This window comes from Rhinolophus sinicus, chromosome 17 (assembly GCF_057876585.1).
Source record: "Rhinolophus sinicus isolate RSI-liver-muscle chromosome 17, RSI-T2T, whole genome shotgun sequence".
Classification (NCBI taxonomy): domain Eukaryota; kingdom Metazoa; phylum Chordata; class Mammalia; order Chiroptera; family Rhinolophidae; genus Rhinolophus; species Rhinolophus sinicus.
The window spans coordinates 97,930,296-98,002,384 of NC_142517.1; the positions used below are offsets into that span (position 1 = coordinate 97,930,296).

The following is a 72,089-nucleotide window of genomic DNA, read 5'->3' on the forward strand; positions in this document are numbered from 1 at the left end:
AACCTTTATTGTACAAGTAGTTGTTTTTGAAACCATGACAAAACTACTATAATTTGCTGATTCTGTTATGCTGAATCTTGTCTACCATAACCTTGAATATGATTTTGGCTATGAATGTCCCAAATACTTGGCAACAAGAATAAGGAATAAAAAACTTTTCCTATGTGATGTGTTAAATTCTATTTCTACTGCAAATACCTAGGTACAATTTAACTCTTCTCAAGCTCATAGAATCATTTGGTACTGAAATGAATGATTTATTTTTAAATCTGCTGCCACACCACTTGCCTATATCACTGCTTAGCATATCACATTTCATAGGGATTTATTTATTTGCACATTTGCCAAAGGAGCACATGAACTCTTGACACTTTGATAACAGGTGCTGTTGCCATTCATCTTGATATTCCTAGAGCTTAGTAGAGTTTCCAGGCACCTAGAACATGTTCAATAAATATGTGATGAAAGAATGAAGAAATAAACAAGTCATAATAAAAACACCATTTTTTTTTTCATTAAGCAGAATATCTATTTCCAAGTCTTAAAGGAAACTATTGCTCTTAATAAAGCCAAAGTCAGGATTGCTTTTTTGTTTTGCAAGAACATTTTAAATTTGCATTATGCTCCTTAGCTTATAATAGCTATGTTCCAGGTAGGAATTAAAGAAAGCATACTCTTATTAAGTGAAATTTTTAAAACATCTCACAGATAAAAATAGTGTGTACCTGTCATATTCAGAAAGTGATTATTTTATTGAAAAAGTTTTTGTCCATTTTTTTAAAAAAATGAGTTGCTTAAATACTATCATGTAACACATAAACTAGTAAAAAAGAACAATGTATACAGGTTTCAAATGGTAGTTATGTTGATATACTTTTGTATTAAACTTGCTGCTAGTAATATAATTTTTTTCTATAGTGTACTACTAATGGCATGAACAGAGGCCACTGTCCCTTTGTTTAATGCTGAAAATGGTTTATTTATTAGTTTCTTCTGGCTGTTATATCAAATTATCACAAACTTGGTGGCTTAAAACAACAGAAATTTATTCTTTCTCAGTTCTAGAGGTCAGGAATCCAGAACAAGCATCTCTGGGTCAAAATCCAAAGCATTTCTGCGAGACCACACTTCTCCTAGTGGCTCTAGAGGAGAATTCATGTCTTTCCTTCTCCAGCTTCCAGTTGCTGCCAGCTTTCCTGTGCTAATGGACACATCACCCCATCATCAGAGACAGCCAGCATCTTCAATCTCTCTCCTCTCTCTGCTCGTTGCCTCCTCTTCGCTGTGTACCAAATCTCTCTACCTCTCTTTTATAAGGATACTCACAATGACATTTGAGGCCCACCCAGAAAATCCAGGATAACCTCCCTATCTCGAGATCCTTAATTTATTCACATTTGCAAAGACCCTTTTCCCAAACAAGGTAACATTTATGAGGTGCCACAGATTAGGATCTTCTGTCTTTGAGGGCAATGATTCAGCCTGCTACGTTTGCCTTGCCGTCTTTTGCTTTCAGGATTAAGTAGTGGGATTCTAATACACTCTTCTTAATGCTCACTGACACAGGAATAAGGGTGCTGTATAAGTGAGTTAGAAAACAATACACTAAATAACACTCTCAAGGAAATCCTGCCTAAAGGAGCAAGCTTTGGCAAGTAGGGCTCAGAGAGGGAGCTCATAACTTCACGATAATACCTAACATAAATTAAAGTAATGTTAATTGTCTCCCCCAAAGCACGGCCATTAAGCAGCTTATTGCTCCTACCTTAAGAATTTATTTTGGCATTTCTTGTGGTTCTCCTTTTTCAATGGTATTTTACTTTTCACCCAGTGGGGATATAAACACCTCCCTGACACTCCTTTCTGGTATATTTCATCTCTAAGTATAACAACAAGAGGAAATAAATGACCAAATAGGTCCTGATAAGCTCCCCAGCAATCAAAGACAAAAAACTCTATAAAGATGTCAGTAGGAGGAGCTCCATTTTAAAACACAGATCCTAAAAATGGAAAGGATACGTGTGTCTATATTCCCTAGTTATGAACAGATAAACTGTCAGTGACCTTGTCATTGACTAGGGAGGAATTTTCTATTTTATTTTTACCACCGTGCTAAGGTAAGACCATCTGAACCATGCAAGAATAGGTTTCATTCCTTCAACATGTTTTTATTCATTTATTCATCTCCTACTATGTGCCGGTTATTGTGTAAAAAGCCTTGGCTAATACAGTTGCTTTCTTCCTCCCCGTCAGTAGATTTCCATGTAATTTTCAAGTTCTGCAAAACTTTGCCAAGTTCTGTCTATGTTGGTCATTTACAACTGAACCAAGGTCACAAAAGGACAGACTACTTGGAGGGGGAAAAAATAGGAAATAAAAAACAAGAACGCTAAGAAGTTACATAAATGTCCTCTAGCACATTCCCTGTTCCGAGGGCTAATGTACTGTAGCAATTCATCAGTCATTCTAATAGTCTTTTAACTTCTGTCAGAAAGCCTACTAAATGCTAACATCTTAAATGTTTAATATTCTAAAACATATTTTCATTAATCATGGAAATTATCTGGGCATCCATATTTTACAATAACCTCTTATGAGATTAAGAGGCCTAAGGCTTGGTGTTTAAGAAACCCATATTCGAGGTGATATTGCTGATGAAATATAACTTAGAATTAAAGAATTTTGGAAATTAAAATGTTGCTAGTAAAATCTCAGTATCTACGTAGGTACTATCACGTTTATAAAAAAAATACCAAAATGCTATTAATGTCAGACACTCTGATTAGGTAGCAAGCAGCTTACGTATGTACTTGCTTCGTTCTATTTTCTTACATAGTTGGCGAATGGATAGGAATGGTGGTAGATGGTGTATTGTTTCAATAGGAATGACCCTATGTTTCACAGCAAAGTGGACTGTGAGCTTGGTTGTCAGCAGAGGATAGAAGATGTGTTTCTTGCAATTAGGTTGGCTTGAACTGCACCATGAAAACATCCATTTATATACTTCCAGCCACCGCAGTTCCAGGAAATCTTACCTGCTTGGAAAAATGAGAAATATGCGGGTGGGCCCATGGAACAGATGGATAAAGAATTGAAAGGGATGAAAAGCATGAGTTTGGGTAGTGTTAGTGGGAATGCTTTACCCTGAAGCTATTTGATAGCCAGCAGGGATGGAGGCTGGCAGTGAAATAGAAAGGACCTGAGACCACGTACTGGAGTCACAGAACAGTGCTCATCAGACTAAAGAACATGACCCCAGTAACCGGAAGTCATGAGTGATGGTGGATCAGTCTAGCTCCCAACAGGAAACAGATGGCACAATGAAATTAGGATAATCCAAGGAAGGCTTATTTATAAAGGGGTCAGTTACAAATGTGTGGGCCGGGTGGAGGATAGGGGAACCATTAAGGGCTGTGCAGGTAGTGAGCGCTAACAGCCACTGAGCTGTTATTAAATCTAGGCCTGAAGAGACGAGAGAACAGAGCGATTATCAGCATCTATAGAAAAGAGAATTATGTACCAAAAGTCACCTTTAGTAGTGACCTTTGATTACGGGAGACAGCCAGTACAAAGTGATCTCATGGGAAGAACAAAGAAGCGGACTTAACTTCTGTCTTTCCCTTCAGTCTCCTGACGGGGCTTCCCATTCGCTGAGTCCAATAGGAACCCAAGAGCGCAGATCAAGGATGTAGTATAACAGTGTGCTTTTAAATGTCTGTAGTCTGTATTGCTAAAAGAACACTGAAGTCTTCACTTTTTTTATATGGTTTGCCTTCTAATTATATTTCTCTAGTAAAATATTTAACCAATACTTCCTGGATCACGGATTCTAAAGTGCAATAAAAATCCCAAGGGAAATATATTTGTTGTTATATAGAGAGACAGATTTTTTTTTTCCCCAGAGCATTTTTAATGATCGCTGCAGGAATGACTGACTAAAGGTTTCAAGAATGAGTAGTTGCAGAAAACCAACTTATTGTTGTACATAAGTTCATGCAGCCCCTGGGCCCAAGTACTTATGTATCTTTTTTGTTGAGTTCTCTATTTTTTTATGAATATGCATATTGAGGAAAAAACTTCCATCTGCTCTCTTTTAGCTGATTCCATCACATTTTGGAGCTGTGCATCATTATGGCGCTTCAGAGAAAGATGATCACTTACATTACATACGGGTATAAAGGAGAGAGGAGTTGATGAATTGCAAACAAGTATAATTTATGTGGACAACGTGTGCCAGAAGTGCTTTTCACCCCGTTTTACTCTGCAAATGGAACGATTCGTGCCCACTCACTTGGCCTAGTGCCCAAGAACTCAGAGAGGGAAACTATCCCGTTCGTCACAGGCATCGGGATTCTACTCCTTCCCTAGGAAGAAAAGTGCTCTGTGCTCAGGCCCAGCAGGGACCCCAGAGACCTCATAAGCTCAAAAGAGACCTTTGAACTTCCTAATGTCATTTTTTAGATGCTTTCATCATGGCTCCTTAATTTATGCTATACATCATGCAGACGCACTGATACTCTGTTGTAATTCAGATGTGAAGATTTGCATGATGAAGAAGGAAAGGGAGAGTAATGAAAAGCTCCTATTTTCCTGGTGGCCTCTTTCTGCACTTTGATTTCCCAAGGCAGATTATTTGCCTAAATGTCTGTAAGCTTCATGAATATGTAAATATCTACATTTAGGGTGTCTTCCTAAGGGTTTCTCTGTTGACAATAGTACAATCAGCCCTGACTCTGTATTGTACAGACCAGGGCCCAAGGTGTAGTAATAAAAATAATAACCCCAAATCTTTATTTATTCATTCATTAATGTAGGCATTTGTTTATTTATTATTCAATCATTCAGTCTTCAAAAATGGTTATTCCTATTATGTGCCAAGGGTGAAGAATCAAAGCTAAATACAGCATAGTCTCTTCTTATACTGTCAGGACGGAATGGTCATTTATCTGACAAGTTCTGTTAAATCAGCCAATTCTCTTTCATTGCTGCTGGACATTACAGTTGTCTAACCCCTCAGACAATCTGTCTGGAGAATTTAAAATTAGTACAAATCCATGCCTGTGTTATGGGAGCATGTGCACTGCTTCCATTTGATATTCAGGTATCAGTTTTTATGCACAGACTGCATGCCCAGAGCCGAGTGCTTTGTACACATTATCTCATTTAATCAACACAGCAATATGAAATATTAGTACTCTTTGCATACATTTTGTACAGGGAAAAGCCTAAGCTCAGAGCATAAGTGACCTGCCCAAAGTCACACAGTCCTCAAACCAGGACTTCTAGTCTATGTGTGTCAGTCAACACTGGGTATGATCAGATGAACTCGGAGGCTAAGACAGGAGGAAGTGTAAAGTGTAAAGTGACCGTTACTTCTGTCTTATTTCCATAGTCAAAAAACCTGGTCACATTGACAAGCTGTTGTTCTTTTGCCAGTATTTAAGTTCTATTTGTTTTGCTCTCAATGTTTATACAATTTTAGCAAGACTTCCCCCTTCACGAAGGAGGACTTGAAGTCTGCATGTTGATTAGTTATACAGTTGTCTTTGTCCGTGGTGGGGGGATGGAAGTGCGTGTCTGTGTGGTATGATGGAGTATCTAAATTTTCTTCATACTATTTTTCTCAGAAGTTACGCTTGTAACGGAAGTTTCTCAACATGAAATGTCATCAATTTGGCCCCACTCAGGAAGTTGCAAGGCGCTCGACTGAAACCTCAGTGAATTGGATGTTCTCTAAAACCTGATAAACTTTAGCTTCCTGTCATTTTAGAAGTTTTAAAAGTTGTTTTATGCCTTAACTAATTATCTTGGCAATTAAATGATAAATAGAAACTGAAAAAAATACTTTAGGGTGAAGATGTACTTGTGTTTATATCAGCAATAGAATTGGAGGAGGGGCAGAATTTGAATGATATGATTGTTGCTCTAATTAAAAAAACTATTATGAGGATTTTTTCCATTTACCTGGAATAAAATGTCACTAACCATGCATACCATCACAACATACTTGAATTTGTATATAGGGATATCCTTGGGATCAGAATAATCATTGCATCGCAGAATGGTTTTACAACCTTTCTATACTGAAAGACTCAGCTGGTTCCAGTGAAGAGGCTATGGGGAGATTCTAATACAGATTATCTGATCCAAAAGACTTTTGTTGCCATAGTCTTGGGCAGCATACATGTTCCCTATCAAAATATAGTTAAGTGAATAAATAAATGAATGAGACTATTACTCTCATCAGGTTTCAACCTAGAAACACAAAGCCAGTGTGATTAACTGTAAACATTAAAAAGTCAACCCTCTCACCAACTCCACATCCATTCTTAAAAGGCTCAGACTCATGTCTCTTTCCCAGTCAAAACCAGCAAAAGGCCTAAGTAACCTCACCTACTTCACAACCTTGGATGAACTAAGTTCTACTTTTCCACTCTTTATCCAGCTTGCCATGGTCAAGAGAAAAACCTGAGAAAGGTGAGGCTAGGGCTGCAGGGACCCAGGAGGTACGGGCAGCAGCCCTCCCTCATGGTGGTATATACTTCTGCCACAAAGGTGTCCCTTGCAGTATTGTGCTCTAGGATGGGGCCACCCTTCCAGCACCTTGAACGTCGTGGTATCTCCACTCTCCTCCCTGCTTCCCTCTTTGGCAGGAATCTCTTCCTCTGCTTCAATCTCCTCAAGGCCTCTGCAGCACTTCTGCTCAAAAACATTTCCCTGAATCCTTGATAGAGTACCCGATCTTCATTTTGAAGAGACTGGAGTTGTGGCTGAGTATGCTTCACAGGCGATTTTGCCCACTTTACAATCAACTAATTTTTTAGATGCTTCCTAACCTACAATTTCCTGGTATCTTCATAAAAAAATCTATACTCTCTTGACCTCCCTGTGGCAGCAGGTTGATTACAGTTTAAAAATTATGGTCAGTGGCTGTGCTATGTCCAACAAGTCCCTGGAAGAATCTGTTTGGGTTGGTAGCCATAGCAGGAGTGGGGCCACGACCATGAGGGGCACAGCACGTTAAAGCCTGAAACTGAAACAGCACTCTCTGCTGTGGAGGGGGAAGGACAGAAGTAAGCATGTGCTCTACTCCTGACCGGGGCTCTGCATGTGGGACTAAATCTCATGGATCTGGACAAACACATTAAAGATTAACTATGCAGTATTGTTTCACAGCATCTAAAGTGACACTTTGTGTTTCCTAATTTTTCCTAAGGTATTATATTTTATTTATTAAAAATAAAAATTTCGATCACTATAAGTTGAGTACATTGATTTCAACATATAGTATGTGTTATGTGGGAATCATCATTATATTCAATGCAGTCCAGCAAACATTCCTAAATGCCCCCTCTGTATCCAGAGTAATATTTGTCATCAGAGGTTAAGGATGCGAAACAAAATAATCTCTGCCACAAGGAGGTCACAATCTTGTGGAAGGGCAAGTGTCATACAAAAGGTAAAGTACAATATGATAAGTGCTATAATCAACAGAGGTACAAATTGCTATGGAAACCCAAAGAGCACACCAGAGGATCGCTTCTCGGCCTTTTGGCTAAGATCAAGTGTAGCACACCAGAGGAAATCATGGAAGGGCTTCACAGAGTGAGTGACTTTTGTGAGCCTTAAAATGGAAAACAGGGAGGCTTCCAGATGTAGAAAATAGCAGGAAAAATTCCAGGAAAATGAATAGCATAAGAAAAGTCACAAAGGGAATAGTGAATTCATGAAATTGCAAGTAGATTGTTATGGCTAGAGAGTGCAAAGTGAGAGGTGTGAGAAGAAATACGTGACTCCTAAGGTATGTTAAGGAAAAAAAAGGTTGGGAAGGAACACATGTATCCTGGAAGAAGGATCAAATAGTATACTAAAGACAATGAAGAGCCATCAACAAATTTCAAGCTGGGAAGCACATGGTTTGATTTGTGTGTTGGAAAGATTTTTCTGGAGGCTGTGTGGAGAATGGATTATGAGGGAGGACACCAGCAGAACAGAAGTCAGTTGGAAAGCTATTGCACTATTTCACATGTGAAGTCATGAGGTTACAAATTGAGACAGCAACCAGGGGAATGGCTAGAAAGCCATAAATATGAAAACATTTCTAGAGGCAGGATCAATAGGGCTTGATTACTCATTGAATCTGTATGAAGAGGATACGTGTGAGATGAAGTGAGATGATTTTCTGCTTTGGGTAACTGGCTGGGTGTTGGTACTATTAAAGAGAGGCAGATTAGGAACAAAAAGAAGAGGCAAATTTGTAGAGAAAATCAAGGATTTGTATATGTTGAGGTGAAGCTTCTTGGAGTGCTATGGACTGAACTGTGCCCTGATCCCCAATTTATATGTTGAAGCGCTAACCCCCAATGTATGGTATTTAGAGATAGGTCCTTTGAGAAATAATTGGGTTTAGATGAGGTCATGAGGGTGGGGCCCTCATGGTGTTATTATTGCCCTTATAAGAAGAAACACCAGAAAGCTTCTATCTCTCTGTGCCATGTGAGGACACAGTAACATGGCTACCTGCAAACCAGGAAATGAGCTCTCACCAGAACCTAACCATACTGGCACCCTGATCTTGGAATCCTAGCGTCTAGAACTGTAAGAAAATAAATTTCTGTTGTTTAAGCCGCCAAGCTGTGGTATTTTGTTATGGCAGGTTGAGCTAATACATAGAAGTATTGAGGAAGTTGGATAACACACATCTGGGGTTCAGAAGACAGACTGAGGTGAGGTAATTGATATATATATATATATATATATATATATATATATATATATATATATATATATGTACATGTAAACGTGTACACGGAGTTGATGTCATGATGGAGGATGATTTACGGCACACTTTAAAATACACCTTCTCTCAACCGTAGCTGACACCCGACTGACTGCACCGAATAAGTTGAAACTTGTCACACATTATTACTAAGGTTCGATGTGATGCTTCCTGTTTTGAAGATCCCTGCCTTTCCGTTGGATGTCACTCGGCAGCAGCATTCACTGTATTATGTGATCACAATGGAAAGGCTCTGTGTCACACACTGTTTCTGGTATGGCAATTTCTGTCAAATAAAAACATTATAGTGTGTCCTCATCCACCTTATTCACCGGATCTGGCACCGTGTAACTTCTGGCTCTTTCCCAAAGTCAAAATGATTTAGGACATCGAGGCAGTCACAACAGCGCAACTAGACACTCACAAAAGAGGACTTCCAGAACTGCTTCAGAAAGTGGCAAGAACGATGGGATAAGTGTGTTTGAAGTGAGGGGGAGTATTTTGAGGGGGATTAATGGCAATATGTCTTTACTGTAATAATTTCTTTAAAGAAATTAAACATTAACCATATTTATTGATCACACTTGTACACATACACACACATATATACATATATATAAATCTAAATATAAGTATACATGGTCAGACAATTAAGTTCATGAGATTTCCACCGTGCGCTTACACAGTATATAAGGACTTGTCTGGTAGGAGAAATTTTGTTTAAAGGTCTAATATGAAAACACCTTAAGTAACATTGGTCTGGAAAATACCAAATGCACATAGTTCTTCTTATTATTAAAATTAGAGCATTTCAAAATTAAAAATATTTTCACTTAAACATGAAACATCTGTGCATTATTAAAATTAGTTTTACTAAATCAGAATTGGCAATATATTATCTATATGTTTATACCAGATAACACTGAAGAAATCAACAGCAAAATATTACTAAAACTCCACTGTAGATCTGGATAAAATGTCTCCAGTGTTAACTTGCACTTTCCCAGTAAGTATAAAAATGAGTGTAAATGCTTCTTGGACAGTTGGTTAAACAGACACTTGCTTCACGACTATTTATTCAACAACATACACAAATTCAAACCTGGCAGGTATGAAAATAAAACAGGAGTTTTTTTTTTGTTTGTTTCTTTGATTTTTGTAGAATTTACCATTTTGCACTTATAAAATAAAGCCAAATAAAATTATGTCGCACATACAGATTTATACGATAGCTTTTCTAACACAGGCAGATGAAATATTAACATGTAAGATTTAAAATAATAAATATACAAATTATTTACAATACTTGGGAACGTTAACGATAAGAACTTTAATGTACAGTCCTTCAGATTCAAACATTTTAACTTTAAGTTGCATCTGAGAATAGTTTTCTTCCTCTCCTATTTGATCTTTAAGCTCAAGAAGAGTTAAAATGAAATGCATCTGTAGATACAGAGATGTGAGAGTGTGTTCAGTCACTTGTTTCTGTGATAGTAATCTTCTGTACCATGTCAGGAAGATTTTCAGGCTCCAGGTCTTCTTTGCCGTTATCGGAATTTCCTGATGAGATGTAACAACCAGAGTCCCTCGGGCAGTCATCTAGCTGTGACTTATTTGAGGAGATGTCTGGGCTTAAGGATGGAGGCTCAGTTTCGTTTTCTTGCTCTTGGATAGCTGCAAATGGAAAAGGGGCAGCAGTTAGGCAAAGCCGAGGAGAGTTTTATTCATATACTTATTCATCTTCGAGCTATTTTAACTCTTCCAACCTCGATGTCATTACAATAGAAACTTCTGTAAGTAAATGATACAGTTGTTTACTATAAAAGAGATATTCACACGGAAACATTCAAGCCACTGTTTTCTCAGAAGTCAAAGTCTGCTCTTTGTTATTCACTGGCAGTTTCATGGAAGCCATGTGAACTGCTTGCACAAGCAAAGATCAATATGGACTCTCATTTTACATTAATGATAAGTTGCCAAAGAAAGCAGATTGTATCCACAGTGTGACTGATGCCTTGTCCAAATACTCCTTGGTAATATGAGAAAGTAATATGAGGAAAAGTAATTTGTAGTTTAAATGTACAATCCACATCAACAGTTATCTTTGTGATCAATTCTAGAATCATGACAATGTGGATTAACAAATAAAAGATCACTATGGGCAACAACGTATAGCAGGACTTCAATTACTTGGAATTTAATAAAACGTAAAAGTATTTAGGATTTTCCTAGGTTTGCATTCATCAGAAAAGTAGACATAGAAACCAGGTGGCTTTTAGGTAGTAAAACACCACTATTTTCATCAAATCTGCCTTGTTTAGTTTGTTTTCTATATCTTTGTTTGCAGTTCTGAATAACAATCATTTATGTTCAGTTTGGTTATTATATCATCACAGCAGTATTCTAGATTCAACTGGCATTTTCTTAGAAAAAAATTAATATTAGTGATGTAACCAAAGGTACTTCCACAGAACCTAAGTAGCCCGATAAAGTTTTACTCTTCTCAAGAATTCTTTAGCATCAACATTCTTTTCGTGAGTGTGAACTTTCTTTCTTTGCCTTCCCTGACTCCAGTATATGGGAGTTTCTCTGCATTATGAGACGGGTTCCTCAGAGAGCAGATGGATCTTGGAGCCCAAACCCCTCAACTGCTTCAGCATGTTTTGTTCTTTTCCCTTCGAACTTCGGAGCTTACCCCACTTTGGACATTTGAATAGCCCACTTTGGAAGAACCAAATACAGACATTTCAGGGTGGCACAAGACCTCTGCCTTCAGAGGCTGTGTATGTCATCCCATTCCAGTCAGGAGAAAGTGAGCCCCAACTTCAAAATCCTTGGGAGAAGGAAACGGTATGATTTTCCTCAATAGACTCTTATAATGCTAAATAACTTATCTTTAGGAAATCTGCCCTTTATCCTATCTACACATCTTAAATGCATTTTCTAAGCTCCAGATTTCTTGCCAATATTAGTTTATGGTTCATTGTGTATCCAATTGTTACCACCCTCTCCACTCCCCCACCCCTCACCCCAGCTAACCCCCCTTCCTGCCCCCATTACAAGAGAGAATTGAGCCCTGTCGCCCTAAGGCATCCTTGTATTTAATGAATTAACTTCTCTTCCATGTTTCTAGAATGGTACTAGTAATACAACATCCGTGGAGGAATTGAAAAAAGATAAATTATTTTCCATATTCTGTGGTTTAGATGAGGAATACAGGTTGAGAAAGGCTGGATAAAAATGATAGAAATCATTTCTTAGTCTACTCATCCTCGAAATGAATCATAACAATCTGTTTAACCTTTCCCTCGAAGCTTTTATTTGCAATAATGAAACCACACTGATGCCATTTTCTGAATCTTCTCCATGTTTGCCACGACTTTAACTATGGATTCAATTATCAGGTGTTTAAATCTAGTGATATTACAACTAGTTCTAGATATCAGGAGCTTTAATTTTAATATGTACCTACTGTGATTGCTTTTTAAAATTTTAGCTACTATGAAGCATTTTCTCTGTATTAATCATAGTCACCTTTATGTTTGGGGAAATACTTAATATTCACTAGTCTTTATGAATATCCAGCAATCACTTTTGTTTCCAAGCCCTCTTTTATGTGTGTGTAAAAAGGCAGCTCTAAAATGGGACCTTATTCTCTGAGGCAAAAGCTTTCTGTCCTGCCTCTGCTTGTCTGTCTTATTGCCACTGAAATGAAATGAGCCATCTCCATTTTCCACCTGTTTCTGGAAAAGGCCAGAGGAATTAGTCCTTCTGTATGCTTCCTGCCACATCAGCAGTGACCACCATACTGGGAGTGTGATCCTCTCAGAATGGTTGTGGGGATAAGGCCATATTTCTCCAGATTGTATTTGAGCCTATCACCTCAACACAAAATTAAAATTGCTGAGCTAATTCCCTTCAGGCTGACATCTAAACAGGACTTGGCATAATAAAATTGCTCCCAATATCATGTTCTGTTTAAGTTGATTACTGATTGTGGGGCTGTCTTCAAGATACAAAACGTAGGCTGAAAGAACTCTGATTTCCAAAATTAGCTCTTTTCCTTTCAAAAAATAAGTACTTAGCCTGTTATTTTATCCTCAGCAGCCACTATACATTCATCTGAAAATCTGACTTTAACAGGGAATGTCATTTTTTAATATTAGTAATAAAAATGTATTTGTTTTTATTCCCATCTAAGAAACATTATATCGCATTCTCTAAATTCTAGGAATTGGTTTGTTTTAAATACAGGTTATTTATTGCATAAACCTTTCATCTGCAATTTTGACGGAAAAAGGAAATAGTTTCTCAGTAGGAAAGTTATGTAGCACAGTAATTCACAGAACAGCAGTACTTTGCTAAATGATTTCCTAGTGTAACGGAAACATGACTATGCCTCTTCAAGTGCTTCCCACCAACCTTTCGATAATTTCAGGCAGGTGATCAGCTGGAGACCCTGAACAGTAACTATAAAAAGAAAAGGCAGGCCATCATGTTATATTATGGAAATGAAAGCTGTATAGTATTCTGTTTCTGTATTTTGAGGGTCAAGACTTTCCTTTTTTTGATTTTTTGTTTTTTTTTCATCCTGACACTGATGAATTAGGGATCGGCACAAACCTAATACTTGTGCTGTGGGTGGTTTGTCCAGCAAAGGGGATGAAAGCACAGTAATGCATCCATACTTTCTTTTTCAGTCATTTAGGCCCTTCACATGACCATAAGTAAAGCTAACTGACCTACCTAGAAATCGAAACTATAACCTTCATCCCATGGTCCAATCTTCTGACCTAACCAGGCATGTAACATTGGAATAAGAAAGAGTTTGCCTCCAAAATTAGACTTGTCATAGAATAGCTGAGTGTGTCTTTTTTTATACCAAAATATTTCTGATAATACGTTAAGTTAAAAAAAACTCAGTATATACAATTTATATAGTCTATTATAATATTAACTAAAAACATATACATATAATATGCAAATGAAGGTATTAAAATTTTAGATAGATTTCCTCTGTATTTCTCAGAGCATCTATGTTTTATATTTTATTTTAATAAAAATAAAAAAAATTAAAATGGTACAAATTTTCAAGCAAGCCCTGAATGGTTTGCAAATATCTGAAAGGCTGTACGTTTTCAAATCTGAGTATATTGGAAGATTATTAAATAATTTGAATAGGGATGTCTTTTTTGCTGCCAGCTAACAAGAAGCAGAATAGGAAGCCGAGAAAGCAGCCCCAAACCATTCTGTATTCTCCGTAATGAAACTAGAACAATTGTGATAAGAAAAAATGTTATTTAGGAAATATTTGTCATCAAGAGCTAATCTGAATATTAAAATATTTTATTCTTATCCATTTTTTTATGGACTTGTATAAAGCTCATGGTTCCACATTTCAAGGTAGTCATCGATGGAGATAAAAAGTGGCATGGTGATTAAAACAAAAGATAGCTAATATAATTATTCATAAAATAATTATATTGAGTTATGACATTTAATTAATTAGGTATAGGCAATCTCAATTACACTAAAAGTGAAGGAAGCTTTAAGGAAATCAAATTAGATCCTAATTCTGGGGAAAAGTTTTCATGCCCTAAGGAGAGAAATATGTCCTATAGTCACATGTTAGAAAGTTAAGGATTCAATAAAAATGTAAACTACTAGTTTTTGCTTGACTTTCCCAGGTTTCTGTATCCATATTCTAGATTTTGACTTTACTCTCGTATTTGCCTTATGTACGAAGCGTCTATTTTTTTTTTCTTGGACGTAGTACTATAAAATAATGCATCCTGGAAGGCATAGGAAAATGTCTGGCCAATGAAAGTGCCCAGTGAACAATTTTTATTTTATAAAAAGAATGTGATGTTTAGATTAACTAAAGGAAATATGAACTAAAGAAGATCAAATAAGGAATTTTGTTGGAATTCAAATGAAATCTCTCAGCTCTTTGAGTTATTCTGAACAGGTTTACTCTAGCCTATTGCCATCTCCAACGAGGAAAACCCAGGGATCTTCATTGTGAGGCAAGACCTCAGCCTCACATTGTAGCTCCCTTTGAGTCACTCAGACCAAAACTCAGGCCTTCTCCAGGTAACTATGGCTGTATTTATTTTTGTCCAGAGGCAGAATTGTCCATGGAGATAACATGGCAGAACTCTTAGGTACTTCCGATTTCATTTCAAGCACATCCTTAAATCACCCGAACCCTTTAATTTTCTACTTATAGTGACTCTTTGGTGTTAATTTCATTTGAATACTAACCTACCCTTTGGAAAAACAACAACAACAAAAGAAAAACAAAAATCCCTTCATCAAAAACCAACCAGTTGCCTTTGTTTTGCTTAGGCCGTGAGAGAATATGGAGTTGAAATGACTCTCCCTCTTTTTGTTCATTACTCTTGGTATCTCGGCATTATATAGTCTACCCTCTAATGAGAAGTGTGCTGGGGAGTAAATCTTCTTACTCACACAGACAGCACCCTCTGCTTGTACCATGCTGGGTGTTTCAGTCAGGGCCAGGGCAGTCGTTCAAGATCACAGTCACTCAGCACCACCACCAACAGCACCACTACGCCGCCACACTGTCTGACCAGGCCTCCCATGGAAGCCTTTCGTCCCAGGAAATACTTACTAGTTGAGATGTTGTCTTCTTGGATTGACTACTTTGGTAATGACCAAATAAGATGAAAAACTATCAGTTTATATTGCTTAATTAAGGACCTTGGGAAACCAATTTCGTATTTCTTATAGGTTAAATTCATGCTATTTACTTGATATGGTAAAAAATTACCCTAATTTCATTATTTTAAAAATTATTATATGACAAAAATAGGATCTCCCTGCATATTACTGATCGACAATTTACTTTTACCATTTAGTACGTTTTGGACATCTTCTCATGTCAGTATGCATTTCATTCTCTTCACATCTTCATACTATTTTATTGTTTTCATGTATTTTAATTTATTTAACAAATTAATTAATGATGGAAGTCCACGTTAGTTTTAGTTTTTAAAACGATTAGTAATTAATTTAGCTATTTTTTTTTTATGGATTGGTATGTTGAAGTTAAATTCGTAGAAAGTGGAATATCTGGATATAAAAGTAAGTACATTTCAAACTTTTGATAGTTTATACATTATTGCCCTCTAGAAATGTACTCATTTACATTCTAGCACATATATATGTGTGGGTGGTTAACACAGGCATCAAAGATATCTTCACATCACACACAAAGACCCACCTGCCTGTTAATAAAACTTTTATGCCTGAGGTGGGATAGCAGGGAACTTTCAAGTGTTATAACCAGAAAAAAGTCTTGCTTCCTCTTTGGAAATCCCTTCACTCCCTCACTCTACATTTATTCATTCCACAAGCATTTGTTAACAATCCCCTTAAGGCAAAGCACAGAACTAGGGGCTTTGGAAAGGTGCATGGAGGATTCAGTCTTGTTTGGCCAGGGTAATTATTACAAAGGCCGTGCCCAATCCACAATCACAATGCAATATAAAAACAAGTGCAGGAGTGCCCTCCACATGTGAGCAGTGCACGAATGTGGAAGTGACAGAGAACTGAGGTGAAAATTCTGTAAACTCCTTCTCGGAATAATTCTGTGGTAGAAGAGTAAAAACGTTTATATTGCATTTTATTGTTTCCTTGTATTACATAAAATATGGCATCTATCATACATTAAAACTTAGGGGTAAAACCAGAAAGAAATCTGAAGAAATTTAATTGCATACGACCAAATATCTATGACTAGAAACAGCAATTAAATCCATATTTATAAATACAGAAACGTAAAATACTTATATGTCTTCTCTACTCTGTGTATGTGGATGGGTAGCATATCATTTCTCAAAAGATGCATGAACGTTTCTGGAATCTAGATTCAAATCATATGGCAAGGGGGTTGGAAACACCAGGTATGCATGTCAGGGGCTAGGGCACCAGGCTACCCTGGCACGTTATCAGCCAACTGCTGGACTGCTGCTTGGCATGACTATAAATCTCCCTGCTGGCAGCTCGTGTTCCAGGCTCCTGGCTGGGTCTTGCCATTTGCCCTGCCTCGGTTTGGGCAGGTAGGCAGGCAGGAAGGCACAACTGGGGATAGTTTGAGCAATAAGGGGCTGCTGTGACCACAGTTAGTGCCAACGGCCTGGCACACGGCCGACCCTTCCCCCTTCCTCCCCCCTGAGCACTGCAAACGTTGCAGGTACCTAAAATACGTACAGATACTAGTACAGTTTGTTTGTTCAGTTACTGAGCTGCTGGTTGCTTTTTTTTTTTTTTTCCCCCAGTTTAAAATTTAATTATTCCTGTGCTAAAGGGAAAACAAGATATTTCCATCACCCATTTTCCCCAAGGACAATAGTACACATTCTTATAGACACACTTTTAAGACACATCAAAGTGTTTCTAAATGTGGGAAAAGAGGAACAAGTTCAGAATAAAGAGAAAATGTTTACTATTAACAGCAGTTTACTTATTCTAAAGAGACATTTCTCCGCAAGGCAAAAGGGTCTGGAAGGTTGTGTTTACGGAACAACACACACACACACACACACACACACACACACACACGCACAAATGTATACTCTCCTTTTTACTTGCTGGGAATCTTTATTCTAAGTAAATAGACCATTTTAAAATTCTTATGATAAATACAGAAATCCTAATATGCACAAAATAAACAGATTCTGCTCTTTTGCTCCTTCAAGAACCGAGTCTCCCCCCAATTTTTCTTCTTCTAATCTTATCTAGATTCCTAGCTGAGGGAGCCAGTGACCTAATTCTGCTCAGTTCTAAAGCCACACAGGAGCACATTCAGAGCATCTCTGTACTGGTCTTGCTGGGATGGCAGAACCCCAAAGTCGTTCTCTTCCTCTAGAGGCAATCCTGTGATCAGCTCTAACACGACTTGCCAGCCCTTCTATCAGCTTGCTGGAGAAGCATTTTACCTCCTGTCAAGCAGTGACCTGAAAAGTTTGATGGGGTTTACATTTTCAAGGTCAAAGTTGGTACGTTGTTATCTATTTTGCCCTAAGAGAAAAGGAAAATTGCTTGCTCTAAGTCTTCAATTTCTGTTTTTGTTCCTGTCCCATTCTCCACCCTCTTGGACCTGTTAGATGTATTAAAGGGTCACCTGGGGGTTGTGGACCTTCCTATATTATCTCTAAATTTTAAATCTTGTCCTCAAAGCAGGTGCCCACTCTGCTCCATTTTTTTTTTTATATTGAATGACTAGCAAAGCAAAACTTTCCAGTTCCCAACCTAGGAAGCAATGAAGCTCTAAACTAAGAATTTATTGACGTTCCCAAACTGACATTATTCAGTGATCAAAATAAAATGCATAGGTAAAAGCCTGGCCAATTTGCATATCCCATTCTTCTACACACACACACACACACACAAAAAAAAAAACCTAACTATTTTTAACCTATGACTATGACATGCATTTGTTTTTAATGATGTCTTAGTTTTATATAACCATCTATTCAAGGTCTTTATCATTCAAGGTATGTGAAGGTTGTGCATTTAATCTTTAGCATGGTTGTAGAAGATATGATTCACAGAGTAGAGAATAGATAAAAATAAGCACGCAGCAGCATGAAGCCGAATCATCAGTACTCTACATCTTATCAGCAAATAGAAGTCATTCTTCTTTATTTCTTGAGCAAAGCAGTTTCATAGAAGATAAATAGCTTTCAGTCAAAGTAGCATAACATGCAATATGCATCTTTTTGACATGTATATTCTAATAGTACTTTAGACCATAAGATTAAAATAAGAAAAAACATCTCTGGGTTGTGAGTTGACAACAGACACTGGTTGAATCTGCATTTTTTCCATTTTTCATCTCCCAGAATTTGGATCGGTGTGTATACGTTTGTACATTACTGGCTACTGTTAAATGACCTACTTCTAGCGACCTTCAAGTATAGTTTTCTAAACTTTTATAAGGGAAACAATTTGGGGAATTTGTACTTTTTTATATCAAACACTGAATGTCGCATCATGCTTTGGAGATACTGTATTTTGTTTTCAGAGAGCTGGATATAATAGAATGTGTTTCTAATATCTAGATTTAGGAAGGAGTCTCGGTTCCAGATAAGTGGCCTTGAGATAGCTACTTATGTACTCTAATTTTAGTTTCCCATCTTGCAAAGGAAGAATTTGGGTCAGATGGTTTTTAAAAATTACACCTAGTTCTAATATGTTCTCATTTACAAATCATTATTTTTTTTATTAACATAGAAAGTAGATGGATGATGAGGGGTTGGAATGAAGAAATTAAGTGGACACCTTCAGTGGCCCCAGCTTTTGGCACTGGATTGAGCTTCCCTTTGTGGGGCCCTGCTGAAAACTGTTTCATAGCTGAAAGCTCTGCTTGCTCAGCCTCTAAGTCCCCTTATACTCACAAATCCTGTTGCAATGAAAGGTAGCCTTGCACTTTTCAGGGATTCAAGGCTGTTGCAAGGTTTCCATTCTCACATAAATGTTAACTTCCATTTTCTGAGATGGAAAACTGAACTGAAGCTCTTGAGAAGATTGGCAAAGTAGTAGAAAATTTCAATTTTCAAATATTCACTGTTCTTTTCAGATTCACCAGTTTGTATGTGGGGAAGAAAGAACTTAGGTTTTTATAGCAGCCTGTCTTTGATTAAAACTCCAGCTCTGCTACTTATCTGTTTGGCCTCATTGAAATTCATTTCTGAAATATTTCCTTATCTATAAAAAGGGCAAAATACCTCCATGGATGGTATTGTAGAAGAAAAGCAATTATATACAAGTCTTCAAAAAACATTCAGTCTCCTCCTCCCCTCTATTTCAGCATCAAATTATTTTGGAGACTATTGACAATGATACTGAACATTATCAACTACAGGAAAGGCACAGAATCCATTTCTTAGTCTCATGTTGCATAGTTAGGAGACATGTTTTGAAATGATAAGATGTAAGGAACATTTTTACCTGAAAGATATTGCTACATCAATTTACATTGATCAGTTTTGTTTGGGCTTGTACTGTTGAGTACATTGGCTACTTAAGTTTGACCTTTGCCTCTGGGACCCCATCCCCTCTTTTGCATCTCCTAGCCTCCACAGCTTGCAAGAATGCATATAAACACCTAGTCCTAAGAATGACATCAATTCTGCAGGTGTGAAATTAGTTGTACCTGTGAAAGCTCTTTGAAAAGGATGAAGAGCTATGCAAACTCAAGACAGAAAGTAAGAAGAAAGTGAGGAACAGTTTTTAAAAAGAAATTAATTCCTACTAGATAAAAGGTTAGTGTATAACAAACATGCAATGTGCAACTGTGCCCATTTTGTGGGGGCATATGAGAGAGGATATAGGGAAGCCCGCAAAAGAATAGTCAAGAGGCCTGGGTTCTAAGTACAACTTTCCTCCTTACTTTCCGTCTGGCTTGTTATTTGTAGGGTTAGAAAGTATAGCACAGCATCGCCAACACTGGTTCTAGCTCTCCAATTCGCTAGGTATATGAGTTTGGACAAGTTACTTGTCTTCTCAGTTTCTCATAAAAGTGGGGACAGTGCTATTTAGCTCACAGTTGCAGAGAGCATTAAACAAGGTAATAAATGTGAAGACCTTGGCTCAAAGTATTACTCAGAGAGCATGTTCAAAATAAGCAGTTAATGATCATTATTAATACTACTTTTGGAAGAAAAAATTGGATTAGATGATCTAAAGTCTTTTTCATCTTTAAAATTAGACACTCCCCCCCTCCTTTTTCTAACAAAACATTCCTTGCAGATCTTGGCACACCCTAAACTCAGGGCTCTGGGAGCCTGACCAGATTTAGTAAGAAGAGTGTTCAGATTTGGCAATGGTAAAAACAAAAGCTGTCTTTCCTTTATAAACCCAGTTGGTGGAGGCTGTATTAGTCCACAAGTGAATCTGCGTGTATTACTCCATCTTAAGTTTTATACTTACAAATATAGAGAACCATCTCAGAGAAGAAAATTGAGTGCTGGATATTTTTGCAAGCTATGATAACATTTTGAAGGAATATTATAAACATATACAAGATTGAGTATATGGTAATGAAGTGAATTTCCCTGTGTGGCACAAGGGCTCATTAGCTTAGAGACATGTTCTGTGCTGTGCCACAGAAGTCGCGTGTGACATTTCTCACTAATGGCTCATGCTGTCACTAAATATTTGTCTCTAACTCCCTCAGCCTTTGGGAACGCAGACATTCACTTGTGTGTAAATTAATAGCTCTGCAGAGTCTAAGCGAGGTACCCAGAAAAGTCCTTTCAATTTCTGGGTCCAATAAGGAAAAAAGGTCCTCTCCTTAATTATATATTTGATCAGAGTTATTTTCTCCAAATATATAAGAAAATACTTATTTTATGGGAAAGGATGCTTTATGTGATTCTTAACAAATACAACCGGGACTTTGTTTTTGATTTTACTATGTACATTAAACTGTGATTATCAGCTAGGGAAGAAGAATAGGTATACAGACTTACTTTCTTCATCAAGGAGATTTTCAGCAGCTGATAGTAATCTCATCCTGTCTTCTGGCTTTTTAATGTTTAATTCAATGAGATGACTCTCTTTTATATCCTTTAAATCTTCTACAGTCTCGTAACCGTTGAGCAAAAGTGTTGATGTGTATTCCTGTGTGGGAGAAAAATATGTATAATATAAACTAGTCAGATTCAAATATTTTATTTTTAGTTCTCTTTAGATTTAACGAAAATATAGATGTGCATATGGAAATCAAAGGTGCCAATAGAACTTCTGCGTAACTTTATTTTCCTTCACTAGTTTTCCACATATGAACTCTAGGACATTTAAAAGAGTATGCTATATAATTCTGACCTATGGAAAGACAAAAGTAAAAAAGAAATAATCACCTTAAGCTATACAATGCTAAATCATGGATCGATTAAATAGCTAGATCATTCATCTCATTTAGAATTTGTTCACTTCTCAAATAGCTAAATTAACAAAGCTACGGTGTCCTTAAGTCTGTCAATAAAATAACTGCTAATAGAATATATTACAGTAATACTTTTGAATCTACATCTATTCTTGTTTGCTTGATTGAAAAAAAACAAAACAGCTATCCTCATTAACTTCTTGGAGTAGGTTAGAAAATGAATTTGAAACAGATCAAACTTATATGAAAAAGTAGACTTAGCATTTTGGTGATAAACCTAAGGAAGCCAAGACTTTCTATTTAATTAAAAGCTTTTATTAAGCTTTTACAAAAGCATTGTTGTTGGGAAAAGTATTATTTTCTATTTTCAGCATTTATATCTTATCCGTTGTTTTCATCAAGATATACAAGTCTAAAACTTATAGGCTTCTGATTTCAAAGTCTGTATGTTATTTATATAACCTCTGTTCTCCCTAACAGAATAAAAATTCAAAATTGAGTTGAATGCTTTTCAACTTCCTCAAAAATTTCTCCCATTTTACTGATCATTATTTCAATGTCTTTATTTCAGTTACTAAAATTAAATAAGAGGAAGTATAAACATTTTAACTAATCAGGAAGAACTTATTAGCAGCCATTTATGCAAAAAAAAAAAAAAAGAGTAGCAATTATTTTAAAAATAATGTATCCTAGAAGGAACACGGAATTAGAACAGAGAAAACCAAAATTCCCATTCTGACTTAACAATCTAACTGTGGGTTCTTAAGTAAGCTGTTTCACTTCCTTAGAACTTGGTTTTCTCATAGGTCATGGAACAAACAAGTAGAGGAGGCAGAATTCAAACTTGTACTTCCTCCAAGACGTGCCCTGTTTGGGGGCACCAGGAGTAATGTAGGAAGGCCTAGATAGTGTGTCGACAGACAAGAGTATAACTAGATAATTCAGGACAAACAATTAAGGAAAGTTTAATTGGCTAATGGCTTAATGAATTTTGAAAACTCTCAAAGTAGTACTGTGTTAATTTAAAAAATGGATTACAAAACAGTAAATTGAGTGAGGTTAGGTATACTGTAAGTTAAATGTTGCTAATATAACGAGAAAATAATTGGATTATAAATATAGAGAATACAGTTTCCTTAACACAATTACACTGGCTTAAGGATCACTATTTCCTAACAAATTACTTTTAAATTAATTATATTTAGTTATCTTCACTTGACTTGCTTTTGATCTCTGATCTATAAAAAATATAAATTTCTTTTCATTTTTCCCTTCATTTCTCTGGATATTTTTAAAAACTGTTTTTTTTTTTTATTAGCTTCAAGTGTACAAAGCAACATCATAGTTAGACGTTTACACCCCTCAGAAGGTGATAACCCCCCTGCCGCAAGCTTCTACCCCCCTGACATTTTATATACTTGTTACAATACCATTGACTATCTTTATGCTATACTCCACCTCCACTTCCGTGTCTAGTTGACATACAATATTATTCTACTTCAGCTTCAGTTGTACAATGCACTGGTCATGCATCTACACAGTCTATGAAGTGGGATTTTTATCTTCACTCTTCATATTCTCTGCATCATTCTCATTTACATGCCTGTTTTTTTTGTGTGTTTTTTGAGTCTTTTCCTAAGTATTTTTCATTTTTCATTGCATTTTCTCAACATTAATCCTACTGTCATGGCTAAGTACCATTAGAGTTTAGTTAAGATCTGTCCTTGCATAATAAAAGTAATAAAGGAGAAATAAGAACTATTCTTGGAAAACAGATTTTCCCTTGCTGTAAGTCATGTATTTTTTTTTAACAATTCTGTGCAAACACTGATCCATTCGCCTCAGTTATTCCATCCATATACCACCCAAATAAAATAAGTTTTGCTAACCTGAAGGCTAATCCTCTCTAAGAACTCTTGCAGAGTCTTGGCTTTTTCGCCTCCACTCCTTCGGTGTGCCTTTGTTTTCTTGGGGGCCGCTTCTTCTTCAGAGATGACATCCACATAAATAAATTTGAAGTTTCCCACCTTATTGTTCAACATTCCAGTCCACATCCCCATTGGTGTTTTGCAGATAATGTCTATGATGTCTCCTTTCTAAGGACAAAGAAATATAAAACTAAGATTTCAGAGAGCTCTGGTGGTATGGCAATTGGTAGAGAAAATAATGGAATCATAGAAATTTAAAATAATGAGGGAATTATGCTAAAAGGATTTCAAAATGACAGAAATAAATATTGGAGGATTTTTCCTTTAAAAGTTCAAGGGCACTATTTACTAGTAATAATGAAGTAAACAACATGCTTGGAGAAAAGCTCCTACATGCATCTGATGACGTTTATTTTTAAAATTTTTTTGGGGGGTATCATATCAACTAATCAACTCTTATTTGTAGAGCACAATGTAATTTACAAAACACTTTTGCCTACCTAAAGTAATTTTATGCTCACAACACACCTCTGAGGTATATATACAAGGTGTCATTATTACACTAAATATTACAGAAAAAGAAGCACAAACATTAAATAACTTCCCAAGAGCTTATAGGAAGTTAACGGTAGAATCAGAACTCAAAAATGATGCTTTTTTCATTCATCCTGTCAAAGCAATATATATGTAGTCAAGTTCACGCCATCACTCCTGGAGAGGCTCCCATATTGGGAAACGGGAAGAAAGAGAAGTCTGTGACTCTGTCCACACTTTTACTTTATCTGAAAAATTCATCTATGTTACAAAATAAACCTATCTAAGTGTTGCATCCATCTAACATAACGAAACTGTTCAGAACTTTGTAAAACCAAATAGGAAACAAAAATATGTGTGCAGTAAGATAAATTATGCTACTTAATTATTCTAGAGAAGGTAATACTTAGATTGAGCTCCATAACAAAATTTAAATTGAAATACGAATGAAGCACATTGGGATGGATAATCCAATTGTCCTTTTTCTTTATTCATGTCTGAGACTCTAATTGGCTACAGGCTGCCAGTTATTGGCAAGAGTACGAAACCCCTCAGGGGTATTTCTTTGTAAAGAAAATTGATTTTTATGAAAACGCAATATCTACATTTAAGGCACAGAGTTACTCCCTGTGACTTGCCACTTTCTACTCCAGAGAGGACATTGGACTTTCCAATATTTTTGCCATTTGAGGGGTCTACCCTCAAACAAAGTACTAAGTCTGCTACTAAAAATATTTTTTTCCTTGCTGTTCTGTGAATGTGTATTCTTCTATCTAAAACCTAAACTGTATTTGTAATAGTAGAATTCCACATGATGAAAAGATCTGATCTTTCTGATTTGTGACCACCTGCCTCTCTGACTCAATGAGCTAGTTGTTCACCTAGTTCTTCCTGCCTTTAACTATGAGACATAAAATTCTGGCTAGATGGGATCAGCTAAGCAGACCCACAACATCCCCTGAAGCGCTAAAAGAAGTTTCTAAACATGGCAGCCCTCTGTTGCATCTTTCCTATTATCCTTTAAACTTGTAAAAAACTGTACATTCCAGAAAAGGTCACCAAGCAGAGCTTCAATTTCATGTTGGATAAGACCCTTTATGGAAACGATAGTATTCAATCTTCAGTGGAAAGTGAGTGATTCGTATTGTGTTTCTCAAGAGCTTCACAAATGTGCCCGAGGCAGTACCAGCAGTGGTATGTGGCATGAGACTGTAGGGAAGTTGACAAGCTATCCTGAGCCAAAACATGTTCAGTTTAGCCCCTTTTACTGCCCTCCCCTGTCCTGCACAATGGCTACTAAGCTATGAGCATCCTTTCCCCAAGACATGGAAGAAGAAATGACTAAGGAGCTAATTGTGGGGAATAATTTTTTCCTCATTCTCCAGCTGAGCTTACTCGGATTTGAAACCATAGGAGGGATAAAAAGAAGAGCTGAATGCCTTGAATGTTAAATAACCATATCAAGACTTCTTAACTTATCATAATTATTGATTAACATTGCCTTGGTGTCCACAGTATAAAAAAATGCATAAAATCTGTCCTTTTTGCTACATAGCACTTTGTGTTACAAAAAGGAATAATTTAACATCTATAAAATGTTTTAGCATAAAGTCTTCTTCTATTTGTGCTGTTGTAATCAGCTCCTCCCTTTGAGTGTAAGCAGGACTATGAAAATGATGGATTTCTCACCCGTGACTATGTTGTGTTATATGACAGAAGGGACTATGCAGATGTAATTAATGTCCCAAATTAGTTAATTCTGTAATTAAAAGGGAGATTATCTGGGTGTTCCTTATTTACTCAGGTGAGCTCTTCTCTGCAGGCCTTGAAGGAACAAACTGCCATGCCGTAAACAGGACCTTAGCTGCAGCCTCAAAGGGCTGAGAATGGCTCCCAGTTATATCCAGCAAGAGAGCAGGAGCATCCCTCCTACAACCACAAGGAACTGAGTTCTGGTAACAGCCAGTGAACTTGGAAGTGGATCCCTGGCCTTAGATGTGATCGCGTGTGCATCTGATACCTTGATTTCAGCCCTGTGAGACCTTAAGCAGATGAGCCATGCCCAAATGTATGATGTGAAGACCTCTGGGATAAGTAATAATACACGTGTGTTGGTTGAAGCTCCTGAGTTCTCTCGCTCTCTCTCTCTCTCTCTCTCTCTCTCTCTCTCTCTCTCTCGGTATTATTTTTACTCCAGAAAGTATCGGGCAGAGCTGGGCACCCATTTTCAGAAAAATGTAGATAATTCCTTCTCCCCTGATAGGCTCTGATTCTGCATTTTCTACATAACAGCAACTTAAGCAAATAGGCTCAACAGACTTATCCCCCTACCCCACCTGACACGCTTGGTTTAAATTGTGGCCAGAGTAAACCTGTCCCAGGTTTTACTATGGGGAAGAACACACTCACCACCCCTCCCTCCAGTTCTCGCTGCCTGCACTTCTGAAACAGGTCACACACCCAGACTTAGACACACCATACAGAACGCAGCGATGCCGTGCACGCACCTTGATTTTGAGGGAATCAGTGTCATAGGGGCTGGGCGTGAAATCGGTGTGCACTCGGGCCCGGCCGCAGAATGATCCTGAGTAGGTGCCCTCATCGTCCAGTCGGAAGCTGTCCCGGTTACTTGTGCCATCTGAACAGCTTGTTATTCCACCTGAGGAAGGCAAAGCAGAGGTTAACAGTTCTCACTGAAGGTTCAAAACACTCTGAACCATCGTCTTGACACCACTAAGCAGGGATAATGCGGAAACACTGGATGCTAGCCTCATGAGGGGCTTCTAAGCGACCCCTCCTGTTTCTGTCTCCCAGTCAGTCTCCACCAGTGACCTCTGTCCTCTGAGCTACTCCTGACCTTTCTCCAGCCAATCGGACCACTCTTTCCTCAACCACTAACGCAAACACCCTCTGATGTCCATCTCTATGATCCAATCCAGAAGGACAGTGTTTTGACCATTGGATACTTGTTAAAGAAGCAGACAGTACAGACTTAACTCCCTGTACAAGCCAGATTATTAATCCTGTACATGTAAATAAAGAAACCAATAACAACAACTTGAGCTTTGTGTGTTATTCATCACAAATGGTCAAAGCATGAGACATAAGGTTCCCTACAACTTACCACAATGCAGCAGAAATGCTCTCCCAGACTTCCTGTTGTGTACCAAAAGCCATTCTGAGGCAACATCTCTATGCATAGAGGGTAGCTCTTTTGCTTGTTGTGTGAGTATGAGGGAAAGAGGAAGTGTTTTCCAATGCCTGTACTCCCAAGTGGTTAGAAACTGTTCTAAACTGCGCTTTTTAAACGGCTCCAAATCCTTGTTGTTTTTGTGTCCTCTCCCTTTCTGACTTTGAACCTCAAGGGAAAAAGAGGAGAGTGATTCCATTTTTGCTCCTTGTCTGAGGGCAAGAATGGTTCGCAGTGAAAGTAAGTCTGTTTCTCCATCACTTTCAACTGTCACTTTCTCCTTCATTGTGGCCTTTTGGTGCTAAGTTCGATGAGAGAACAGTCCCAGTTTCTCTACCATTCATTACAGTAATTATGGAAACAAGGTGAAGAGCCAAAGAGATGCTCCATATAATATATGAACTGGTGTAAAAGAAAGGTGAGTGTTTTCTAATCATAGGAAGTAGGTTGTATATGATAATAGCTAAATGAGCCACCATCTCCTCACACCCTCCCTCCAAAGACCACCCCAGGCCCTGGCTTTACATGGTGCACTCTAGATAATAAAATTCTTCCCACATTGAGCATCACAACTTAGAATTTTAAAACTTTCAGCAGAAATAAATACTAATGATAATGAATTTCACACGTACAAAAATGTATCCTTCAAATGTTTGTGCAATAGTTTTGTTTTTGTTTTTTTCTCCCACAAAATAACTGTGCTACAGCTATCAGGAAAATAAGAATAAAATTCAGGATATTTGAAACATCTGGTCTTTGCTATCCATCTTCAAATAACAACAAATAATTTAAAAGGAAATGAAAACTAAACTTTGCAAAAAAAAAAAAAAAATTTAAAAGATCCTAAAAGATTAGAGACATGTGTAACAGTGTACATATAGGGCACCCTGCAACATTAGTAGTTTCATCCAAATATCATAGCAGGATGTGTGACTGAATCCTGAGTGATATCCTTTTTAGAAAATACCAATGTTTTTAGAAAATCCTTGTTGAATATGTACGGATTCCTTTTTGTCAACTAATTAGTGATATTCCTACTATTTAATGTTTACATATTACTTCTGTCTTTAAGCGCTAATGCTGCATAGAAACCTAAAAAGTAACGCCAGAATTGATGTAAAAGTCCTGCTTTTTTTCAGAATAGTAAAGGAAAAAAAGGAAAGGAAATGATGGAAAAAATGAGAGAGGGAGAGAGAGAGAGAGAGGGAGAGAGAGAGAGAGAGAGAGAGAGAGAGAGAGAGAGAGAGAGGAGGAGAGGGAGGGAGGGAGGGAGGGAGGGAGGGAGGGAGGAAAGAAGGAAGAAAAAGAAGGGAGGAAGGAAAGAAGAGGCAGAGAACGGGATTTTATTTATCTGAAACTTTAAGTCATTTTACAGTTGTTGACTCAGGATAATGCTAGTTCTCCCCAGCATGTATTTTTATTTTAGGGATGCAGATTTAATTCCCCAACATGACCTTTTTGAGGCATGTCCCCAAGAGCCCTGCTGACCACAGTGTTGAAAGTTTCAAAATAATATAGAATTCTACCTAATATATTATTTTAAACAATAACAACTCTTTAGATTCAACACTATTTCTCTTATCAGGTAGCTGGAACCTTGTTGCTAATTTGACAAACAAGTCCCAGAGAAGCAAGTCTGTTATTTTGAACTGATTTAACCGAGACCTTCCATCTAGGATCTTGTTCCTTATCCTATAGCCTTACTTGATGAGCTCTGTGCACTGTAGAGACTATCCATGGAGTCACTGGCTTTGAGGGACATTTCTGTGTGGGCCCCAATCACGGGGTCACTGTTCCGACATGGGAGGGAATCCTCTCCATCTTCGTCATTCTTCAGAAAAACATATGAGAGATTGAGGTCAGAAAACTGATTTCCATGGAGATGTTTGCTGTATGCATTGATTTAACCAAGCAGACATAGTCTAGCAATAAAATACTTAAGGAATACATCAACATAAAATACGATAGTCATTAATCTTTAGTTCAATTTCTAACAAAACATTTTAAGTATACTTGGAAAAATCCTTTAGATGAAACATTCCACATTATGGAATTCAACTGAAATTATAACAGTTCATTTTGTAAATTAGGATGAATATCGTTATCAAGACTGGTTACAGAAATGTTAGATTTACTGAGATCTATGCTTTATCTGCTAAGGCACTTTTATTTCTTTATTTTCTCTTTATCATCTATTTACCACCATTACTAATCCTTTGAGATCTGATAGTAGAAGTTTAAACTCTACATAGTTGTTTCATGTCAGTTATTTGCACCCCACCAGATCACTAGATATGAATAAAACATGCACACTTTGCAATTCTAAAGCAAAGCTTATCTAAGAAGCTTTACAAATCTCATACCACGCTTGCCACCTAGTCAAGTGAAAAGCAAATCTTGCATAAAATTAGAAAGACAGACAATTTCAAAACAAATTACATCTGCTTGAAAACATCTAAAATGTTTTCCACATTTAGATAGTTTGGACAAAAACTATGAATTTCTTAATACTCATCAAAATGTAATTCAATATTTCTCATTTTTTAACATTTCTAAACACTGATAACACTTCAGAGCATACATTTGATATACATTCAGTTTGACTCCATGTTTTTATCTATTCCTTTATTCATTTGTTCAGTCATAGAACACCTTTTAATTACATCACACTATTTTGGGAACTAGGTATACCATGGTAAACGATATCAGGGTTAGAGGTACCATTTATTGTGTTAGATTGTGTGAGTGTGTGTGTGTGTGTGTGTGTGTGTGTGTGTGTACATAGGTAGTATTTGGGGAGGTGTGTGCAAACAAAATAAGCAAGACAATTTCAGAGAATAATAAATTATATGCAGGAAATAAAACTGGCTGATGTGAGCGGATTAGCTACCTGGATTAGGGTTGGGGACAATTGGCTAATTTAGATGGAGTAGACCTCAGCAACCTCTGCTATAAGGTAATAATATATCCTTTGAATTCTTTACCTGAATGATCAGAAGAAATAACTTATGTGAAGATTTGGAGACAATTTTCCAGGCAAAAGGAACAGCAAGATCAAAATAACTAAACTCAGAATAAGCTTGGGTTATGCAGGGGAAAACAACAAGGACAATGTCACTGGAGCTGAGGGAAAGGAGAGTGTTAGCATATGAACTGAGAGAAGTAGACTGGGGCCAGATCACCAAGAGCTTTATGGACCACACGTGGTGGCCAGATCTCCTTCTGAGGGACCCTGCTTTACTGACAGCCCCAGCTACTACCTCTCTGGATCCACCACTGTTTGCGTGGAAGCTATGCTCTCTGTCAATGACTGAAACAGTAGGGATACTGGTTGAGTCCATTCTGGTGGGATGTGGGGCTCCTCTAATGGAAAACTGTTGTTCAAGGACTCTCCATCAACCTGGCCAAAGCTTTCTCAGAACAGTGTTGAAGTCTGAGACTAACCAATTCTCTTTCTTTCTTACTCTTCTTTTACAAGGATCAGGCTTTCCCTGCCTAGTTCTTCTTTCTCTTCTTTATCCTTCACAGACATTTACCTCGCCAAATCTTTGGTGTGTCTTTTCCTTTCTTGGGGTCTGCTTTCCAGAAGACTGGAATGAACACGCCATAGTAAAGGATGCCCTGTGCAGGTATTATACAATTTTAATGTGTTTAATGAGTGATGTGTTCTGAATTCCACTTCTCAGGAATCTTTCTGGCTTTCATGTAGAGTATGGAAGAAAAATTGGGAGAAGGGAAACTAATTAGGGAGTTATTATGGTAATTGAGGCAAGGCAGGTTGATTACTTACTCTAAAGCACGAATAGTTTACATGGAGAAATTAGGAGTTTTAGATATACTTTGGCGTTAGAACCAAAAGGATATGCTGATGAATTGGTGTGATAAGTGAGAGAAAGAAGGAATTTTGAATAATTCTCAGGCTTTCTCCCTTCCTTCCTAATGTTAATCTATCTGTCTATCTATCTGTCTTTCCCCTCACCTACAGTCATGACAGTGTTGTCTATTGGTACAGGGAACACTGAGCAGAAACTATTTTTTTCTTTTTTCTTTCTTGTATAGCATAGAGAATCAATAATTTAGTTTTGCATACATTAGGTTTCAGATAGATGTGTACATTTGAGTGATGGCATTAAATAAACAATTGGTTGTGTAAGTACAATAGGTAAGTAAAGAGGTCATAGCTAGAGATATGATTGGGAAAAACAAAGTCATGAGACTGGATGGAAGAGAGTACATTGAGTAGAACATCCAGGAACAAGCCTTAGGAAGACTCAATATTTAGAAGGATAGTGTAGAAAGCAGAGCCAATAAGTGAAACTATGAAAAAGATGGGAAGCCAGAAAAATACCTATAGAAACCAATATATTTATGGTCCATATATTAATGATCAATTGATTTTCAATAAGGGTGCCGACACAATACAATGGAGAAAGAATTGTCTTTTCAACAAAATGTTGGGACAACTAGGTGCTCACATTCAAAAGAATGAAATTAGATTCCTACCACATACCATATAGAAAAATGAATGATCATACACCAAAATTTAAGATCTACAACTATAAAACTCTTAGAAAAAAACATAGGGGTAAATATTTTAAATTTTAGGTTAAGCAATGGTTTCTTAGATACAATACTAAAATCACAGTGACAAAAGAAAAAAATAGATAAATTGCAGTACATCAAAATTATAAACACTTGTAAACACTGCAAATGATACCATAAGAAAGTGAAAATAAAATGGGAGAATGGGAGAAAATATATCATATTGCAAATGATATATCTAATAAAGGACTTGTACCCAGAATGTATTTTAAAAATGCTTAAAAGTCAACAATGAAAAGACAAATAACCCAATTAAAAAGTGGGCAAAAGATTTGAATAAACATTTCTACAAAGAAGATATACAAATAACTAATAAGCTCACAAAAAGATTCTCAATATCATTAGTCATCAGGGAAGTACAAATCAAAAGCACATTGAGATACCACTTCACACCCATTAAGATGGCTACCATCAAAAACACAGACAATAAGTGTTGACAAGCATGTGAAGAAATTGAGAGCCTCGGATATTGCTAGTGGGAATGTAAAATGATGCAACTGCTTTGGGAAACAGTTTTTCAGTTTCTTTAACAGTTTTTCAGTTTCTTAACTGTTTGGGAAACAGTTTTTCAGTTTCCATATACCTAAGTTATATATAAGTTATATATATAGTTATATATGTATATTATATATATATAGTTACCATATACCTAAGAGAAATGAAAAAAATATTTTCACACAAAAACTTGCACACAAATATTCATAGCAGCTTTATTTATAATAGCCAAAATGTGGAAACAACCCAAATGCCCATTAACTGATGAAAAAATAAATAAAATGTGCCTTATCTATAAAATGGAATATTATTTGGCAGGAGAAAGGAATGAGGTACTGATGTTTTCTAGAACGTAAATGACTTATGTTCTTCGCATACTACATGTGCGATCTTTTTAAACCTGTTTCCTCTATTAAAATGGGAGCAACAGTATTTTTTTGCACCCAATTTCTGGGCACAGTCATTGAGGGAGAAATAGATGTCAAAGTCCTTCATAAAGCACAAGTATGTCTATGTCAAGAAGAACTAGTTAAATATTTTAAGAAAAATTTAATAGAAAAATACAAGTGATTAACGAGTACACTTACCTTTTCTTCAGAAAGGGCTTTGATGTACTGTTTACCCACTTTTTTCTTCATTGTCCAGGAAATAGCTCTCATTTTTTTACCTAAACTTCCTCCATGATGTGAAGTTTTATCTTGTTCTCTGCTTTCATTTATGGGTTCCCCCTGATATATCTAGTTAGAATTGTTTACAAAAGACAGTAAAATAAAGCAATAAAAACATTAATCTGAACATTGCTCTACAACATAACAAAATATGATATAATTAATATATTTTATAATGTGCTGTACATTACGTTATATGGAGTATATGAAATATAATATATTCACCACCTCACCCCTCGCTACTTCTCACATTTCCCTTGCTCACTGTGGCAGTGTTTCTCAAAATATGGTCCCAAGACCAGCAGCCTCAGCATCATTTGGGGAGAGTTTGTGTTTTAACAAACTCTTCTAGTGATTCTGATACATGCTAAAGTTTGAAAACAATTGTAATTAAGTATTGCCATACTAGTCCCCTTGCTGTTTCTCTTTATGTTCCCATCAAAGTTTGTACTTGCTTTTGCCATTGGCTTCCCCTGGATATCCACAAATATATTCTTTCCTCCATCCAGGTTTCTAATCACATGCCAAGTAATAGGAGAGAAATTTTCTGATCGATCACCCTCTTTAAAATAAGCACGCATGTCTATACTCCCTGCATGTTTACCTGATTTATTCTTCTCCTAAACACTTAACATTACCTGATAACATGTGTTCGTTCATTTGATTACAACCTGCATATCCCTATATGATGTATGCTCTGTGAAATTAGATATTTTATCTGTTTTATTTATTCTGAGTGGTTAGACTATTTGCTGGCACATAACTGACCCTCAATATATTTTGAATAAGCAAAACTTCTCATGAACAACATTGGAATGATTTTTTTTGTTGTTGTTGGAGAACATATTTGGGTTACATGTCTCTTTAATATCTCAGGTTTCAAGAAAGGACCTTTGAAGGTCATCTAGTCTAGCGCTGCCCACCATTCTGAATAGGTGGGCATCCAGTCATTCCCTGCATATAAAAAATAATGGGAAACTTCTCTTTAGTGAACTTGAATATTTTAATATGAAGGTTTTACCACATAATTAACATCATTATTAATCAATATTATGTTTTGCTTCACATCTTACCCCAAATTGTCTATGATAAATATGAATGGACAGCCAATTTAAGCCCTCATTGCACTTAATTAATTTCTACATTCAAGGTTATAAAGGCAAAGATTCTTTGTTTAATTCAAAAACCTTGAATAAAATATAACTTGGAAACACTTTAAAATTTTAGAGTTAGACTTTTCTTCTCTTTTCTCTATTTAAACTTTATCTTCATATAAAATTAAACGCTAAAATAAATAAGAAAGTGTATTATTTCATCACTACTTGCATTAATTTACCATTGCCTTAACTTCAAAAAAAGTATGATAAATATTTTTAATTTTAGATGTTTCTAGAATTCTTTACAGAAGCTTCAAAGAAACTATCTCAACATATTTTTAATTTTAACATTTTTTTCTATGTGGTTTTCTTTCATAGCCTGAATCACAATTTTATTTAGATTTTTATTTATTTTATTGTTGTTTTAATCTGTCTCTTCCTAGACTCCAGGCTTCATAAAGTAAGGATTTTCATCTGTTATTAAAATAGTACTTTCTGAATGTCTAATGGAAATCATGTCATAAAATACATGTTCAGTAAATATTTGTTAAATGAATGATGCTGGATTACTGAAAAATGTACAAACTACTTTACCAGGTTTACTAAACTTTCACAAATGACTAAGCCACTATTACTACTATTACTAATCAATGAACTTGAATGATCCTGAGAAACTTTCATAGGTTAATTCTCGAATTATAAACTTAATAACAATAGAATATATCTACATATGATTATGGAAAGTAAAAGTTTACACAGTATGTTAACTGAAAATAAAATTGTGTAGATCTATCTTCTCACCATTTATATACATATATTACATTTTATATACAATTATGTAAATGATGATAGACCATATAGCTATATACAAGTTTATCCATATGCATATATATATATATATATATATATATATATGGATAAAAGAGAATATGTATAGTATATATGTATAAAAGGGGATATATTATGCGCACACACACATATATGTATTAATGGAGACATTTATAAAGTAATAATAGATGTCATTTTATTTCCATTTATTTTGTCTAGAGTATCCATTATTGAAATTAACATATTTTAATGTATTATAGATAGATGCATATAGGAATCTGAAAAGTATTTTGATAAATTAGATCTAATAAAGGGAAAAATTCTTTATAAAAGAAAAAATACACTAACTGGAATGAATAATTAAAAAGTGCATGAAATCTAAAACCTGTTGCTCTAAAACAAATGTGTCACATGTGGGGAAGCTTTTCTTAAAGTACCTTTAAAGTGTTCATGGTTTGCAAATGTGTATGGAATGGTCACCATGTGACATTTCAATGCAGACAGTAGAAGTGTGAGAGTACAATTAAGTAGCTATATGCTTTCCTTAACAAATTTACTATTAAGCTATTTAATCATTTCTAAATCAAAGCAATTACAACTTAAATAAATTTTAACGTATACTATATTGTTTTATGGTGAAAATGCTCAGAAAATTTGGGATTGTTTGAGTTATGTTAAGTAGTTATTCTCTCCTTAATTTCATGTTCTCACTTTCCAAACATCTGTTAGGCTTTTTAGATAGCTTTTTATATCCACTATAGTACTAAGTACTAAATAATTATTTGTTCATGTATTATAGAAATATGTGTAAGGCTATGATTTCTAAATATATTTATTTTTTACTATACTTTGCAAAAGTGATATTGGCTTTTTCATAATTTTTCATAATATGTTTGCATATTATTCTTAAAAACACAGTAAATACTAACCTCAGTTGGATTATCTGATTTTGAGGTGGAATTAGTCCGAAAACGATCAAAATTGCCAAGGCTGCTGCTGCGCTATAAAATAGGAAAGGAAGGAAAAGGGAAGGAAATTTAGGACTTGTGACTCTCATTGATAAAATATATAAGTGTGAAATACATTCGATTATGGTTCAATAAGCATCAGTCTTGCAAGTACAGGATTTAAAAAGTTCGCTGCAAGAGCTAACGGCACTGGAAGGTGTAACTATTATTAACATTGTAATATTTACAGTAGATAAAATATCTTCATGCATTTTATGTTATAGTGTTAAACACCTTGGAGAAAATCTATTAAATTTTTATTTTACAGTATTACTTTTGCTCTTAGGAACGGCATGTATTAATAACCCACCAACCAACAAATAAACAACAACAAAACAAACAAACAAAAAGCATCTTAGTAGATCCAACATTATGCCTCATAAAGATCATATTTGTAAAAAAAAAAAGGAACACAGTTGTATTTTCCACTGTTGACTCTAGATAATTTGAAATTCTCTACTTGATGTCAGAATAGCTCTATTAATGTGAAAACAGCATTTAGGCATGCACAGTCTAAGTTTTGGAATAACAGTGAATTTTTCCACATTTAACGTGGAATTGCAATGAGACCTCTGGGTCAATTTCATTCACTGGTTTTTGAGAAAAAGCTCAGCATGTTAATAGACTTGTTCCCTTGGTTACTTTTTGTACTACAAAGCTAAATTTTTTATTCGTATGCAACTCAATTCTTTAGTCATTAAGTCAAAAAATTGATATTTCCTCACTATCTATTTAATTTTATATCTTTTTTGGGAAGGTGGGTATCTGATATTGTCTTTTAGTACCCATAATTCCCCAAAATATGTTCTATCTTAAGAACTTTATCTCCTTTCAAGCTTGTATTTTCAAAATGAACTGGTGGTACTGAAAAATAACCTGGTAATTAGAAAAGTTAATAATGGGAGTCAGTAATCTACAAAACCTTGTATTGTCCTTTTAGAAGTCACGGCCCACTTTATTTCAAGTGACCTTCAAAGGCTCTTAGTCCTTACAAGCACTCTTGACACTTGTCTCTCCCCCACCAGCTATCTTTAAAACTCCTTGTTTCCCTTTTAAATGAGTGGAAATAGAAAGATCCTGACTGTGACAGGGGTTAGCTTGACAGACAATGTGATACAGAATATCACCCCAAGGATGATAGCTGTGTTAGACACAATTAACGCCTTTTGCTGACTTGCCACCCCTGCTGAACAAGCCCTTCAGGTTGTGGCAAGAGGAGAGAAAGAAAAGGACTGAAACTAAGAACCACACTGGAAAATACCACGTTTTCTCATGCAGAGCTTACTAACCTAGAATGACTTCCAACGCATTAATTACTTCAACTTGCCTAGTAGGCATTTCCACCAGGCCATCATCGCCCAGAGATCACAAAAGGGAATTGAATGTATTCTTACTCTGCTGATAAACTTTCTGCACACAGGAAAATGTTACTCTTTTATATACCTGAAACTTTCTTAGGGCCAGTGGGAGCCTACCCCTAGGGCAATCTTGTAGCCTACATCCGGCTTTTGTCCCGCCTATTAAATATTAATGACGGTTACAGCATGATTTCCACCACTGGATAATGGGTTGTGTTGCCCAGGAGGGCACAGGATGGGTTCGCTTCAGCATTTCTCTACACTATCTTCTCCCATTAAGTAATAAATAGTCACCACATTTTAAAACTAATTTCTCCTCATTATATCAATAAAGAGAAGCAGGTTTAGGAATATTGGTTTAAGTCTTCAGGACTGTTACTTTGGTTTTGTCATTCATCTCATTATGAATCACTCAACAGCTATAAGCCAGAGGAGTATATCAATCCATGCTAAGACACCCTTAAGAGGCAAATCTACGTATTTAAATGACATTTTAAAAATTTCATTACTCACTAGTCTAAAAGTTAGTGATGTTCTGAGATGGTTTCATTATGTATAGGTTACGGCTTATGATGAAAAAGGGCTAATGTCTACTATGAGGTATAGACAATGAATAAATTTATAATTTCTACTGTTAAGTTTTGAGTAAAAAGATGAATCATGTGGAAGTGAGTTGGCTTCATAAAAAATAGTCTTTTATAAATGAGAATGTATTTGAATATTGATAATTTTGCATTGCATAATTGTAATGGATTAGATTTAGCAAATGTTATCTTGTGATAGAAACTCCCATCAAGATAGAGCTATTATACAAATAGCTATCAAAATAAGAGTAACTTAAATAAAAGTGCAATTCATATTTTAGATAATGTTTTTGTTTCTGTTGATATTAGATTATATTCAGTCCTAACTAGACTCTATATAAATCTATGTAGTCTTTTGTTGTCCAACTAGATATGCTTGAAAAATGGCACACCTATGAAGAGTACTTTGGCAAAACTAGAAAAATTACCTTTGTATTTCCCCTTTGACCCAGCAATTCCATTTCTAGACATCTGCACCAGAGATACAAATTGACTTGCACATTCACATTAATTGTAAAGCTTTTATATTATCAAAAAGCTGTAAATCTCAATGTTTATCAAGAAGGAACTGAATTGACTAATATATAGCAAAGCAATGGAAATGTAAGTCATTGTAAGAAATTGAAATACATCTCTTTATACTGCTATGGAATGATTGCCAGGATACAGTGTAAGTGAAAAAAGCTAAGTGGAGAAAAATGTACATAGTAGGATACCATTTTTCTAGGGGTGGAAATACATGAGTGTGGTTTAATACAGGCAAATATGTATTTTCCTTCTTAGAGAAATGGGGCAAAATAAAGTATAAAAGGGACAGGACAGAAAATAGACTTCTCTGAATATACCTTGTTTTGTAGATTTGACTTTAAGACCATTCACATATTATATTTTACATATTTATTAAAAAAAAATTATTTTAAAATAAAACAACCCCCAAAGATTCCAGATAAAAATGAAACAAATGAATTTAATTCCATATTGAAGTGGTGGCTTAGAGAGAGGAATTATTTTAAGTGAATTTAAAAAACAGTAATTTGACTGTCCAAAGGACAAAAAGCAATGACAAATTAAAATTTAACCTACTTTCAGTAATCATATTGTCATTAATAACATTGGTATATATAAATACATATGTTGAGGGACAATGAAAATAAGTAACAATGTCAATAACATTTGGAGTCAAGATTCTCAGTCAGAATTCTCAGAATTCTCATCTTGTCCTACCATAAAGCAAGTAGACTTTCAAAGTCTACTGGGGCCATGTCAAAACAATACAGGGGCCATATTGAAAACATTCTCACTGCAGTAGATTTTATCCAAACTTAGGATAATTTTATTATCAATGAAAATAATAACTGAATTATATTAAAATACATCTATTATATCAAATTCCATGAGTCTATAATGACGCTAAAAAGAAAATTCAGTAGTTGTCTTTGAAATGTTACAGTTATATTGTTAGAATTGGCAAGTAAAGGGAAATACTTAAATATTTAATCTGTTCTTCTTGTATGAAATATATTTTAGAGTCACTACATACTTAATGAGGAAAATCTTCTCTCTATACATACATATGGAGGTCTGACAATTAAGTTTGTGAGTTCATCCTAGAAAAAGTTCTATATACCTATACCTCGTTGCTGAATATCACTATAGTCACCTTTGAAGCACTCCCCTTGGGAAGCTATGCACACCAATTCCTAGTCCACCCTTCAAAGCAATTTTGGAACTTCTTTTCTGGAATGGCCAACCTGTCGTTGTATTACCCTTGATGTTCTGAATGTCATCAAAATGTCTTCCTTTTAATATTTCCTTTGTCTTTGGGTAAAGAAAGAAGTCATTGGGGTTCAGATCAGGTGAGTAGGGAGTATGTTCCAATACAGTTATTTGTTTACTGGCTAAAAAATGCCTCACAGACAGTGCCTTGTGAGCTGGTGCATTGTCGTGATGCAAGAGCTTCTTCAGGACCATTTTTTGCACACACATTTCTCATGCCAATATTATCAGTTAAGATTTTCCTAACTGTTTCTCTATCAATGTTTTCTTGGTCTGCTATGCTTCTCATAGGCAGCCAACGATTTTGACGCACAATTTGACAAATATTTGCAATGTTTTTGTAAGTTCCGTTCGTTACTGGCCAACCTGACCTCTCTTCATCAGAGATGTGCTCTCCCCTCAGAAAACTGTTTAATCCATTTGTATCCTGCCGTTTTCTTCATAGCATTATCCCCATAAACTTGGATTAACATGTCCCTGATTTCACTTTCACTCTTGCCAAGTTTAACGAGAAATTTAATGTATGTTCATTGCTCTAATTCAAGCTTAGACATTCTTGTGATGGCACAAAAAAAACATACAACAACAATAATGAATGCCACTCAGCAAGACATTGCTGCACGTCAACGCAAACACAGCTATGAGGCTGATATACCAAGGTTATGAAAACTTACGGACCTGTTGCTGCCAATGTATGAGGTCTGACAATTAAGTTCGTGAACTTATTGCAGCGATGTTGCTAACCTTTTTTTTATATCAGAGGGATTATTCATTATGAATTTGTACCAATTGGATAAACAGTTAACCAAGCTTATTATTTGGAAGTGCTGAAAAGGCTGTGTGAAAAAATTAGACGACCTGAACTTTTTGCCAACAATTCATGACTCTTCCATCATGACAATGCACCAGCTCACACAGCACTGTCTGTAAGGGAGATTTTAGCCAGTATGCAAATAACTGTATTGGAACACCCTCCCTACTCTCCTGACTTGGCCCCCAATGACTTGTTTCTTTACCCGAAATTAAAGGAAATATTGAAAGGAAGACATTTTGATGACATTCAGGACATCAAGAGTAAAACGACGATGACAGGTCTGATGGTCATTCCAGAAAAAGAGTTCCAAAATTGCTTTGAAGGGTGGACTAGGCACTGGCATAGGTGCATAGCTTCCCAAGGGAAGTACTTGGAAGGTGACTGTATTGATATTCAGCAATGAGGTATGTAGCACTTTTTCTAAGATGAGTTCTCGAACTTAATTGTCATACCTTCGTAAGTGCATCATGGCAAGTTGGTGAACTTAATTGTTAGACATCATATATGTATGTATTTTTTTTCTAGGTAATCATTTAAGAATGATGAAATTACAAATTACCATTTTGTAAACCCCTAATGAAATAATGGATCTAGGAAATGATTAGCAATAGCTACTAAAATCACAAAAAGAGGGAATTGGAATATATGCTTCATAATGGAAGCACCTAGTACCACCAATAAAATAGTCTTTAAAAAAAAAGTCAATCACACCAAGCTTTTGTATTTCACTAGCAGATAAAATACAAAGACAGAGGAGCATGTTCACTCACACCAAGAGGGTTCCATCTGTCATAAAAATCTAGACAACGAGAAAACCCACAGGACCTGAAGTTCTAATAATCTGATATTTTAAACTCATCAATAGAAAGAAAAAGAAGATGAAAAGTAAAGTATAAATTAAGAACCTTGAAGAGTTGTGTCAATCGAATACAGTCCATGAATCTTGTTTAGATATAAATCAAATAAACCACTATAACAAAAACATCCAGAAGACTATGAAGCAATTTTTAAAAAATAACTAGCTATTTGAAGAAGTTAAAGAAGTATTGTTATTTTTTATTTAAAATTCAAAATACTCTAGTGAGGGGCAGCAAGTGTGTGGGCGTAAAGAGGATACATTACTGGCCATTATTTAATGATTAACTGGGTGATGGATATATGGTGTAGATTGCACTTCACTCTACTTTTTACATATCCTTGAATATATTCATAATGAAATGTTAGTTTAGAAAAACATAAATGTACTTATATAAAGCTAGAAAATAATGTACAGAGTCAATAATGTGTGGGGACTGGGGGATATATGGGAAAACTCTATACCTTCCTTTTGCTGTGAACCTAAAACTGCTCTAAAAAAAGTTTGTTTTTTTATGTTAATCCAGGTGCCCCTCCATAAGTAAGTAAGTAAACAAGTAAATAAATAAACGAGCTGATGGTAGCATAAGTTTCTAAAGAATTAATCTGTAAAAATATCATTAGTGTTGCTTAGGTCATGTTCTTTTAAAAGTATAGACATATTTAAGGAGAAAAGAAAGTATTACTTTCTAAATTTATTCGAGTACAACTAACTTTGTGATAAAAATGTATGTTATTGGAGTGTCTTTTGAGAGACTGAGATTACATTGTGAAGATTACATTCTTCTACATAGTCTACTTGGTTCCACAAAAGTAGGATTGAACAAGTATCATTTGGGGCTGTTTGAGCACATTTGTGTGTTTGTGTATGTGTGTATCTCTACACAATGCAATGTATAATTTAAAGAACTTTAGAGGATTCATTTTTTGTTAGTCACATTTCTTCTGCAGTTTTGTAGTAATTCTAGTTATTACAGAATGTCATTTCATGATATAAAGCTGGTTGGGTTCTTAGAAATCATCTAGTCCTTCTCAATGAGAAAACGTATAGGACCCAGAACTTGAAAAAAAAAAATCGTTTTTTTTATAATTCTCCACCCTGATGTACTCTCAATTGCGCCATTCTATTCCAAGGTTTTGATCCTTTCTTCTGTTTTCAAAGAAATTTGCTATGTGAGCAGGATGGAAACTGTGGAAAATTAGCTTGATAGAAAGGATGGAACTGAATAAGCTTCTTTGAACAATGGCCAGCCTAAATTTAGCAACGTGAAGAAGAATTAGGAAGTTTCTTTCTGGAAGTGTAAATCAACCTTTTGACCAAAAGAACTTGACCCTTATTTTCATTGCTTAACTACCTACCAACTTTGGGGGTGCTCAAGTAAAATCTTATCTCCAGCACTCAAGTAAAATCTTATCTCCAGCATGACTTAATATTTGAGCAAGACACTGGTAGAAAAGTTTCACAGTCTATTTCAAAGACAAAATTTGCATATGTGAGTCAGACATCCGCAGTATTTTGAAATATACTGGCAAATTAAAAATTACACACACTCTGCCAATTAGTTCTCACATCATCTCAGTACTGAATATAGAGTGTTGGTTAGTACTAAGCTCTAGAAGATCGGAATTTTGTTTCATTATGCACTTGTATGAATATTCCAGAATAATAATATGTTAAATTTCAATAATGTCCAAAGACATTTGGGGATTTAATTGTTCTAACTAACTCAACTGCAGAGATGTTTTGAAGAGTGTGAAACAAATTTAACTCACTTAAAATAATCTGTTAGTTTTGCCTCAGTGTTAAATAATCATACTCTCATGAAGTGCCAATGGAAGACGGTTGCATAGGGCATCAGAGGGGCTGAAGGCTAAAAGACAACCAGAGCTGTGAAACATGGTCTTTAACACTAACATTTAACCTTGGGTAAAGGCAACCCAATGCTCAAATATACCGAGGGTGCCAAACAAATGTATACACATTTTAAGAGATGTTAACATTTAGGTCAACGCTGCTCAAGCAGTAGTTCGTTGTAATCAGAAGTGTCTGGACATGAATGGTAACCACTTTGAGCACCTCTCGTAATTGCAGAAGTCAAACATAACTTGTATTCATCTTTTGTTTTCGGTATATATTGAGTATTACAATTTTAATACAGTTTTTTCCTTTCTTAAAATGTGTATACATTTTTGGGCACCTTCTGTATATCAATACTCTGAATATTTTCAATGTACATCTGCACTCTTAGAACAAAAGTTAGTCTATTTGATCTGCCTGGGTCAGTATCTTTTCTACCAGCTGCAAAATATCTAAAGGAAGTGCAGATTCTGACTCCACTATATGTTTTAAAGTTGTGTCAAAATTTCCATGCTAAAGCTTTGCTTTCCAACCTTGATGTGCTACTAGAGATGTTTTCTGCAAATTGAAACTGCCTCAAAGGAAAGAAACTAGAATTTTAAAAAAATCAATGCAGAATGATCCATAACCCGTAAAAGTGGTTATTCATATCGGCCCATTTAATGTAACAAAAAAACAAGTTTTATGAGTAAAAGACTCAAATACTTAAAAGTCTCAATTGTACCTTTGCATGATTTATTACTGTAGCTCATGATTGACATTGCATCCATAGAATGTAAGTCATACATACATAATAATATATAATAGATGTCAACTTGGAAATTTATATTCACCCATTTTACAAATACTAATTTTTACTCATGTCTTAGTACATGAGAGACATTTTGTGTTCATGTGTCTATATCTACATAATTTATAGTCAATCTTAAGAAAGTCCCCTTAAAATGATCACAGATTTTGGAAGTGAAATTAATTTCAATCAATACAATTTGAATCTGCTTAACTATCTTAAAAAATTATTTACTCTAAGAGATTATGTAGTTATTGACTAAGAAACTCTTTAGAAATCACCAAATCCAAAGATCATAATTGCTAAAATGGTGGTAAAGTAACAATAAAGGCGATTTACTATGCATTGTATATTAAAAGGAGCACTAGATTACAGAAACGTATCTAATATAATTATCTCGTGAACTCTTCAAGGGAGAGAAAGAAACATTATCTCGAGTGATCATAATCATTTTGGGCACTAGATAAGTGTTGTGTATTGGGTACAAGAATACTTCACTAGGAGTTTCCATTGTCTGGATGGTCTATCTCTGGAAACCAAGAAGTTTTCAATCCTTGCACCAGTGTGGATAGTTTGTTAAGAACTTCATGAACAGCTGTGTTGAAAAGGGTTCTAAAGCCATTTTCATGCTCAACGAGTTCATGCTTAACACAGGTCTACCATAGCTACAGAAGATCGTGTGTGTTTTAGGGAAGATAGTGAGCAGAGGAATGAGAGATTACGGGTAACATATTTCCTATGTTTACCACCCCTACCCTAAGATAAGTTATTTCCCTGAGCAAATTTCCATTACTAATTCTGTTTTCTAGGTACCTTGACAGAGAGAATTCAACAACCAAGATGAATGATTCACATTTCCAGTTACAAGAAATATGTATTATCCTCCTATAAATTTAGAAAATTAACTCTTTATTGTGTGCATATTTGATTTTTTTTTTTTTTTTTACTTATAACCAAATATCAAATAGTTCTTCACTGTGGTCACAATATTATCAAATATTTTAATCCTATGACTAAACTTCAAAAACAAATAAATAATTCTTTATAAATAATTCTCCTCTATAGGATATGGCTAACAAAAGAAGATAATATTGAATATCATGGTAAAAGAAGACAACAGTGCTTTACGGAGAAAAATAACTTTGAAGTACTAATAGCAATAGGCCTTACTACATTGACCACAATCTTAAGTATCAAATATTCTGGTTTTCTTAATAAAGGCCTGATTCTACTATTTTTTTCTACCTAATAATGAAATGATATCATATGTATTATGTATAGTGTCATTAATCTAAAAGACAAACTATTAAAAATATAAAAGAGAAGGTCTTCAATTTTATCGTTAAAAAGATTTTTAAAAAGCAAGAGGAACTTATCATCCGCTAAATAAAACGGAACATTTTCTTTCAGGATGTTAGGCCTTATTTCCTTTTTAGTAATCCAAGGGAGAAAAAGTCTTAAAAATGTTTCATTCGCTAACACATGGTGGAAGAATGTACAGTACTTTTAAGCATGTTAAGATACTTTTTAACATATTTAATAGTTGAATGTGTTGATTCAAATTTAGTTTCCTGAAAAATCTCCTAACAAGTTTACCAGTCAAATGTTTCTACCACTTAATCCATTTACTCTGGTCTTAAAATGAAATCATCACAAAGAGGCAAACATCCATAGTAACCACTGCTTTGAAATCATGGTGAAATAAAGGAGTAAAAATTAAGTATGAAAAATAGAATCCATTTAATAAGCTTCCCCATCAAATTCTCTGGAACAGAAACTCCTTGCTAGTTACCTCCATCAGTGTTAAATGTCCTCCATACTCACTTGGCCCGTGGGTACATAATAACCTTTCTAAAGGTCTCCCAAAGGACATTTTAGTCGTGCAGTAATCTCCTTGAACAAAAGTAATGACAAACAATAAGCTAATTCTCAAAAAGTTTTTTTTAAGTCATTTTTACTACTTTTAAATGAGTGTGTTTGATGCATGATTTTGGTTTCCCTGATTAATGGTCACCGCCAGCCCAGCTTCTGGAGTTGTAATGTTTCTGTGAGCTTCCTTCCAGCAGAGCTCGACCATTAATCCAGTGGCATATGTCAGCTCAGCAGAGCAAGGTCACTCTTCTGCTTCAAGGGGAACCTTTTTAGAAATAATAAAACTGACAGAAAGTTCTTTTTTGCATGCTTTATGCCACCTGAGGTTGAGTGCTGCAGTTAATATCATAAAGCTTATAAACATTCCCATCTCAGGCAGGACCTGCTGCCACTATGCTTAGGAATTTAAACATTTTTTTCTTAGTAAGAACAGAAAGACATGTTTATGTGGGATAAATACATGGTATGTAATCCCAAACAGGGAAAGAATAGGTGGAAAAAATTGTAGTGAGTTCATGCTAGGGTATTTGGAAGAATTGTTTGGGTTCTCTAACTTCGTCATTGTCTATTACACCTATTTCTCTTTCAGTTAATTTGGATTTGGCTATATGAGTATTTCAGTCTATTGTGGGATTAATAGTGGTGTTGAAATGTGATAGTAGTGGTAGAAATGAACTCAGTTTATGATCATTCCTAAACCAACAAGATAATGTCCAATAATTGCAGAACATTTATACAGAGGGTGCCAAAAAAATGTATACACATTTTAAGAAAGGAAAAAAAAAACTGTATTAAAATTGTAATACTCAATATGTACTGATAACAAAAGATGAATACAAGTCATGCATATACATTGTTTTGGCATCCCCGGTATTTGAAATAATTTTATTTTTAAAATGATAAACATTTGTTTCGTTGATACTTGCTGCTTTAAAATGGATAAATAATTATAGTGATATATTCATAAACTTAAAGTCATTTGAAATTTGTAGATAGCCTAATTTACAAAAGATGATGGTGGCTGTATAATAACTAACAATATAAAGAATACAGAGGGTGCTAAAAAAATGTATACACGTTTTAAGAAAGGAAAAAACTGTATTAAAATTGTAATACTCAGTGTATACCGATAACAAAAGATGAATGCAAGTCATGTGCATGCAATTTTTTGGCACCCCCGGTATATACTCATAAGCACTACAAAATTTATATATTGACTTATTTATTTATTACTTTTACTTAATTAAAAAATGAAAGTTGCATAGCTATTACCATGTGAAATATTCAGAAAAAAATTGAACTAAATATCCAGACTGTCATAGCACTATGAATTGTAAAATAGAATTGATACAAGGTATATTTGCCTTGATACATATCCCAGGACTTTAAATTAATAAAATTATGAAAAACATAGCAAAGAAGGTTTATTATAGTTGTCTTTATTGTATGTATATAGAGAAAAGGTGGGGCCAGTTGGCAACTCGGCCAGTCCTTCTAGCAACCCAATTCCTTGGCCAGGTCTCCATGTCCAGTATCAGGCCCTCATTTTGACAAGTATAGAAATGATTTTTCCATCTTTACTTTTCCAGCTCACAGAAATAAATAAACTTAGAGAGGACTGACTCATAAACTAATAAGATACCAAAAATGGTAATACCAAGCATTGATTAGGTATGAGAAATTCAACTGCCAAGAAGAATATATATTCTTGTTGACTAAGCCAAGAATTGTCTCTCCTGGAAGAAACACTACCTGGGACACAAAATCATTGTGGGGAGTTTGTTTGTTTAGTATAGTAGAGTCATAGGAAAGTGAATTAGGTGACAGTAAAGGCTGTAGACAAGAAGTTACAATAGCCCAAAGTACACATCTCACCTAAGTGAGCAAGTCTGAGCCGAAAGAAATATCTGCTTCAGCTAATCCAGATTGTTCTACCAACACAACACAGTGGCAAATTTCCATTCTCCCACTTCGTTTTAAGCTCCCTGAAAAGCAACACCCTTTGCAAATACTTTTTTCCCCCTTTGGACAGATTGCATTACAATTTTTGATGATTATTTTGTTTCATTCATTCTGATTCTAAGGATGGTTACTTTGTTTTATGTGGGTGTTGTTCAGATCTTTATCAATGACCCATTTAAAAAATGTTTTGAAGTAGATTACTTCTTTAGATGATTAATATTACCCATTCGTCATTCCACACTTAATTGTACATATATTGAGAAATCACGACTACGTTCCATATTACAAATGTTTTTGATGGTTACCAAAGTGGAATAGAAAGCACATGGAATCTGAAAGTCAGAGTTCAGTTCCCCTCTTTCCCCAACAAAAATTGCTGGGATACAAATATGAATAAGATACATCCCATTCTTGATGGTGACTCTAGCTGGAAGGACACATTAGGATGAACTATGGTAAGAGACAGAATGGAGGTGTGGAGCAAGCACTATGAGTATAGAAAGGAGGGGGAGATTATTAATCAAACATGCACTATGTGCTAGGGAGTTTTCATGTGTAATTAACTTAATTCTCCCATCAGTCCTACGTGACATGTTTTCACAAATCCCCTTCTTCAGAGAAGCACACCAAACCTCTAGAGAAGTTTAATAAAACCTTCAACCTCCCATTGTGAGGACATATCAAAATAGGACCTCAAACTCATGTCCCACTACTCCATCAGAATGCCGTCTAAAGCACTGCCTCGGGCGAAATGGTGGAGGTTTTCTTGAGGGAGTGAGAGTCCAGCCAGGTATGAAAAGATAGATAGATATGAATTCATGAGTTGGAAAAAATGAGCAAAGACATTCTAGGCTAAGGGACGCACAGACAGGAAAGCATGATGGTCAGACCCACCCAAAGATAAGATGTGGATACACGAAGAAATGCACCAGGAGTTCTCAGGAACAAGAGGACAACCAAGTGATACGGCAGCGAGGTGATCTGCAAGCCTGGAACAGATCCTTTCAGTGTGGCCCTCAGAGGAAACCAGTCCTGCCAGCACCTTGATCTTGGCCTTCCAACCTCCAGGACTGTGACAAAATAAATTTCTGTCCTGTAAGTCACCCAGCCTGTGGTATTTTGTTATGGACGCCCTAGATATCCAATACAGACTGAGTGAAGAATTCCAGAGCTCTTCACATGAGGGGAGAAAGGGGACACAGCCAGCTGTGTTGACAAATGGCTCTATCTATGAAAGATTCACTTCATCTACCACGAGAGACAGCTTAAAACCCTCTTCTATTCTTATTAATCAATTCTTAATGAAAGACATTTTTGTTCTCTACTCAGAAGCTAATTACAAATGTCTTGTTTCTAAAAGTTCACCTAAATCCTTAACACGAGAAAGGAAGAGAAATGAATCAGTTTGGTAATGCTAAATTTGGAAACTTTGATATGTGGAGTATGGACTTAATTCCATTATATACTTTAAAAAAACACAATCTGAAGGGATAATGAAGCCATTTATCTCTAAAGCAAGGCAAGAAAAGATTAAAGAGATAAGTGTCTCATTAAATTGATTTTTAACAAATCCAGTGCATTGGTAGTCAAAGTAGTGACTTTATGCTCTTCTTATAAGATATAATATCCAGATTTCCAAAGGGGTATCTACACTTCCATCATTTCTCTCACTCGTATGTCTTCTGAACTTCTTGTATATTGTCTAAGCACTTTTCTCAAGTATAACCAGTCTGTTTGACCCCAAACCTTTTGAAACTTGCTTGAAAAAAACACACAAAAAAAACTGGTTATAGATTCATATTCTGTACAATGGGAAGGCTAAAATGATTGAGTGCTTTTTTTTTGAGAGGAGTTTTCAAGGCTAAAATTATTTAACTCTTTCAAACAATTAAATGTGGTGAAATGACAAAAATTATAGTTCAACTGTTCTGAGTTGAAGTATCCTAGAAATGAAAATGAAATCCAATAAAAACAAAACAAAACAAAAAACCCTGTATTTTGAAGAAACAAGCATAAACCATTAGGAAGGGGCACATCATTTCGGGAGTGAATTTCTATGAACAGAAGAATGCAGGTACTTCTCTGAAATGTAAGCACCAGCTGGAAGCAAGAACAGTGCAGGGTGGTGGCTGACTTTCTGTTTCGCATCTTTCAAGCACATGTAATAAGTTTCTTATACTTATTCAAATGTATACAATATTTACAACTAGGTCCCAAGTTCAACATCTCTCAATGTCCACCCTGGTACTTCCCTTGTCTGAGCCACCATCATCTCTTTTTTAGTTTCTATTATAGCTTCCTAATGGGTCTCATATCCCTGCATCCTCCCTTACTCCCTTCAATGTATTTGAAACACAAAAGAGAATCAACCCACCATAGGGTAAGCCAGATCCTTGTCTTCTCTTCACAGAATCTTTCATCACTAGCCAAAATCTTTAGAATGACCTGGGAGACCCTCTATGATCTGTCTTTTAGTGACTGCTCTTCCCCTTATGTATTCTGGTTCATTGCTTTTCAAACACCCCAGGGACAACCCCACCTCAGAGCTTTCCGATGGGCTCTCCCCTCTGCCTGGAATACGATTTCCTCAGCCAGTGTCATGGCCAGCTCCTCCATGTCCTCCAGGTCTTTTTTCAAATGTCCCATTCTTACCAAGTCTTCCCTGGTCCTTGTATTTCATATTCCTCCTTCCCTTCTTAGCATTTATCATTTACCTAGCATGCTATGTATTTAACATACTTATCTTGTTTATCGTCTGTGATCCCCAGTAAATGTAAATCCTGTCTGGGGCAGGGATCTTTGTTTTAAACACCACTGTCTCCCCAGCATATGGTATATATTGTCCATAGTAAGCACTCAATAGATATGTGTGACTTTGGAGAATGAATGAATGAATGGATGGATGGGTGAATGAATTAACTTCTAAATATTTTGAAAATATTAGTAGAAATAAATGGCTCCATATAGGGAAATTTTAAAAGTTCTTTATGCTCAGGTATGTTTCCTATGAGGTAAATCAGAATATTTGAAGATGGAACCCAATCATCAGTATTTCTTCAAGCTCTTCAGTTAGTCACCTGTGCCACCTACGTTGAGAACCATCAATATGAACATATTTTCAAACTTGAAAGTGCTCCCAGAACTCCCAGGGTATCTTGTCACAATGTATATTCTGATTTGATAGGCTTGGGATAGGTCAGAGAATCTGTCTTTCTAACACACTCTTGAGATGCTAATGCTGCTAATCTGTCCAACCACACTGAGGAGAAACACTTAGATCCATAGTCAATTCAACCCAATGGCCCTGGGACACCTTTGATCATGGTCTATACTTTGTGTTTTCCTGACTCATCTTCCTTAGTTTTAGGTTTGCATCATGATTTACTTTAAAAATTTCTTGGAAAACAAATATGGCATAAATACTAATTAAATACATAAATGAAGAGAACCTCTTGAGAGATATTTTTGGGCTGCAGAGGGGGGTAATAACCCAAAGTAAAAATAAATGTGTATTTACACCTACCATTTTTTAAACAGGAAAAGTAAATTTAAAATATTACCTACATTGTATATCACACATCCGAGATCACTTTGTTTGAAAAGACAAAAATTCAATTGAATTCCCATCAATTGAAGTCTGAAAATTATACCCCAGATGAAGAATCCAAAAGAAGCAGTAGGGTGGAAACTAGTTTAGAAGAAGGTTTAGAAGAAAAAAAAAACTGTCCCATATAACCCCAAATTACTTTTTTTTTCTTTTTTCCTTTTTTTTTTTTTTACTAGCTATTATATTTTGGGAAACATATTTCACATTTACAGGACCATTTTCTTTCCTGTAAATTGGGGGGGAAATAATTTCATCAGCTCTTTTGCTTAGTCAGATAAGAGTTAAAGTGTATCTTAACAGTCTTCAAAGGAAAAGCAAAGGAAAAAAGCTCTTTAATGCCACAACTATGTGTCATCCTTGTCTAGGAGCATAAATTTGCACAGCGGGCAGTGTAGTGAAAACAGCTCATAATCAACTCATCACCTCTCATCATCGCTAGGATCAAATGCAAATGGGAAAGAATGCCACTTCAGTCATTGCTAGTGAAAATTAGCATCTGTGACACTAATGGTGTCTCATTTATTATGCACTTTAGATTTTTTTTAAATGGTGAAAAAAAAAAAAAAAAGGTTTTTCCAGAACTGCCATTATTCCAATGTTTCCCTTTACATGAACAGTGGTATTTGAATCTCTTTTATTCAAAGAAAAGCCTCAGTTAAAATTTATTAACATAGATCATTAATCCCAGCCAAACAAAGGCCAGTTTCTTGAGTTGCAGTTTCATTTGTGAGGTCTATTCCTTTTCTATTTTCTAAGTATCTACCATATTCCCTGACCTGGAACAAAGCTCTACTGCAAAGGTCGACTGGCCTCTCTAGGGATTCTTGCACAACAGTTGCTGTATTGGTGTGCTTCTTAAAATCAAACTTAAACATGAATTAGTTATTTCTAAACACATACATACAAACTTTCTTACGTACACATTAAAAGACTTGCAACCAAGAAAAATGAAAGTGCATAACACTAGTGAGCTTCATACTTGAACTAGGCTACAAAACTCAAGAAACTTCATTAACTTGACAAATATGTATAATATTAAGAGCATATTACATTGAAGGTGCTATGCTAGGTGCAGGAAGGAGATACATAGCTACACTTAGCTCAATATTAGATCATGATTTTTCTTTGACAATTTGAACAATTTGAAAGTTGTTATTGTTGTTTTATAGTAAGTATTGCAGCTTGTGTGGACACCTGGAGGGATTCTGTAGGTGGAATTCTTGCATTTAATCATAGACAGAAATGGAAGATTTCTAAATTCCTTTCCAACTTACAGAAGTTCTTAAAGACGTATCCTGCCTGGTTTCCTTAAAATTTAGCCGGTAATTAAAACAGAAATAGAAGTAATATTTACAGTCCCTATGCTTGTAATGGCAGCTTAATAATTAAGAACAGGAGTGCCAGAAATTGACATCTATATTTCTTATCACATTTTCTTGTGTTTTTGTTTGTTTGTTTAACCTACATGTCTTTGCTCAAGTAACCTCCTCTATGCCTTCTGGAAGGCTATAAGGCTAAATAAGAGTGATTCCCTCACAGAATTGTTACAAATATTAAATTATTTGTGTACAAAAAGCTCTGAACACAGCAACAGATATGTAATAAACTCACAATAAATATAGAAAACTAAAAATAGTACATTTTAGTTGGAAAACCAGTCAAAGGGAATTATGTTTTATAATGTAAGGATTTATCGAGTGTAATGAGATCATGTCTTACCAAATATGAATCCTGGATATGGTTAATTTAAAAAAAAATCATTGTCAGTAGTGGGGCACTAGTGATAAGCTGCAAATAAAATTCAAAAAGGAAAGTACAGTACCTTGCATGTATGTTAAGCAAGGCTGTTTTTGATTGACTGCATGTAGAATAATTAACCACTATTTATAAAATTTCTCTTTTTAATCTGCAATGTACCTATACACGATAGAGAGTTCTGAGACACAAATTGAATTTGTTGGAATTTACTAACATTCCAGCATACATAGTGGGTTTCTTTTGTAATTATTTTCCAAGGCTTTTCCAGTTTCCCTTACGGGATACCTTTGGTTTTTCCCTCCTAATATACACTATGGAAGTCTTATAATAACTATGGGTACTACTGATCCTATTTATGAGGTATTTGAGGGAAGGAACCCATATCAAAAATGGAGAAACAGAAGAATAAAGGGTGAAAAAGAGGACACATTAGTGATAAAATTACATATGGTAAAACAGTATTTTAACATTTATTTTGACTTTTTTTTAAATTCATGGACATGTTTATTAATAAGTCTTGTGAATATAAGAAAATAATAAATTGTTTTGTATATAGAACTCTAGTAAAATCTATTGCTACATTTTATATCCTTTTTTAAAAATTATTCTCACAACAATAAGACTTATTTTGAAACACTAATAACAAAGTCCTGCATTTAATTCCTTTTCAAATGGACAGTTTCATAACTTTTATTTGAGGTAATATTAGTTATAATATAGAGGGTGCCAAAAAATGTATACACATTTTAAGAAAGGAAAAAACTGTATTAAAATTTTAATACACTGAATGACGCTAGCATTCATTAGATTAATGCCATCTTTTGAGCAAACCTCATACTGCACATTGCTACTATAATTCAATTCAACTTCAAAAAGTAATACACAGATAACATCTCTTAAAATGTGCACATTTTTTTGGCACCCCTAGTATGCATTCACCATTTGAATTGGGTACTAGGTCACCTGAAATATAACCCATAGGAGTTAACATGAAACAGATGATTATATAATATTTCCATCATTTTTTAATGCTGTTCATTGCCTGCTTTAGTATTTACAATAAAACAAAAAGAAATCTCTCTCAGTGATTCTGAAATAGTATAGCTCAAGGAGTGTACGTTTCTAAGTCAGGAGATGTGAACTATCGTCTGGTATGTAATTAAAGAGTATAGACAGTGGTACCCTATATTTCAGATTGATTTCTTGATGGTTCTATTCTATCTTCTAGACACAGGCCTTATGTTCATCCAGTAGAGGAAGGGATTTGAACTCCTCCTTCTACTACTCATTTACTTCTAGGGATCATCATGACATCCATCTCTCCCATCTCTTATGGATTCTGTTTTTTTCCCATAAGATACACAAAGAAAATTACCCGGTAAAATAAATGTTTCTAAGACATAATTATAATAATTGAGCAAATATATCTTCCATATTCAAAGGAAATGGCTTAGTTGACCTGGAATGTATGAAAAATCCACTTGCACATATACACCCATGTATCTTCTTAAATTCATGTAGAATGGATAAAGAAGAAGTGGTACATATATACAGATGTGGTAATATTACTCAGCTGTTAAAAAAAACAAGAAATCTTATCATTTGTGACAACATGGATGGATCTAGAGGGTATTCTGCTAAGTGAAATAAATAAAAAAAAAGATAGACAAATACCAAATGATCTCACTTAAATGTGGAACCTAAAGAACAAAATCAGTGAACAAACAGGACAGAAACAGACTCACAGATACAGAGAACAAACTGATAGTTGCCAGATGAGAGGGGGGTTGGGAGGAACAGGGTGAAAAAGGTGAAGGGATTAAGAAGTACGAATTGGTAGTTACATAATAGTGCTGAGGATGTAAAGTTCAGCAAAGGGAATATAGTCAATAATTTTGTAATAATTATGTGTGGTGCCAGGTGGGTACTAGACTTATCTGGGGAATCACTTTGTAAATTATACAAATGTTTAACCACTATGCTATACTCTTGAAATTAATGTAATATTGTACGTCATCTGCAATTGGAAAAGAAATTGATTTAAAAAATTATATAGAATGAAACCATCCATCTAAAGAAAATGAGAATTAATTCACAACAAAAGTTAACATGTTTCAATGTGATTATTTTCAGTGATATATTTTGTTCTCAGGTGCATATTTTATCAAATATATTTTTACTTTTATGAATAAGGACATCACTAAAATGAACAATACTCCATATTATTACTATAGTTCCTGCAATTAAGGTGAATGATGATAATAGACTAAAGTATCATTTTGAAAATAGTTTAATGACATAGTAACTCACTACATAATGCATGCCTTAGGAGATATTCTAACTTCAGATTTGAAATACTGGGAGGAAAACCACCACTTCGTGCTAACTTTTGCGATCTTCCTAAATCTACTATTATAAACTCAATATTGGCTGCATTTAATAAAGTAATTTTTATATAAAATTAATCTTAAGTTAAAAAAGTAAGTGATTCTTTCAGAAACCTTTTTTGTACTCTGGGAAATGTTATCTTGAATTTTTGTATTAGGGAAAAAAACAGAAATTATGATATGTTACCCAGCTGTATTTTTAACTAAAACTGCTTATCTATTTTTTATCAGATGTTTGTGTGAGAAAGAATTAATATTAAAAGTCATTTATCCTTAGTTTCCAAAGATTGGAAATCATTTATTTCTAGTTTCCTTCAGAGAGATTGTGTGTAACTTGCAAAGAGTTTTAAAACATTGACCAGTGTTCAATGCCATATCAATTCAAAAGTTCACAATTAATTCCCAATCCTTTCTTTCAGAATGGGTGCTAAACAACTAAAGACCAATAACATATAATAAATCAGTCCTTAAAAACACATTTGAAACCAACTATTGTTCATTTACAAGCAGGTTAAAAATGTTAGTTACCTAAGAAACTTAAGAAATGCACAAGTATTAAAGAAATTGTCTCCACCAGTATTTCATAATAAATAACTAATTTAGACTTCTAAAATAGAATCTGAACTTTGCTATTTATGCTTTATTTTTTTAAAGTAGCAATTATTGTCAAGACTAAAAATAGAATAACATTCCAAATAAAACCAATTTGACAAATCTGTCAATTTATGGGATTTTGATGCTTCCTAAAACACAACACAGTCCTCTCCTCAGTAATGCTGTTAGTTCACGAGACAGAACAGAAAAACACTATCTCTAAAAGGCTGTCATATTTTAATAGGAAAGTGGAAAAAAATAAAATATTTAACCAAAATATCTATTTTTGCATCCTTCTCATAATTAAGTATACTGTCAAGAGCTGAGCAGTTAAGAGATAAAATGCATTTGATCGATTGTTAAATAGGTATTAACAACTTTATAGTTATTAAAAATGTGCAAGAAGATTTTATAATATCAACCTTTCAAACAGAGACCACCAAATTGATCTCAAGAAGTTGATAGTCTGATTTCAAAGTTCAGTTACAGATGCAAATGATCAAATAGACACTACAAGATAAAATTACAAAGACAATAATTGTCAGGTTCAATTTTGTCATTCAATTTTTCCACATTTGCCATGAGGCATTCAACCCTATGGTTGAATTTATTTGTGAGTGACAGATAAGAACAATGTGTGTGTGCGAGTTCTATTAAATGGTTTAGTTGTGTTTGAATAGTATGTATGAAATTACCTTACCTTTGGTTTCTGATGTTTCTCCTTCTCTGAAACATTGGATGGTTTTCTTTTCAGCATTTTGAATTCAGACTAATCCAAGTGAGTATGCTTTGTGTTGTTACAGGAAGAACTGAGGCCAGACAGCAGTGCTGCCTGTGATGTACAGCAGCAGTAAATGAGTCTCAGTCCTGTGACCTGCCACTTCCTTCTTTGGTCAGGATATGACTTCACATCGACACGGATAAAGGTTTTTGGCTTTTTTTTTTTTTTTTTTTTTTTTTTTTTAAGTAATTCTTTGGTAACTTTTTAATGTTCTTCCTCTGCTATATTCTATGAGGTACATTCGGGAACTTCACATTTTGACATGCCTGCAGTACGTATAAGAGCCATGAGGATTTCAAAATAAAACTCATTTTTTTCAGTTTATATAAAAATAAAAATCTATGACACATTCTATGGGTTTAGGGAAGAAAACATCTGAGCCAATAAATAAACTAAAACTTGAGATGTGTGCTTTATGGTATTAAAAAAAAAATGAAGACCATTCTCAGGGTAGTCAATTTTACATTTCCAGAAGTTGAAATAAACTAGATTTTATAAAATAGTAATCCTGTTTAAAGCATGCATGCATGTATTTAAAAATTAGAATGAATGAAATTTATGTAAATATAAATGGGGATATGACTCCAAAAGCAAACGACTATGCATATTGTTATTTTTAACATAACACTATATTGTAAAGCCCTGAATAATATGGAAATTAATTTAACAGAACCCTCAATTAACCAGATGATTTTCTGCCACAAACTACAATGCCATATACTGATAATCACTGTTTCAGTAATGGTCCAGTAGACCAATGGTACCTTCAAATGAAGCATCCAGAATCCGTATTTAATAGGCCTGGAATAGCACTAATATGACTTAGAAAGACTTTCCTCATTATACGAAACGGTTTAACATTTTTATTGTGATGCCAAAACCAAGATATCCAGGAAGTAAAAGCAAGAAATGCATGCCTTCTTGCTCCAAAGGGAGACTTGCAGAATGTCTGAAATTCCAGTTCTGTTAAAACAGGCTTGTTAGGGAAATTAATCTAGATTTATCTTTATAAAACCCCTGGGTTAAAAAGCAGTGGTTCCATATTCTTGATGAGCAGCTTCTCTAGATAACAAATCAACTGACCCTATTTCTTAGTCTTCCTCACATCTCTAAGCCCCTCCCCCCTGAGGCCCAGTTCTAGTGTTCAAATTTCACTAATTTGTTTAACAAATATTGAACTGAGCATCTATTGTGTACTATCTGCCAACACAAGTCTCTTGACTAGCTTAAAAAAAGTTTTTGTTCTATAATAGAATTGAAGGAATACACTTGTCAAGATTATTGTTAATATGTTTCTAGTAGATACTAAGAGCAGAATTTTATTTTCAAGAAATACCAAGCTGGTATTTTCAAAATAATGACACAAAGGATAACACTAAAACACTTCAGGACTTTGAGGTTGGGTAATTCCCTAGAAGTATGCCTTCTTTGAAACTTTCTATTTTAGGTTTAAGTCAGTAGCCTAAGTGATTTTTGTTTGTTTCATCTTCAGAAATTGAAAGTCACAGAAAAATATATTTGTTAACTGAAACATCTGCACCCTCTGTGTCCCCATTTCTTGATATGTGAATAGAAATTTAATTCAGCTGTGGAGTTCAATCAATAATATGGGTATGATAATATGCTTACTACACGAGAGGGTTTTGGTGAAGGTAAAAGGAAATAACAATAAAAAACATACTTATTCTATGACTTATCATTTAAGTAATGTTTTATGTTAGGAAGTGTTTGTGGATCTTAAAGAAGCATGTGATTTCAAGCAGTTATGTTTGGGGTAGTGTTTACGTTGGTTTCTACAATGATACCTAAAGAATAGAGAATACTCATATTCATCGTGATGATGGCTGGACTAAATGCATTTTAAAAAGTGTTATACTCCAAGCAGTTTTTGTAAAGTCTCAATTTATGATCTCTAGGAATTTTACCATCATTAACACTGTAAGAAATATTTAACATGCAAATAAAACTGAATTTTTTTCCTTCAGAATTACAGATGAGAGAAGCAATTTCCAACTTTCTCTTCTACTCAAGAGTAATGTTTTCTGGAGATTAAAAGACAGATATGACATTTGAGGTCCTATTACAATCTGTATTAAACTCCTTGCTTCTCAAAATATCAGGTAACAATGTAGAAAGTTTTTTTTAATTAATTATCTAATACTCTATGGTGTTCTGGGACCACCAAGATATTTAATAAGTGGCCCGGGATGATCCAGCAAATTCAAACATCTAAGGCAGACAGAACAGGAATAGGGTAGAGAGTCTGTGTTGAGCACACCTAACACCCTCTCATGATTCAATCAGTAAGCCACATGTTACTTAAGATATGTTCCGAAACAGGGAAATTGCAAAAGAGCAAAGTCTCAGTGCGTTGTTTTTACACCTTACCTTAACGGTCTTACAACACAGGCAGGGTGAAACAAGGTTGGGACTTTGTGGGCATATATATACGTCATAGAGGGTGAGTCAGAACTTTAAAGACATTGCAATCAAATGATAGCTATTGGGGTGTGTTTTATGAGAAAGAAAAGTGAGATATAAAAGGGTTGTTTCAGCAGTCCAACAAATATTTATTGATATGTTTGTAAAACATGAATTATCAAATTCAAATCATAGGTATCAGAAAAAGTATAGATATGAGAAAATGTTGTCTAATGTCTTTGAGTCTGACATCTTAATTACCCGATGATGTCCATCTATATCTCTTTGCTTCCTGTCATCAAACTGAATGATATAATTAGATAATAATAGTTGGATTAATCCTAACCTAATTATTATTTCAAGACATTTATTAATGGATGGAGGGTTTTCAAACCAAATCTTTAAAAATGGGACTAGGATCTCGACACTGCCTTAATATTTATATTTTCTCCAACATGTGGACATGGTCACAGTAAATCAAATGCTTCCATGTATTGCTGGGGCAGCCATAACCAAAAGCCATTTTAGTAACTATAACCGAAAAGACTTCTGACTACACCGAAATGCATTGTTGGAGGAGGAAAGGAGAGAGACATCTTCCAGGAACTTGAAAAATAAAGGAAATAAGATGGTTACCATGGAGTACAGTTTGAAATTAACATTTAATGTAAGATAGAATAATTATAGAAAAAGAATGGATTACGTTCTATTCAGATTTACAGAAATTAATCACTTATGATATAGAAAAAAACAAGTAAATCATAAAAGCATTTTAACCTTGATAGTTCCTCTCTTCTTTCTGGCCCCTCAGAGCAAGTTTCTCTCTACAAATAGAGAAGGGAATTTTACAGAAAGAAGTCCAGTGGGAGAATTTTGTTCTTGCCTGTTTATGGCTTACTGGAAGTGGAGATCCTACACTGTTATACAAATCTAGCCCTACCCAGGATTTCTTGAAGCAAATACACACTAGGGTCTGATGAAATTCTACAGTTCTTTATTCAGTGATTCAGATATTAGTTTTAAAGTCATATTTTCACATACAACAAATTGGGTGTTGTTCCTCCTCTAGATATTTAGCTTATTTTTACCTCATAGTAGATAAAATACCTCCTTGTTTAGATGTGGGGGTTTATGGAGAAATGGCGGGATGGATCTTCCCCCGTTTATGGTGGGAGTGAAGAGATCTGGGGGAAGGTGGCTTCCCTGTGAATGTCTTATATTTCCTAGCTCTTTGAAGTCATTTACTCATTCTCTGTTTCTGGAGTCTCTATTTACTCATCCTTTTCAGTAAGGGACCCAACCCCTTCCCCAAACTCTTGAAATCCCTTCCAATGTTTTGCTAATTAAAACATCTTACAGTGTTTGTTTTGTTTGTTTTTTTCTGCTTTGCCCCAGTAACCTGCTTTAGGGAGTGATGAGCTTAACTTTTGAGAAGATGATTGGGAGAAGGGAAAATTCTGTTCCCGCTAACAGAGTGTGTAAAGAAGAAAGGAGCTTTCTCCCAGCAAAGCTTGAAATTAAGCATAGGGATTAAGTTTCTTCCAAGATCCTATATCAAGCCTACATAAGAAATTAATGTTTCAGCTATTAATTTCTCCTTGTATTAGGATACTTTCCCTGAGTTTCACTGCAGAGTTCTCATATGATCACTAACAGTGATGGGGTGATGTCCACACCACTTAGGAATGTTGGGGGAGGGTCTTAATTCATTTTGCCTCATGTAGAAAAAGGAGAGTAACAGAGGCAAATATTGGTAGTATCTACTCAAGCTGCTGAGTTCATGAAAGAGTGAGCTTCAGTGAACTTTTAGTGTATTAATTCTCCTGACAAGAAAATTATGTGGAGATGGATGCATCAAGCAATTTCAGGTGGATATCAGTAAAGAATAAACATGTCTAACTACTTCTCTTTGTTTTCATTCTAAGCTCTGTGAGTAACTTTCTAACCATGGCTTGGCTCCTTGAGTAACTGTCTTCAGAAGGAGAATGCATTGTTCATATGAACTTCAAGTCTCTGAAACCCTGCAATTGCTGTTTCTCACTATAAATTAATAAATCACAATGGTGGTTAATTAGGGTGTGTTCCAAAAAAAGATTCACTCTTGGTGTGCTCAAAACGTTATGCTTCTGAGAGAGGAGAACTGCTAGCCAGGCCCTAGATATTTTGGGAAGACATTTGGGAGACAGCCTGCAACATTATTTCTTATTTTAAGTTTCTACAGAGATGATATAGCACATTATCTCATTATATTAGTTGTAGAAGATTGAGATAAATAAAAAAGACCAATAGTCAAAGATGAATGGTGAACCTAAAGAATCAAACAGGAAGAAACTCTAGAAAGAGACAAAGAACTTCTTAGCTCACATCCTTGCATGGCAAGATGTTTGAAAACGATATAAGAGAAGACTTATTAATCAAAAAGTGAAGAGTACCAGTTCAACAGTGTCAAACAATGAGGGGAGCTGAATAAATTCATAATAAATGCAGATTACTCAGATTACATCAATAATTTATAAATATATATTCTCTAAGTAGTTGCCACAATAAGCAATGATAAAATTTCATCCATTTATGATTAAAAGTTACAATATTCACGAAATAATCTCATTCTCAAAATTTAATAATAAAAATAATAATAATAATGACTATCATTTCTGAGTGCTTCTGATATGCTCGGCACTGTGTTATGTGCTTTATACATATTTCCCATGAAATCCTCACAAAATCTCCATGAGCTGCTACTAACGTTATCATCCTTAACTTACAGGTGAGGTTAGGTAATGTGTCCAGTTTGCACAGCTGGGTAGTGGTGGAGTCAGGACTCAATCCCAAAGCCTTAGCTCACAAGACTCATAGTTATGCTTTGACATACTTAGAGGCCTAGCATAAAAAGGCAGTGATTTATTTGCGGGTTAGCATCAGGAAGAGTAAGGGATGGGTAGAGGGTAATGCTGAGCTACTCTTCGGAGAGAATGCTTCAATCCTTATGTGTATAAAAATTTGAAACCACTAAGTGTGCAACCAATCTAGAATCCTCTTCTTTATTGAAGACTCAGCACCACAGGGACAAATCTGCTACCACTTAATTGCCCTTCCCCAACGCAAGCTACCTTTTTGTGATTCTAAGAGTCAAGAGCCCCTCAATACTATTTTATTTATTTATTTATTTTAAATTTTTTATTAGTTTCAGGTGTTCAAAACAGCATATTAGTTAGACATTTACACCCCTCACAAAGTAATACCCCCTCAAACTACCACCCCTCTGACATCATATATGGCTGTTACAATGCCATGGACTATATTCCCTATGCTGTACTTTACATCCTGTGACCGTGTGTGTGTGTGTGTGTGTGTGTGTGTGTGTGTGTGTGTGTGTATTTAATTATAGTTGGCATTCAATATTATTCTACTTAAGCTTTAGGTCTACAGCGCAGTGGTCAAGCATCTACAGAGTCTATGAAATGATCCCCCTGATAAGTCCAGTGCCCATCTGGCACCTTACATAATCTTTACGACATTATTGATTATATTCCCCATACTGTATTTCATATCCCATGACTATTTTGTGACTACCAATTTGTACTTTCTAATCCCTTCACCTTCTCCCCCAGCCCCACCCCCTCAATGCTATTTTAAATAATCATTTTCTCTAATCACAGTTATAAAAATCATGGTAGGATCACAGATCAGACTTCACGAAATTCCCTAGGTTTTGAAGTTCCCTGCTGATGGAGTTTTGATAAGATATCCATCTATGAACTAATATATGATCTGTGAAGTTACTATTATAAGCATATTCTATTTCCTCCTTGATCTGGAACTATAGCTCCCCAATTTATTTTCTAAAATATATTTATTATTCTCTTTACCTTTGACTATCAATTTTACCAGTTTTGCTTGCCTCTATGTCACACCCAAATTACAGCCATAATCTTCACATTTCTATAGTATATTTTTCCTTTCTTTACTTCTAAATATCATTTTAACTTTCATAGCAATTAAAATACCTGCTCAAAAGATTAAAACACAGAAGCCCCATCACATCCCTTTTTTCTCCCAGACTTCCTATTTCAACTTTTTTTCTGATCCCTTCAGTTTTAAAACTATTTTTCTCATTGGTTAGATTCATTTTTTCTCCATTATAGGCACATAATTTCTTGATTCATTATTAAATATTTATCTCCTCATTCCTTGAGATTTGCACTCTTTTCATTCCCCAACTCCCTTACAGTTATTCAGTTAAACTACTAGTTATCATTGTTTTGTAAATATTGTTCATGGATAAGTCAAATGGTGCTTAGTGCTTTACTCCTATGTTTCCTTTCTTGTACATTTTTGGAGTTTGTAATTGTCTTCCTTTTTATGCTTGGTTTCATATGTGTTGATAACATATCCCAAAGAAATGTGCCAACAAATCTATCAACATATTTGTTTTGAATACTTGTAATTTCAAATGCTCAAACATTTCAGACTTATTTTTTCTTTGTTCTAGTGCGGTTTAGTTATTCTCTAAGTATGCCTTGCTGAAGCTGAAATGGTACTTCTCAGTCGTCTCTTGGTTTGGATGCCTTCTGTCTTGAGTCTCAGATCATCTTTTTTGGTCTACTCTCTCATTTGCAGAAGCACAACTCCCTAATGGACATGCTCTAAGTCCTTGCAGACCCTTCACATTTGAATGCTATTTTGACTTGAAATAGAATTCTAGCCTCATTTTCCCTCAGAATTTAGAAGGCCTCTCTATTGTCTTCTAGCTTCCAGAGTTGTTGAAAAGTCTAATGCCTTTGTGATTCCTGGATTATTGTATATAGTCTCTCTCTCTCTCTCTCTCTCTCTCTCTCTCTCTCTCTCTCTCTCTCATCCTTGATATGGGCTATTTTTTTCATTCTCTGTACTGGTCACTCAATGACTTTTTTTCAACTATAAACACACAACCTTCTGATCTGTGTTTCTTTGATGAATTCTTCATCTCTCTTTCTCTGTTCTCTCTTTCTGGAAATCTGATTAGTCCAATGTTAGACACCCTTGATTGACATTCTCATTCTATTATATTTCTGTTTTGTACTTTTTCAAAAACTTTTTTGTTTTGTTTTTTCTTTCTAAGAAATTCCATTATTTTTTCTAACTATTCTAAAATATTTTATTAATATTTTATTTTGCAAAAAATTCTTTCTGATTGTTCCCTTTTTGAAACATTCTATTTTTTAAACAAAGCAGTGAAATTAAAGAAATCAATTGACATGCAGCAATATGGATGAATCTTAGAAATAAAACATTAAGTGAGAAGAACAGTTCCCAAATGAAATACATATATGTCATGCAGGGTTCTCATGCGGGGTCTCTGGTCCCGCTCCCCACATAAGAACACAGGACATGGTGAGGTCAAAAAGGAACACCAATGGAGCCATAGATAGGGAAGTCATACCACTATATTCTCACTGGCGGCTGGGCTGGAGACACAGAAAGCAGGAGCCACACAATCTGCAACCTGCCATCCGCTTTTCTAACAATCAATCAACCTCACTTGCTAGTTGCAATCTGCACTTGCTAGCTCAGCCACCATCTTCTTGCTAGCCCCCATTTTCTGCTAGCGTAGCCACGGCAGTTATATTAGTGGCCAATGGCTCACTGGTTACTGCTGACGGCCAACTAGCCACAGATGATGGCCATCCGATCACATTTGTTGGCAATTTACTACCTGAGTGAGCACCTTTCCACATGAGGGCGAGAGCCTGGAAACTACACTCCTGGCTCTGTCCCCACAATATAGCATTATGATTTTTTTTTTTTAATGACACATATACAGCTTTAAAAAAATTAAGTAAAGGAGCAATTAGCATATTGACTTACTTGGGTGGAGTCAGGGGGTGGGTGGGATGGAGGTTCAGAATAGATGGATATAGGTTATTTTGAGGTTTTTAGTTTTTATTCCAGGCATGTGTTTCAAGATATTATTAAAACTAACTAACAAAAAATGGGCCTTGGAGAACATTCTGCTTTAATTCTTGGAAAAGCAGTACAATATAATGGGTAAGAGGGTAGACTTTAAGTAGACTACCAGCATTCCAATTCTGCCTCTGCCATTTACTAGGATGTCCTTGGCAATCACCTAACCTTTCTATAAAATGAACATGATAGTAGTGCCTGTCTCAGGGACTCGGGTGCTCGCTGACTCATTTCCTTTGCAGTAGCCTTTCTACAGCTTCTGAGATTGCCTCTTGCTCCAGTTCTCCATTCACCTTCCATCGTTGGCTCCTCTTCTCCTATCCTTTCATCTAATGTCTTTGTCTCTGTGGGTTTGCATCTTTTTGGTTAATGTATGTGAATAATATACTATATTTAAGCAAAGTCTAGTTTTGTCAACTATATTTCATCATATTTTGTATCACCACTTACTCTCTCCTGCCCTTTAAAAGATTTGCATATCTTCATCTTATCATATTTGCTAAACTCCTAAGTATATGCAACATGTGACTAATTACATAAAATTGTTCTCTGGCACCACTACTCCTACCTCACAATTTTTAAGATTGTTCTAGGACATGGCTACTGGCAGGACACTGTAGGAAGAAGGCAGGATACCCACATGAAGTGTTTCTATGGAAGCTCATTCTCACATTTAAGTGATGAGCTCTCTCCACATTGTCAGATTCTTCTCACAAGCACAGAAATACAGTATCCTTGAAAGAGTTTATCTTTTCATTCTTTATAGAAAGTATAAGATAATAGAAAACGTGATGTTATTAAAAAATCTACAAAATAATTTTTAAACTAAGAATGTAATTCGGTACTACCTGAATCATACCTCATTACGCTGAAAGAAAATTCTCTCCATACCGTGTTTCCCCGAAAATAAGACCTATCTGGACAATCAGCTATGTCTTTTGGAGCAAAAATTAATATAAAACCCGGTATTATATTATATTATACAGAATCTTATAGTAAAATAAGACCGGGTATTATATTTTATATTATATTATATCATATTATATTATATTATGTTATATTATACTATATAAGACCCGGTCTTATAGTAAAATAAGACCGGGTCTTATGTTAATTTTTATGTCTCCAAAAGACACAATAGAGCTGATTGTCTGGCTAAGTCTTATTTTCGGGGAAACACAGTAGCACAATACTGACAGAACAAATTGAATTAACTCTGCACAAAAGTGTTGCTTTAATTAACTTTTATCTGAACACAGTACCCTTCGCATGTACTATTCAAATCCTCTGCTTAATTCATACTTCTTTCCCAGAAACATAAGAGGAAGGTAGGCTGTGCTGCTCAATAGACCATGATTTCTGTCTTCGTCTACCAAAGAAAACTATAATTAACAAAATATTGCTCAAGATATATATATAAACTTCCTTTCCTCAGAAAAGCTATTCTTAAACAAGAAGCACAGAATTATTTCTATTTCCTTTCTATCTTCACCCATCAGAGATATTTATAGCAGATTCAAGAGTGACCAGATTACTTTTCAGATCTTACCATTTCAAACTACACTAAAGCTGTAAAGCTGTAAGATAATAATTATATAACCTATTTATTTAAACAGTCAAAACCCCTTATGTGACCTTCATCCCCTCAACTTTGACTACAATGTAATTATAAATCAAATTAAATAATTTCATTGCCTGTAAGTTTACATACAAAATAAATGAATAGAATATAATTGTGGTGGTGTTTTTATGTAAAAATGTTTACTGCAGCAAAATCAAATTTCGTATACATATATATATTTACATCACATATACATGTATGTGTGTGTGTGTGTGTGTGTGTGTGTGTGTGTGTGTGTATGTTCATTTAGATCAGGGGTGTCCAAACTTTTTTCAACGTTTTTCACCAAGGGCCGTATGCGGTAAAATACACAAACACCCGGGCCACTCACTTGAGGTGAAGTACGCATTGCCTCACCCGGTTTATTTAAGTAAACTAAATATATTTTTTGGAATTTGCTGCTGGCCAATTAACAATGAATCATGGGCCGCAGTTGGCCCGTGGGCCGCAGTTTGGACACCCTTGATTTAGACAGAATTCCGTCTTTTCCTTTTAATACAAAGGGTAATGGAAGAGCTTCTTAGAGGCTGGATATGTTGTAAATAGGTATACATTGCCCTCCCCAAGCCAACACATAAAATGAGGCTTCCACATAAAGTGTGAAGCCACAATGAGGCACAACTTCTCAAAAACCTCCTGTATTCTAATTTTAAAGCATTAGTATTTGTCATTTCTGGGAAGGAAAAAATCAGGCGATCATTTACAGGATTTTACAAGTGTGTTACCTGCAACTCTACTCTATTTTCCTCTCTAATAAGAAAAACATTACCTAACTTTTGTAGCTATACTTGTCAGAATGAAAGGAAAGTCTGTTTTTCTTTGTCAGTCAAATAGTATGGTGAACCAAATAGCTAAGTTAATATCTGTTCCCAGCAGCTCAAGCAAATGAACAGATTAACTGAAAACTAATATCTAGTTGGAGAGAAATGAGATTGCCTGTTTTATTTTCAAGGGCATGGAATTCTAACCCCCGAAGTTGTCCCTACAACAGTGACAACTTAATACCTTCTGGTGACTAGTCCTCTGCTGAGCAAGCCTGGCTTGGGGGGGGGTCTGCTTTTCCTCATGCCACCGATCCTTGGAGGCCCTCTGGTATGATTAAAGCGTGTAGACTTTGGAGGACTGACATAATTTTGAGTTCAGTCAAACTATATAAACTTAGGTCCTATGTAAACAACATTTTACCTCTCTGAATTTCAATTTCCTCATTTGTAAAAGGGGAAAACAATATTTCCTTATAAGATTGTTGTTGGGATTAATTCAGACGATATGTATAAAACTTCCAACACAGAGAAAGCCTTAACAAATGCTAGTTTCATCTATTCTATTTCAAATACAAAGGTAGAAAACTATGAGATTCTTAGGGATTCAGACCCACTCTCATTATAGGATGTGGTGAGTGTTACCCAACTTCCTGATAACATGCCCAATCTCTGATTCCCAAAGCCGGTACATATATCATTGCTAATTTAACCTGAGGTGCTCTCACTGTCATGTTAGAATGATATTTGAATATGTTGTTTATCGCCAGCCGCCAGCTAGGGGAAATTTCTCCAGGGGCATTCAGTTCTGCTTTCACTTAGATTTGGTGATAAGCACTTCACGTGGGTTTGCAATTGCACTTAAAACAAACTCCATGCTCTTTCCCATGAACTGGAAGGCCTGAATCTCTGGCTTTGGCCTGTCCATGCACCTCTCCCCTTTCTTTTACTCTTGCCATGCTGGTCTTTTCTCTGTGCTTGGACACCATTCACTTCTTTCTATCTTGGGCTTTTGGCCAAGGTCTCTGTTCTGCTTAAAGGGTTCTTCCTTTCACTCTGCACATGGCCAGCTCCTTGTCATCCCTAAGGCATCAGCCTCCATGCCACCTCCACAGAGGATCTTCTCCAACTAAATACATATAGGTGCTCGTTAGTTTTTAGTACATTTGTTTGGTGGGTTGGTTTGCAGATGGCAGAGGCCCGGACTTTTTTTACATGGCATGGGGAAAGGCCCAGAAAGTGTTTGTTGAATGAACGAATAAACTCAGCTCCATAGGTTTGCATACCATCTCCTGGGATTAATAAGTATCAGGATCAAAATCTCAAAATTCATACCCCTCAAAACCAAAAGGGATTATGGCAGGCAGAATAAATGCTTAACTAGATATTATCAGAAAAAAAATCTTTAAAAATTTTTTCAGACACTATAAACCACTTTAAAAATACTTTCTCTCTTACGGAGACATTCATAAGATATGTCAACATACATTCCTAATGATGACAATGATCCATTATTGATTTATATAACATTCTTTCTCAAGGCTTGAACACCTTTTAACATAAATTATTTCACCCTAACAGCTTTCCTATGAAGCACTTATCCTGATGTTATGCATTTTGAAAACTGACTCTTTGAATTTCCTCATCTACCACCTCAGCTCCTGATTCTAGGGCTTCTATTTCTGAGCCCGTAAGCTTTCCTGCAAAGCAGTCATTGAAGTGAAACAGCTCCTTACCCATTGAAAGAAATTGTATTCACTCTTCCCACTGAAACCCTGGCCTCATCATTCTCTGAATATTAGAGCTTGACTTGAACTTATCAGCTCATCTTTGTGGAGATGGTACTTTAGAAAACTAACACTTCTTCAAAAGTGGAAAAAAAAAATTTTCTTTACAATGCAATAAATACTCAGGGGAAAAATGTGGATTTTTTTCTTTCTGGGCCTTACTACAATCAGTAAGTCTGTCATATGCTTCACGCAAAGTGAACTTCTTTATTTCAGCCAGCAAAGGTCATCTTCTCTGCTGGTAGTTAGTAGGTAAACCGAATCTATTCATATCATTTTGAGAAGGTACTAATTTAGAAACTGTAGAAGTCTGTTGCTGTTCTTTCAGTCATCACAGCTCTTGCCACCAGATTGGGAAACCTTCAAATGCTTTGAGGTCTTTCGCACGACTGACGGTTTTGCACTGGTGAGGAAGACTTGGCAAAATCCCTCAATGAGTCAGACAGAGAGAAGACTGAGTGGGACCTGAATGTCCCGTAGGCACCACAATACTGCTTCTGGGCTCCTCTCCTCATTCTTGTCATATTCTGATACATGGGGGAGGGGCCCTCTTATTTGTTTAACAAATATTGATTGAACATCTACTATGGGCTTGTCATTCACTCCACCAGAGGTGGAAAGTCATGCATAGTGCCTTCTGAAAATTTATAGTTTAGTGGGAAGATGCACAGACCAATAGACAATAGGAATTCAATGTAACATGTTCTGTCTGCATCAATCCAAGGTGTATGAGCAGGGAAAGCATGGAGTGTAAATAGCTGATTTGTCTGGAAAACATGTAGAAAATTTTTATGGAGGAGGCAATGCTTGAGGTAATGGTGAGCCAATAGGAATTTGCCAGGTAGATGAGGGAAAAGACAGGGACATTCCAACCCTGAGAGTGTATATAATAGGGACAGAGACACGAGAGTGTCTGGTATGGTCTGGGAATGAGGAGTAATTTGTGGAGCAAGCATGTGTGATAAACAAAGAGAAAGAGAGTTGATGGGGCTGCAGTTGCTTTAACGCCAGACTCTGAAGGATCTGGAAGCTGTGTGTTATGGTTGAAAGTCATAACCCCCAGTACCTCAGAATATGACCTTATTTGGAAATAGCATTGTTGCGGACGGAATTAGTTAAGATGAGGTCAGCCTGGAGTAGGGCAAGGCTTTAATTCAATATGACTGGTGTCGTTAAGAGAAGAGGGAAATTTGGACACACACATGCACAGAGGAAAGACTGTGTAGAAACACACAGGGAGAAGATAGCCATGTGAAGATAGGGGAAGAAATTGGAGTTATGTTGCTCACCAACCAAGGACAACCTGGAGCTAACAGAAACTAGAAGAAGCAAGGAAGAATCCTTCCCTAAAAGCTTCGGAGATAGCACGGCCCTGATAACTCCTTCATTTTGGACTTCTAACCTCCAATACTGAGACAATAAATATCTCCTATTTTAAGTCACCCAGTTTGTGTACTTTATTAGGGTAGCCCTAGTAAACCAATACACCATGCTAAATAGTGTGGAATGAGATGGGAGTGTACATTCGTATGGGATGGGAACTACGGAAGAACTTGTGGCACAGCAAGAGAGCAACATGGCCAGATTTGCGTATTAAATAATAGCGTCTGGCTGAGATGTGGAGCATAGGTTGGAGATGGGGAATGGGGAAAATCTGCAAAATTTCCAAAGCTTATTGACCGCTATACTGTCTTAGTATCTCCCTGTCTATGAAACAAACAAAAAGGATGGAGAAAAGATCACCCTTCTCTTTCTATTAGTTGTCTTTCAGTCAAGGGAGACTCTACTTTCAGCTGAGCTGAATTAATGCACAATAAATATTGCCATCAAATTTACTAATTGTAGTAAGTAAGGATATCCAAGTGTTGTAGACTGTCAGGAAAAACACATTACAGAAGCTAGGTACTTAATTTCAAAAAACCTTTTAACACAAATATTTCAAAAGCATCACCGTTTTGTTCTTCGTTTTTTTTGTTTTGTTTTGTTTTGCTTTTTACCATTTAACACCAATGATTTTCATTTCCCATGGCTTACTCTGACATTTAAACGAGTATTTAAAAAAAACAAAGTTTTGCATCAGATATGGCTATCACAATATAATGGTACTTAAATTTACTGGTTTAGAATAAAGATAAAGACAGAGGAAGGTTGGCCTTGGCAAATCAAATGAAACATTTTTCACATTTTTAAAAGATTTTTTATTAAAATATAGCTAATATACAATATTGTATTGTTTCAGGTGTACACAATAGTTATTCAACAATTACATACCTAAAGAAGTGATCACTTCTTTGATAAGTCCAGCAACCATCTGATACTGTACTATGTTATCACAATATTATTGACTGTATTCCCTAAGCTGTACATTACATCCCAATGACTTAATTTGTTTTATACCTGGAAATTTGAACCTCTTATTCCTCTTCACCTTTCCCTCCTTTTTAAATCTTTCGATTACAGTTGATATTCAATATTCTTTTATATTAAATTCAAGTGTACAAGATAGTGGTTAGACA

The 72,089-nt window shown here is 35.4% G+C and overlaps 1 protein-coding gene across 1 annotated transcript; it reads right to left on the bottom strand.

The window, feature by feature from the left end:
• Window positions 1-9,333: 9,333 nt before the first annotated feature.
• SAMSN1 (SAM domain, SH3 domain and nuclear localization signals 1) lies at window positions 9,334-57,126 on the bottom strand. The gene is made up of 8 exons (XM_088793838.1): window positions 56,960-57,126; window positions 35,967-36,038; window positions 33,032-33,181; window positions 29,052-29,178; window positions 26,665-26,816; window positions 23,585-23,791; window positions 21,280-21,430; window positions 9,334-10,453 (listed from the first exon to the last, which is right to left on the bottom strand). Exons 1-8 carry the CDS (start codon window positions 57,014-57,016, stop codon window positions 10,251-10,253), a joined length of 1,119 nt encoding a protein of 372 aa, XP_088649964.1. The 5' UTR covers window positions 57,017-57,126; the 3' UTR covers window positions 9,334-10,250.
• Window positions 57,127-72,089: the final 14,963 nt, after the last annotated feature.

What these genes read in the sequence shown, in the direction of transcription:
- SAMSN1 (XM_088793838.1), bottom strand. Translation starts at nt 57,016, where the DNA reads ATGCTGAAAAGAAAACCATCCAATGTTTCAGAGAAGGAGAAACATCAG. An exon ending in CAGTGCACAGAGCTCATCAA is followed by an intron (nt 26,817 to 29,051) that starts GTAAGGCTATAG and finishes TGCCTTCCTCAG; the next exon opens with GTGGAATAACAAGCTGTTCA. An exon ending in TAGAGAGGATTAGCCTTCAG is followed by an intron (nt 21,431 to 23,584) that starts GTTAGCAAAACT and finishes TCTCCCACACAG; the next exon opens with GAATACACATCAACACTTTT.